This window comes from Pan paniscus, chromosome 19, assembly GCF_029289425.2.
Source record: "Pan paniscus chromosome 19, NHGRI_mPanPan1-v2.0_pri, whole genome shotgun sequence".
Classification (NCBI taxonomy): domain Eukaryota; kingdom Metazoa; phylum Chordata; class Mammalia; order Primates; family Hominidae; genus Pan; species Pan paniscus.
In genome coordinates this window covers 8,833,500-8,904,099 of record NC_073268.2, presented here as the reverse complement: position 1 = coordinate 8,904,099, position 70,600 = coordinate 8,833,500, and the positions used below count along the sequence as shown (strand labels likewise).

The 70,600-nt window shown below is 53.5% G+C and overlaps 2 protein-coding genes across 3 annotated transcripts; both read right to left on the bottom strand.

Moving 5' to 3' along the window:
• Positions 1 to 29,942: 29,942 nt before the first annotated feature.
• Positions 29,943 to 56,275, bottom strand: TRARG1 (trafficking regulator of GLUT4 (SLC2A4) 1). 2 transcript variants are annotated; one of them, XM_003816835.5, is made up of 3 exons: positions 52,251 to 56,267; positions 36,151 to 36,283; positions 29,943 to 32,649 (listed from the first exon to the last, which is right to left on the bottom strand). In XM_003816835.5, the coding sequence occupies exons 1-3, from the start codon at positions 52,635 to 52,637 to the stop codon at positions 32,636 to 32,638; spliced, it is 534 nt and encodes a 177-aa protein (XP_003816883.1). In that variant the 5' UTR covers positions 52,638 to 56,267; the 3' UTR covers positions 29,943 to 32,635. The 2 variants fall into 2 exon arrangements, with proteins under 2 accessions (XP_003816883.1, XP_034797110.1); XM_034941219.3 differs by lacking the exon at positions 29,943 to 32,649 and having other exon boundaries at positions 32,723 to 36,283; positions 52,251 to 56,275.
• A 631-nt stretch (positions 56,276 to 56,906) lies between these two features.
• Positions 56,907 to 67,996, bottom strand: BHLHA9 (basic helix-loop-helix family member a9). The gene has a single exon (XM_034941218.3). The coding sequence runs from the start codon at positions 61,990 to 61,992 to the stop codon at positions 61,285 to 61,287; it is 708 nt and encodes a 235-aa protein (XP_034797109.1). The 5' UTR covers positions 61,993 to 67,996; the 3' UTR covers positions 56,907 to 61,284.
• Positions 67,997 to 70,600: the final 2,604 nt, after the last annotated feature.

Sequence of the window (70,600 nt, the reverse complement as noted above, 5' to 3'; positions counted from 1 at the left end):
TAGACTGCCAGTCCCCGGAGAGCTGGGGGGCGTGTGCTGTTCATCTCTGTATCATGTGCATGAACTTTATGCAGAAACTGTCATGTCACTCCTGAATTAAGCTCAACCCATCTCGGAGCCCCTATCCTACTGGGCTACCAAAAGTGAAATCAATCTTAGTCATACTGAGTCTCCTTCCCTTTGCCTCTTGCGTTATGCAGAGTTCCCAAGAGTCTTTCACCATCCAGGCATTTGAGGAAAACACTCAAATCCACACTGGACCCCCCTGAGATGCTGCCAACTGAGCCACGTAGTCCCTTGAAGCTGCCAGTGTCTGAGAGAGGCCTCTGCTAAGGATGCCCTGGGCCTGGGGTTTTTGGTGGGCCGCATCCCACCAGTCAAGGGGCTGGCACTCCCAGGGGAACTGTGAGGGAGGGGACATAGGCGGGAGCAGTCACAGGCTGGCACCAGTGGCCCGTCCTCCCCACCACTCCCTAGTCTCTGGGGAAGCTCTATGGAGTTCCCTCTGCCTCCCAGCGTCCTGCCCTCCCACCCCATGCCGGAGTTGCTTCTCCTCTCTCGGTGGGGATGGGAAGGCAAAGGAAGGAGAGGCTGACCCCCTCATAACTCACCCCAGGGGCAGTGGCCTCAGCATCTGGCACACTGTCTGCATTAAGTGGTTGCTGAGTGACTGGGGAAAGGAATACAAGCAAATGCCGTCAGGTTTTAACACCAATTTGCTTGTGTGCATGAGCTCAGGGCCCAAAGCCCATCTTCAGAGGTGGTCCTGAGTCACCTCCTGCTGACCCCATAGAGCCGGAGCGGGCACCTCTGCAGCTCCGTGGACTAACCCTCTTCCTTAGAACTGTGGGGTACTGGGTCAGAGTCCTTCCAGCTGTCTCTGCGGGGTACTGGGTCAGAGTCCTTCCAGTGGTCTCTGTGGGGTACTGGGTCAGAGTCCTTCTAGCAATCTCTGTGGAGTACCGAGTCAGAGTCCTTCTAGCGGTCTCTGTGGGCTACTGGCTCAGAGTCCTTCCAGCGGGCCCTCTGAGGTACCGGGTCAGAGTCCTTCCAGCAGTCTCTGTGGTGTACTGGATCAGGGTCCTTCCAGTGGGCCCTCTGGAGTACTGGGTCAGAGTCCTTCCCATGGTCTCTGTGGGGTACTGGGTCAGAGTCCTTCCAGCAGTCTCTGTGGGGTACCGGGCCAGAGTCCTTCCAGTGGTCTCTGTGGGGTACTGGGCCAGAGTCCTTCCAGTGGTCTCTGTGGGGTACTGGGTCAGAGTCCTTCCAGTGGTCTCTGTGGGGTACTGGGTCAGAGTCCTTCTAGCAATCTCTGTGGAGTACCGAGTCAGAGTCCTTCTAGCGGTCTCTGTGGGCTACTGGCTCAGAGTCCTTCCAGCGGGCCCTCTGAGGTACCGGGTCAGAGTCCTTCCAGCAGTCTCTGTGGTGTACTGGATCAGGGTCCTTCCAGTGGGCCCTCTGGAGTACTGGGTCAGAGTCCTTCCCATGGTCTCTGTGGGGTACTGGGTCAGAGTCCTTCCAGCGGTCTCTGTGGGGTACCGGGCCAGAGTCCTTCCAGTGGTCTCTGTGGGGTACTGGGTCAGAGTCCTTCCAGCGGTCTCTGTGGGGTACTGGGTCAGAGTCCTTCCAGTGTTTCTCTGTGGGGTACTGGGTCAGAGTCCTTCCAGCGGTCTCTGTGGGGTACTGGATCAGAGTCCTTCCAGCGGTCTCTGTGGGGTACTGGCTCAGAGTCCTTCTGGCTGTCTCTGTGGGGTACAGGGTCAGAGTCCTTCCGGCTGTCTCTGTGGGTTACTGGCTCAGAGTCCTTCCGGCTGTCTCTGTGGGGTACTGGCGCAGAGTCCTTCTGGCTATCTCTGTGGGGTACAGGGTCAGAGTCCTTCCGGCTGTCTCTGTGGGTTACTGGCTCAGAGTCCTTCCGGCTGTCTCTGTGGGGTACTGGCTCAGAGTCCTTCTGGCTATCTCTGTGGGGTACAGGGTCAGAGTCCTTCCAGCAGTCTCTGTGGGGTACTGGCTCAGAGTCCTTCCGGCTGTCTCTGTGGGGTACTGGCTCAGAGTCCTTCTGGCTGTCTCTGTGGGGTACTGGATCAGAGTCCTTCCAGCTATCTCTGTGGGGTACTGGCTCAGAGTCCTTCTGGCTATCTCTGTGGGGTACAGGGTCAGAGTCCTTCCAGCTGTCTCTGTGGGGTACTGGCTCAGAGTCCTTCTGGCTATCTCTGTGGGGTACAGGCTCAGAGTCCTTCTGGCTATCTCTGTGGGTTACTGGCTCAGAGTCCTTCTGGCTGTCTCTGTGGGGTACTGGCTCAGAGTCCTTCCGGCTGTCTCTGTGGGGTACTGGCTCAGAGTCCTTCTGGCTGTCTCTGTGGGGTACAGGGTCAGAGTCCTTCCGGCTGTCTCTGTGGGTTACTGGCTCAGAGTCCTTCCGGCTGTCTCTGTGGGGTACTGGCGCAGAGTCCTTCTGGCTATCTCTGTGGGGTACAGGGTCAGAGTCCTTCCGGCTGTCTCTGTGGGTTACTGGCTCAGAGTCCTTCCGGCTGTCTCTGTGGGGTACTGGCTCAGAGTCCTTCTGGCTATCTCTGTGGGGTACAGGGTCAGAGTCCTTCCAGCAGTCTCTGTGGGGTACTGGCTCAGAGTCCTTCCGGCTGTCTCTGTGGGGTACTGGCTCAGAGTCCTTCTGGCTGTCTCTGTGGGGTACTGGATCAGAGTCCTTCCAGCTATCTCTGTGGGGTACTGGCTCAGAGTCCTTCTGGCTATCTCTGTGGGGTACAGGGTCAGAGTCCTTCCAGCTGTCTCTGTGGGGTACTGGCTCAGAGTCCTTCTGGCTATCTCTGTGGGGTATAGGCTCAGAGTCCTTCTGGCTATCTCTGTGGGTTACTGGCTCAGAGTCCTTCTGGCTGTCTCTGTGGGGTACTGGCTCAGAGTCCTTCCGGCTGTCTCTGTGGGGTACAGGGTCAGAGTCCTTCCAGCTGTCTCTGTGGGGTACTGGTGCAGAGTCCTTCCGGCTATCTCTGTGGGTTACTGGCTCAGAGTCCTTCTGGCTGTCTCTGTGGGGTACTGGCTCAGAGTCCTTCCGGCTGTCTCTGTGGGGTACAGGGTCAGAGTCCTTCCAGCTGTCTCTGTGGGGTACTGGCGCAGAGTCCTTCCGGCTATCTCTGTGGGGTACTGGCTCAGAGTCCTTCTGGCTATCTCTGTGGGGTACAGGGTCAGAGTCCTTCCGGCTGTCTCTGTGGGTTACTGGCTCAGAGTCCTTCCGGCTGTCTCTGTGGGGTACTGGCTCAGAGTCCTTCTGGCTATCTCTGTGGGGTACAGGGTCAGAGTCCTTCCAGCAGTCTCTGTGGGGTACTGGCTCAGAGTCCTTCCGGCTGTCTCTGTGGGGTACTGGCTCAGAGTCCTTCTGGCTGTCTCTGTGGGGTACTGGATCAGAGTCCTTCCAGCTATCTCTGTGGGGTACTGGCTCAGAGTCCTTCTGGCTATCTCTGTGGGGTACAGGGTCAGAGTCCTTCCAGCTGTCTCTGTGGGGTACTGGCTCAGAGTCCTTCTGGCTATCTCTGTGGGGTACAGGCTCAGAGTCCTTCTGGCTATCTCTGTGGGGTACAGGGTCAGAGTCCTTCCGGCTGTCTCTGTGGGGTACTGGCTCAGAGTCCTTCTGGCTATCTCTGTGGGGTACAGGCTCAGAGTCCTTCTGGCTATCTCTGTGGGGTACAGGGTCAGAGTCCTTCCGGCTGTCTCTGTGGGGTACTGGCTCAGAGTCCTTCTGGCTATCTCTGTGGGGTATAGGCTCAGAGTCCTTCCAGTGGTCTCTGTGGGGTACTGGCTCAGAGTCCTTCCGGCTGTCTCTGTGGGGTACTGGCTCAGAGTCCTTCTGGCTATCTCTGTGGGGTACAGGCTCAGAGTCCTTCCAGCAGTCTCTGTGGGGTACTGGCTCAGAGTCCTTCCGGCTGTCTCTGTGGGGTACTGGCTCAGAGTCCTTCCAGCTGTCTCTGTGGGGTACTGGGTCAGAGACCCGCGCCAGGCCACTTCCTCCTTGTTTTAAAACCTATGGGAGGGACTGCATAACGGGTATGGTGATTTCTTTTGGAATCATGAGGTGTTTTCAAACCACGTAGAAGTGGTAGTTACACAAATGGGAATGTACTCAATGCCACTGAATTGTGCCATTTATTTATTTACTTTTTGAGACGGATTCTTACTCGGTCATCCAGGCTGGAGGGCAATGGTGTGATCTCGGCTCACTGCAACCTCCGCCTCCCAGGTTCAAGGGATTCTCCTGCCTCAGCCTCCCTAGTAGCTGGGACTACAGGCACCCACCACCACGCCCAGCTAATTTTTGTATTTTTAGTAGAGACGGGGTTTTGCCATGTTGGCCAGGCTGGTCTCGAACTCCTGACCTCAGGTGATCCACCCTCCTCAGCCTCTTGGCCTCCCAAAGTGCTGGGATTACAGGCGTGAGCCACCACACCCAGCCAGAATTGTACACTTTAAAAAGAAAACAAAGACAAAAACTATCTTTCTTAGTTCAAGCTACTATAACAAATTACCATAGACTGGGTAGTTTGAACAACAACCTATATTTCCCACCGTTCTGGAGGCTGGGAATTCTGAGGTGAAGGTGCAGGCAGACCCAGCGTCGGCCGAGGGTCCTGGTTTGCAGATGGACACTCCGTCCCCACCTGGCAGACAGCAGAAACAGAGAGACAGAGCAAGCCTTGTGTCTCTGTTTTTTGAGATGGAGTCTTGCTCTGTCGCCCAGGCTGGAGTGCAGTGGCGCGATCTCGGCTCACTGCAAGCTCCGTCTCCCGGGTTCACGCCATTCTCCTGTCTCAGCCTCCCAAGTAGCTGGGACTATGGGCTCCCACCCCACACCCGGCTAATTTTTTGGTATTTTTAGTAGAGATGGGGTTTCACCGTGTTAGCCAGGATGGTCTCGATCTCCTGACCTCATGATCTGCCCGCCTTGGCCTCCCAAAGTGCTGGGATTACAGGCGTGAGCCACTGCGCCCGGCCCCCTATATCTCTTCTTAAAAGGTCACTAAGCTTGGCCAGGTGCGGTGGCTCACGCCTATAATCCCAGCACTTTGGGAGCCCGAGGTGGGTGGATCACCTGAGTTTGGGAGTTTGAGACCAACCTGACCAACATGGAGAAACCCCATCTCTACTAAAAATACAAAATTAGCCGGGTGTGGTGGCGCGCGCCTGTAATCCCAGCTACTCGGGAGGCTGAGGCAGGAGAATGGCTTGAACCCGGAAGGCAGAAGTTGTGGTGAGCCAAGATCACACCACTGCACTCCAGCCTGGGCAACAAGAGCAAAACTCCATCTCCAGAAAGAAAAAACAAAACCAGCCACTAATGTCATTCATGAAGGCTCTGCCTGCCTGACCGAATCATCTCTCAAAGCCCCACATCCTAATACCATCACATTGGAGGTTCAGATGTCCACATATGAATTTTTTTTTTTTTTTGAGACGGAGTCTTGCTCTTTTGCCCAGGCTGGAGTGCAATGGTACGATCTCCGCTCACTGCAAGCTCCGTCTCCCGGGTTCACGCCATTCTCTTGCCTCAGCCTCCCGAGTAGCTGGGACTACAGGCGCCCACCATGACGCCCGGCTAATTTTTTGTATTTTTAGTAGAGAACGGGGTTTCACCGTGTTAGCCAGGATGGTCTTGATCTCCTGACCTCGTGATCTGCCCGCCTTGGCCTCCCAGAGTGCTGGGATTACAGGCGTGAGCCACCGCGCCCAGCCGTCCACATATGAATTTTAGAGGGACACAAATATTCAGTCCATAACACTACCCAAATGGTCCTTCCTGTTTTCTTTTTTGTTTTTGAGATGGAGTCTCACTCTTTTGCCCAGGCTGGAGTACAGTAGCACAATCTCGGCTCATTGCAACCTCTGCCTCCCAGGTTCAAGTGATTCTTTTGCCTCAGCCTCCCGAGTAGCTGGGACTACAGGCGGGCGCCACCATGCCAGGCTAATTTTTATATTTTTAGGAGAGATGGGTTTTGCCATGTTGGCCAGGCTGGTCTCGAACTCCTGACCTCAAGTGATCCTCCTGCCTCGGCCTCCCAAAGTGCTGGGATTTCAAGTGTGAGCCACTGTGCCCGGCCCAGACTGCATTTTTAAATTATTTGAATTATGTTTTTAACAAGAGAAACAGGTTGCTTTGAAAACATCAGTATTGAAAGCATGTTTCTTAATGGATGGATGGAGACTGTTCTGTTTAGCCAAGAGCACTTCAGAAGCTCCACTCTGGTAGGAGATTGGAGCACTGAAACATTAATGGAGCCGTGAGCCCTGTGCATCGGATCATATCCGATCATTTATGGTGGTGCACAGTTGGCGACTATGGCGTCTGGGCCGTGGCTCCTCTGGAACCCCATCAAGCACGACTTGATATTTATATTTAACTGAACATGGTTCCAGCTTTTAAACTTCCTGCTGAAGGTGACCTATGCAAAGAGAACCCAAGAGTGGCTCTCCCAGCTCGCCTCGGATAAGGGTCTTGCTAATTTCCCTTCTCACAGCCGCTTTCCGCTTCCAGCACAGCTTCCCACCCGGGACACTGTCTAGGCGTGTAGGTGCTATGCTGTAGATGCTAGGTAGGTAAGTGCCTCATCCAAGTTGATACCCTTTTAAGAAAGCAATGGAGAATTCACAGTAAATGCTTGATCTTGTAACACCTCTTTGTGACTCTATTCTGGTCCTGCTGTTTGATCCAGCCCATTTATTAGTTCATAAAAATTTCACATAAACTAAATTTCATCTCCTAGGCTGAGTTCTATCAGATTAATATTTAACTCCAAGGAAACGTGGACATTTGCCTTAAAGAAGTTGTTTATTCCAGGAAAGAATCTATATTGTTATTATTTGAATGTCTTTGATTATGGTATGAAATTTTATTTTAGCCCAAAGCTCCCAGCAATCTTCTGTTGAAAATGGCAAATTTTCATGGATCAATCCACTGGTTCAGCATCTAAGCATTTTTATTACATTTTTTTCTGACAAAATCGATATGTGTTTATTATAGAAAATATGGATCAAGGCCGGGCGCGGTAGCGCACGCCTTTAATCCCCAGCACTTTGGGAGGCCGAGGTGGGTGGATCGCTTGAGGTCAGGAGTTTGAGACCAGCCTGGCCAACATGGTGAAACCGCGTCTCTATTAAAAATACAAAAATTAGCCGGTCTTGGTGGCAGGCACCTGTGATCCCAGCTACTTGGGAGGCTGAGGCAGAAGAATTGCTCAAATGCGGGAGGCAGAGGTTGCAGTGAGCCGAGATCGTGCCATTGCACTCCAGCCAACAAGAACGAGACTCTGTCTCAAAAAAAAAAAAAAAAAAAAAAAGGATCAGATAGAAAAATAAAAATACAAGGAAAATAAAAATTATCTGTTTCCCCAACATTCTATGATAATAGCTGTTAACACTGCATATTTTTGTTTTAAATGTCTAAAAACTTACAAGCATTTTTTTTACAAAATTGGGATCATATGGTACATCCATTTTTCATGTAACAGCATGCATAGCTTCTCGTGTCATTAAACTTTCATATGAAGCATACTTTGTAATGGCTGCATTGAATTTTATTATGCAGATGCCCAACCCCTGATTAACTTTTCAAATATAACCAACATCCTATTTTTAAATTTAAAGTGGTTTCCAATTTTTATTCCATTAAAATAACCAAGCAACGCTTGATTTTCCTTTTGAAAAATCTTGAAAGCAGGATACATTCTCCAACTGCCAGACTGCCGTTATATCTACAGCCCTGTGGTTTCTGAGTGTGTGACTGTGTGTGAGAGAGAGAGTGTGTGTGTGTGTGTGTTTTATGAACTGGGCTCCGTCGAGTGCTCCAATTGGCTGAGAGGAATGTCTGGGCTATTTCTTGACCTTGTGGATATAAAAAGAAGAGAGGCCAAGCGAGATGACCCTGGAGTGGAGGGTAGCACTGATCTCTTTAGAGAGCGCCAGGAATAGTTTTCATGGAGGTAGCGTGGAGGAGGTGGATGACCCCGGAAACAGGGCGGAGGAGGCAGATGACCCCGGAAGCAGGGCGGAGGAGGCGATGACCCCGGAAGCAGGGCGGAGGAGGCAGATGACCCCGGAAACAGGGCGGAGGAGGCGGATGACCCCGGAAGCAGGGCGGAGGAGGCGATGACCCCGGAAGCAGGGCGGAGGAGGCAAATGACCATGGAAGCAGGGCGGAGGAGGCAGATGACCTCCTTTGCAAGGTTCCTTTTAGACTCAAAGTCTCATGGTTTCCACAGTGCTACCTATTCTTTGGAACACTCCACCTCCTGTTTGTCCATTCATTACTGCAGGCATGCTCAATCCTTTTTACATGTTAGCATCACCTGCAGAAGCGGGGTTTTAAAAACAGCAGTAGCAATGCCAGAATCTACTTCCCCAGTGCTGTTGATCCAATTTTGATCCAACTAGACTAAGGTGGAGCCCAGACACTGTGTGTGTGTGTGTGTGTGTGTGTGTGTGTGTGTGTGTATGTGTGTGTGTGTGTGTTTAAGCTCTTCCAATCTGCAGCCAGGGTTGAGAACTTCTGCTTTATGGCTTTTTTTTTTTTTTTTGGACGGAGTTTCGCTCTTGTCGCCCAGGCTGGAGTGCAGTGGTGCGATCTCGGCTCACTGCAACCTCCGCCTCCTGGGTTCAAGCGATTCTCCTGCCTCAGCCTCCCGAGTAGCTGGGATTACAGGCGCTCGCCACCACACCTGGCTAATTTTGTATTTTTAGTAGAGACGAGTTTCGCCATGTTGGTCAGGCTGGTTCCGAACTCCTGACCTCAGGTGATCTGCCCGCCTCGGCCTCGCAATGTACTGGGATTACAGGCGTGAGCCACCTTGCCCGGCCATGGCTTCTTAACTTCCTTGGGGTTTGGGTCACTGGCCTTGGTGCTGAATATCTTCAAGCCACCGGCACTGCTCTCAAAGAATCTATACATCCCATCTGGTTCCGCCAAAGTCAGAAGCAGGTGTTTCAAAAATGCTGATGCGGCCGGGTGCGGTGGCTCACACCTGTGATCCCCGCACTTTGGCAGCCTGAGGCGGGTGGATTAACTGAAGTCAGGAGTTTGAGCCTGACCAACATGGTGTCTACTAAAAATAAAATAAAAATAAAAAATAATAAAAAATGGCCGGGCGCGGTGGCTCACGCCTGTAATCCCAGCACTTTGGGAGGCCGAGGCAGGCGGAACACAAGGTCAGGAGATCGAGACCATCCTGGCTAACACGGTGAAATCCTGTCTCTACAAAAAATACAAAAAATTAGCCGGGTGTGGTTTCGGGCGCCTGTAGTCCCAGCTGCTGGGGAGGCTGAGGCAGGAGAATGGCGTGAACCCGGGAGACAGAGCTTGCAGTGAGCTGAGATCGCGCCACTGCACTCCAGCCTGGGCGACAGAGCGAGACTCCGTCTCAAAACAATAAACAAACAACAACAACATCAACAACAACAACAACAAAAACCCAAAAATTAGCTGGGTGTGGTGGCGGGCGCCTGTAGTCCCAGCTACTCCGGAGGCTGATGTAGGAGAATCACTTGAACCCGGGAGGCAGAGCTTGCAGTGAGCGGAGATCGCGCCATTGCACTTCAGCCTGGGCGAAAGAGCAAGACTCCATCTCAAAGAAAAAAAAAAAAAGCTGATTCATGGAGGAACAGGGTATCCCGACTCTTTCTAAGTGGCTTGGCTGAAAGATCAGTATTTTATTACTGCTGCTGCTGCTGCATGTACCTCCCCAGACAGCCAATTAGCCACAGAAACAGTTGCTGCCTAAAGGAGCCCGTTCAGAGCTGAGCTTTTAACATCCAGAAGCACATCACGTAGCTAAACAATAGAATATTCACATCAGGCAAAAACATCTAGCTTTGGGTGACAATATTTGCTTCCTGGAGAAAGGGGCCCTCGGACGGCTACTATAGTTACACTGGGATTACAGGCATGTCACCACGCCTGGCAATTTTTTTGGTATTTTTAGTAGAGACGGGGTTTTGCTGTGTTGGTCAGGCTGGTCTTGGACCTGGAGTTTGGTAGCTCCTGTATGGGTAGAGAGGAGGGAACAGCACGCCTGACATTGTGGGAGGCAGCTGGCTATGGAGGAGGGAGCATCAGACCCAGAGTCAGAAATGTGGGCTTGAATGTCATTTCTGCTTTAGCCCAGCAGTGTGACTTTGCAATTAATCCAGCTGGTGGTCAATTCCTCCTCTGTAAAGTGGCGATAAGGATGGTCACCATGATTTTGCTCTAATTATATTGTCAGGGTTATGTGAGGAAATGCTCGTAAGTATATCAGCAAAGTCAGGGTGCAGCTGACCTGACATAAGAGAGATCCTTGGGTTTGTCCTAATAGCCAGAAACTGGGCCTCTTTTGTTCCCCGTCGCTGATGTGGGAGAGGAGAGAACATTCCAGAGGTCTTTCACATCTTTAACTATGATAAAGGAAGCTAAGTGGGGGACATGTAAGCTATGTTCTGTGTGGACACACAGGTGGAAACCTGGAACCCAGCCATCATTTTAACCAGCCTCCCAGCGGTTCTGATGCACGCCAGATGTGGAGAACCACTATTCTGTTCTCTGTTGGCCATTCTTGCTCTCTCTCTCTCTCTCTCTTTTTTGAGATGGAGTCTCGCTCTGTCACCCAGGCTGGAGTGCAGTGGCACAATCTCAGCTCCCTGCAACCTCCGCCTCTTGGGTTCAAGCGATTCTCTTGCCTCAGCCTCCTGAGCAGCTGGGATTACAGGCACCCACCACCAAGCCCAGCTAATTTTTTGTATTTTAGTAGAGACAGGGTTTCACCATGTTGGCCAGGCTGGTCTCAAATTCCTGACCTCAGGTGATCTGCCTGCCTCGGCCTCCCAAAGTGCTGGGATTACAGGCGTGAGCCACCACACCCGGCCTTTATCATTCTACTTTCTTAATGGTGGTTTTGATAAATAGAAGTTATGAATTTTAATGTAACCCAATGTATCCATGTTTTTCCTTTGTGGGTAGTGTTTTGTATCCTGTTAAGGAATCTTTGCCTGCGCCCAGTGCCATGAAGATAGTCTCCGGTGTTTTTTTTCCAGAAGCTGTATTATTTTGCTTTTCAATTTAGAACTATAAATATTCTGCAACTAATTATGATGTATAATTTGAGGCAGGGGTCAAGATTCATTTTTCCATATGGATATGCAATTGATCCAGCGCCATATGACAAGGTCATCCTTTCTTTTCTTTTTTTTTTTTTTTTGAGACAAAGTCTCGCTCTTGTCCCCCAGGCTGGAGTGCAATGATGTAATCTTGGCTCACTGCAACCTCCGCCTCCCAGGTTCAAGCGATTCTCCTGCCTCAGCCTCCCTAGTGGCTGGGACTACAGACGTGTGCCACCACGCCCAGCTAATTTTTGTATTTTTAGTAGAGACAGGGTTTCACTATGTTGGCCAGGCTGATCTCAAACTCCTGACCTCAGCCGATCCGCCCGCCTCGGCCTCCCAAAGTGCTGGGATTACAGGCGTGAGCCACTGCGCCCAGCCTCATCCTTTCTTTACTGTACTGACGCACCAACTTTGTCATGAACGAAGCAGTTGTCCCGAGTCTCCTTCTGGATTTCTCATTCTTTTCCATTGGTCTATTTTTCTTTTCTTTTTTTTTTGAGACGGAGTCTCGCTCTGTCGCCCAGGCTGGAGTACAGTGGTGCGATCTCGGCTCACTGCAAGCTCCGTCTCCCAGGTTCACACCATTCTCCTGCCTCAGCCTCCCAAGTAGCTGGGACTACAGGCGCCCGCCATCACGCCCGGCTAATTTTTTGTACATTTAGTAGAGACAGGGTTTCACTATGTTAGCCAGGATGGTCTCGATCTCCTGACCTCGTGATCCACCTGCCTCAGCCTCCCAAAGTGCTGGGATTACAGGCGTGAGCCACCGCACCCAGCCCTCCATTGGTCTATTTTTCTGTCCTGGAGAAAACACCACTCTGTTTTAATTACTATAACTTTACAATAAGTCCTGATATCTGGTAATAGGTCCTGCGGATTTGTTCTTTATCCTCAAGGTTATCTTGGCTATTCTTGATCCTTTGCATTTTTTTTTTCCTTTTCCGAGACAGAGTCTCGCTCTGTCACCCAGGCTGGAGTGCAGTGGTGTGATCTCGGCTCACTGCAACCTCCACCTCCTGGGTTCAAGCAATTCTCCTGCCTCAGCCTCCTGAGTAGCTGGGATTAGGGGCATGCACCACCATGCCTGGCAAATTTTTGTGTTTTTAATAGAGTCGGGGATTCACCATCTTGGCCAGGCTGGTCTGGAACTCCTGACCTCAGGTGATCCTCCCACCTCTGCCTCCCAAAGTGCTGGGCTTAAAGGAGTGAGCCACTGAGCCTGGCTGGTCCTTTGCATTTTTATATAAATTGTGGAATCACTTTGTCAGCTTCCAAGAAAAACTTGCTGGATTTTGATTGGCGTTACACTAAATATATAGATCAACTGGAGGAGAATGAACATCTTTACAATATTGAATCTTGAGTTCATGTCTTGATATTTCTCTCCATTTATTTTGGTCTTGCCAATATTTCAGTGCCTTTTACTGGCAGGTCCTGATGCCTGTCTGATCAATGTCCGTATGTTCCTTCCATTTTTATCCTCCCTGTTATTGGGGACAATCAGGAGGATATAAAGCTGTAGGCTTATAACTCATACCCGTCAGAATGGCTACCATCAAAAAACAAAACAGAGGCTGGGTGCGGTGGCTCACACCTGTAATCCCAGCACTTTGGGAGGCCGAGGTGGGTGGATCACGAGGTCAGGAAATTGAGACCTCCCTGGCTAACATGGTGAAACCCTGTCTCTACTAAAACTACAAAAAATTAGCTGGGCATGGTGGCGGGCACCTGTAGTCCTAGCTACTTGGGAGGCTGAGGCAGGAGAATGGTGTGGACCTGGGAGGCGGAGTTGCAGTGAGCCGAGATAGCGCCACTGCACTCCAGCCTGGGCGACAGAGCGAGATTCCATCTCAAAAAACAAACAAACAAACAAAAAAACCAGAGGCCAGGCATGGTGGCTCACACCTGTAATCCTGGCACTTTGGGAGGCCAATGTGGGCAGATCATTTGAGCCCAGGAGCTTGAGCCTGAGAAACAGAAGGCTCTACATCTCTACAAATAATAAAAAATTAGTCAGGCGTGGTGGCATGTGCCTGTGGTCCCAGCGACTCAGAGGGCTGAGGTGGGAGGATTGCTTGAGCCCAGGAGGTCGAGGCTGCAGTGATCCGTGATCATGCCACTGCCCTCCAGCCCAAGAAACAGAGCAAGATCGTGTCTCCAAAAAAAAAAAAAAAAAAAAAAAAGAAAGTATTGGCTGGGCGTGGTGGCTCACGCCTATAATCCCAGCACTTTGGGAGGCCAAAGCAGGCGGATCACTAGAGGTCAGGAGTTCGAGACCAGCCTGGCCAACATGGTGAAACCCCGTCTCTACTAAAGGTACAAAAATCAGCCAGGCGTCGTGGCGGACGGCTGTAATGCCAACTACTCGGGAGGCTGAGGCAGGAAAATCACTTGAATCTGGGGAGGAGGAGGTTGCAGTGAGCTGAGATTGCACCACTGCACTCCAGCCTGGGCGACAGAGTGGGACTCCATCTCAATAAATAAATAAATAAATAAATAAGTGCTGGTGAGGATGCTGAGGCACTAGAACCCCTGTGCACCGTCGGTTGGAATGCAAAATAGTGCAGTCACCATGGAAAACAGTAAGGCAAGTCCTCAAAAAGTTAAAAATAGAATTACCATGTGATCCAGCAGTTCCGCTTCTGGGTATATGCCCAGAAGAATTGAAAGCGGGATCTCAAAAAGATCTTTGCAAGCCCATGTTCACAGCAGTACTATATTTACAATAGCCAAAAGGTGGGCCGGGCGAGGCGGCTCATGCCTGTAATCCCAGCACTTTGGGAGGCCGAGGCGGACCAATCAGCTGAGGTCGGGAGTTCGAGACCAGCCTGACCAACCTGGTGAAACCCCGTCTATACTAAACATACAAGAAATTAGCTGGGCGTGGTGGCTCATGCCTGTAATCCCAGCTACTTGGGAGGCTGAGGCAGGAGAATCACTTGACTCTGGGAGGTGGAGGTTGCAGCGAGCCTAGATCGACCCGTGGCACTCCAGCCTGGGCAAGAAAAGCGAAACTCCATTTCAATAAATAAATACATAAATAAAATAGGTTGTCATGGGTCAAATAAAATGTATGTGAAATTAAGTGGCACATAGTAGATGTTCAATAAATGTGAGCTGAGGCCAGGCGCGGTGGCTGATGCCTGTAATCCCAGCACTTTGGGAGGCTGAGGGAGGTGGATCACCTGAGGTCAGGAGTTCGAGACCAGCCTGACCAATATGGTGAAACCCCGTCTCTACTAAAAATACAAAAATTAGCTGGGTGTGGTGGTGGGCACCTCTAATCCCAGCTACTTGGGAGGCTGAGACAGGAGAATCGCTTGAACCCGGGAGGCAGAGGTTGCAGTGAGCAGAGATCGCGCCACTGCACTGCAGCCTGGGCAACAGAGTGAGAATCTGTCTCAAAAAAAAAAAAAAAAAAAAAAGAGAAAGAGGTGAATGTGAGCAAAATGGAGCTTCTGAGAGTAGAACAGCGTAGCTCGTGGTTTTCCCCCAGAAAATTAGCACTGAGTATAAGATTGACATTTTTGGTGAAAATAAAAATAAAGTACTTACTGTGGATTTAATTCGTCTGTGCCTAGCCTGTCTGAACTTTATTTTTTATTCTTTTAATGTTTTTATGTAGTTTTTGAGACAGGGTCTTGCTCTGTCACCCAGGCTGGAGTGCAGTGGCGCAATCATGGCTCACTGCAGCCTCCAACTCCTGGACTCAAATGAATCTCCCTCCTCAGCCTCCTAAGTAGCTGGGACTACAGTATGCACCACTATGCTTGGCTAATATTTTTTTGCATTTTTTGTAGAGAAGGGATCTCCCTGGGTTCCCCAGGCTGGTCTCAAACTCTGAGGCTCAAGTGATCCTCCTGCCTCGGCCTCCCAAAGTTCTGGGATTACAGGTGTGAGCCACTGTGCCTGGCCCAGTTTATCTGAAGTGATGGAGAGATTGGTGAACTATTACTACGTTTTTCTTTTTTCTTTCTTTCTTTTTCTTTTTTTTTTTTAATGGAGTTTCACTCTTTTTGCCCAGGCTGGAGTGCAGTGGGGCGATCTCGGCTCATTGCAACCTCCGCCTCCCGGGTTCCAGCGATTTTCCTGCCTCAGCCTCCTGAGTAACTGGAATTACAGGTGCCCACCACCATGCCTGGCCGATTTTATATTTTTAGTAGAGACAGGGTTTCACCATGTTGGCCAGGGTGGTCTCGAACTCCTGACCTCATGATCCACCCTCCTCGGCCTCCCAAAGTGTTGGGATTACAGGCGTGAGCCACCAAGCCCGGTTTCCTGTGTGTTTTCATTGGGTCTTTAAACTCCTGACTTTCAACTCCCAGGAGACCTGTGACTCACCTAATTAATCAGCTAGCCAAAGCTTTTTGTTGGATTCAATCTTGTGAAATCCATTTTCTTATCAGCACAAACTAGGGCTTTTGATAAAACAATATCCAAATGAAAAGGACTTTTAGGCCTCCCAAGATGTGCTTCACAGCCTCTTTTTAATTGAAAGCCCTTTACAAATGTAACCCATATTTCTGATTTGATCTTTTTCTAAAAGATGAAGCTTTTGTTATTATATCTGGTTCCCATTCTAATTCCACTCGGACCAGCTGCAAGCTCCAGAGCAGGTTCTCACTTCTGCACAAACCAACCCCAGGGGCCAGGCGCAGTGGCTCACGCCTGTAATCCCAGCACTTTGGGAGGCCGAGGCGGGTGGATCACTTGAGGCCAGGAGTTCGAGACCAGCCTGGCCAACATGGTGAAACCCCATCTCTACTAAAAATATAAACATTAGCCGGGCCCAGTGGTGAGTGCCTGTAATTCCAGCTACTTGGGAGGCTAAGGCAGGAGAATCACTTGAACCCGGGAGGTGGAGGTTGCAGTAAGCCAGGATCGCGCCACTGCGCTCCAGCCTGGGTGACAGAGCCAGACTCCGTCTCAAAAAGAAAAAAAAAAAAAAAAGCCACTTAGAGAAATTGTTGTTTTCTTCTTCAGGCTTTTTGCATTTTCCAAGTTTGCTGCAATGACGTTGTATTAATTTTGCAATTGGAATGAAATTAAAAAAGGAAAAAACCCACTCCACACCCCTGGGCAAAGTCACCCAGGAGGGAGAAGGTTCACAGCCAGGCAGTGGGAATGTGGAGGCTGTGGGCTGGTGAGAGGTTTTCCCTGCCATTTCCCCCGCTTTCTGTCCTGTTGCTATTATGTTGCTCTTATAATTAAACCCGCTGTGCAGGGAGCCGCTGATCTTGGTCGCCTGGGGTGTGTGTTTACCTCCTGCCTGTTTAAGCAGCCCATGAGTGGCTCCCACGGGCCATGATGAAAACATGAGTTCCTCCAGCTCGGTTCCCCTGGGAGGGTAGCCGGGCCCTGCCTGGAACCTCGTGTTCCCCTCTCCAGGGAGCGTCTGTAGACCCTGGAATGTCTGTACGGGCTAACACAACCAGAGGGAGCCAAGCGTGGGACCTCTGTACCCTGAGACCTCAGTGCCCTGGGACTTCCCAAAGACCCAACAGGTGGATGAGTTCTTGGAAGACTGTGGGGTCTGGTTTTAGGGGTGAGAGCAAATCACACTGGCCCGTTCTTAGATCCGGGTTCAATCCCATTACCTGGATTTTCCAGCATCCGTGGTGCCTGTTCAGTGGATATCCTGTACAGCCATGGGCCCCCTGAGTGGTTTCGGAGGTCGGAAAGGGCCTCTGACCTCAGCAGGGAACCAGGAGGTCGAGGCATCCATTTTCCCCACTGGCCAGGCTGGAGCTGGCAGCCCTGCCTCCAACTGGGGCAATGGGAGGGCAGGCTGATAGCAAAGGAGATGCTGGAGGCAAGAGCCCGACCAAAGCATCCAGCTCCAGGGCGAGGGCCAAGAGCAAGAACCAAATCCAAAGCAAAGGTCAGGAAGACGGGAGCCTGGGGAGGGCCGCGGGGGAGAGGCTTTTCTGGAGAGCTCTGTCCTGGAGGGAGAGGAAGCTTTTTTTTTTGAGATGGAGTCTCACTCTGTCACCAGGCTGGAGTGCAATGGCGTGATCTCGGCTCACTGCAACCTCCACCTCCCAGGTTCAAGCGATCCCCCTGTCTCAGCCTCCCGAATAGCTGGGACTACAGGCGTGTGCCACCATGCCCAGCTAATATTTATATTTTTAGTAGAGACGGGGTTTCACCATGTTGGCCACGATGGTCTTGATTTCTTGACCTCATGATCCGCCCGCCTCGGCCTCTCAAAGTGCTGGGATTACAGGCGTGAGCCACCGCGCCCAGCCGGGGAGAGGGAGCTTCTTGGGGCTTCCAGCCCCTCCAGCAGCTCAGGCCGCCTGGCATTTTGGTGTCATTTCAGTCAGGTGAGGCTGATGCATCTTAAGGAGGCAGGTTTGTGGGAGACAGAAGGGATCTGCTACTTAAAAGCCCCTCGAAGTCCGGCTACCATGCAAAGGCCACTTACTAGAGCCCTTTTACTATAAAGCGACTATAGCTGTATGTCACAAATTCCTTTTTAAAAGCCCGGAAGAAAAATGTTCAGCTCTTCACATTGATTGCTTCAGCTAATGGATTACAGGGATTCATCTGTCCTCCCTCAGACATTCCTATTTTTTCAATTAAATTATAAATGATAAAGGTAATACATCTATAAATGCTTGGTGTAAGGTTCCAACGAAACAAGGTATATGGGATAAAAACTGGAGACTGCCTTTCTCACCTCCAGTCCCATAGCGACTCCCCCAGCCATGGGTGATGCGACGGCTGGTATGAGTTTGGTGCAGAGAACTTAGATGGGTTTTCTGTTTTGTTTTAAATAAGTTTAAAGAGTGAATCTCTTCACGCCTGTAGTCCCAGCACTTTGGGAGGCTGAGGCTTGTGGATCACGACATCAGGAGATCAGACCATACTGGCTAACACAGTGAAACCCCGTCTCTACTAAAAATACAAAAAATTAGCCGGGCATAGTGGCGGGCGCCTGTAGTCCCAGCTATTTGGGAGGCTGAGGCAGGAGAATGGCATGAACCCGGGAGGCGGAGCTTGCAGTGAGCCGAGATCGTGCCACTACACTCCAGCCTGGGTGACACAGCGAGACTCCATCTCAAAAAAAAAAAAAAAAAAAAAAAAAAAAGTGAATCTCACATGGGCTGGGGAGCACAGAAAGTTCTTGCGGAGGATGGTTGCCCGAGAGAGTCAGGACAAGCATAATGTTTTGTTTTAAATAAGTTTAAAGAGTGAATCTCGGCCGGGCACGGTAGCTCATGCCTGTAATCCCAGCACTTTGGGAGGCCGAGATGGGCAGACCATGAGGTCAGGAGTTCGAGACCAGCCTGGCCAACATGGTGAAACCCCGTCTCTACTAAAAATACAAAAATTAGCCGGGCGTGGTGGAAGATGCCTGTTATCCCAGCTACTCAGGAGGCTGAGGCAGGAGAATTGCTTGAACCCGGGAGGCGGAGGTTGCAATGAGCCAAGATTGCACCACTGCACCCCAGCGTGGGCAACAGAGCTAGACTCCATCTTGGAGGAAGGAAAAAAAAAACCAACAAAGTGAATCTGACATGGGCCGGGGAGCACAGAAAGTTCTTGCGGATGATGGTTGCCCTAGAGAGTCAGGGCAAGCGTTGCAACATCAGACAGGGGCCTCTGGGACCTGGTCCTTGCACCACAGTCTTGCTCCTGCATTCCTGGAGGTGTCCCAAGAAGACCAGGCTCTCCTCTCACCCAGAAACACCTTCCCCTGACAGTCAACTGTGTACAAGGGCACCCTCTTGCCACTTCCTTGAGGAACATAAAATTCAAACCAAATTGAGAAATTTGTGGAAGAAAAGCCTCTATCCAGTGAAAAACAAGTGGGGAAACTTTGAAAACACCAGCACATACGAAGGCAGGAACGAGGGCTCATCTGCTTCTGGCGACCCAGCCTCCAATCTGCCCTTTGCACCAGGGAACATTCCCACTGCGGAGGTGAGAGCATTCCCATTGGGGAGGTGAGAACATTCCCACTGGGGAGGTGAACATTCCCACTGGGGAGGGAGCATTCCCACTGGGGAGGTGAGAGCATTCCCACTGGGGAGGGGAACATTCCCACTGGGGAGGGAGCATTCCCACTGGGGAGGTGAGAGCATTCCCACTGGGGAGGTGAGAACATTCCCACTGCGGAGGTGAGAGCATTCCCACTGGGGAGGTGAGAACATTCCCACTGGGGAGGTGAGAGCATTCCCATTGGGGAGGGAGCATTCCCACTGGGGAGGGAGCATTCCCACTGGGGAGGTGAGAGCATTCCCACTGGGGAGGGGAACATTCCCACTGGGGAGGTGAGAACATTCCCACTGGGGAGGTGAGAGCATTCCCACTGGGGAGGGGAACATTCCCACTGGGGAGGTGAGAGCATTCCCACTGGGGAGGTGAGAGCATTCCCACTGGGGAGGTGAGAGCATTCCCACTGGGGAGGTGAGAACATTCCCACTGGGGAGGTGAGAGCATTCCCATTGGGGAGGGAGCATTCCCACTGGGGAGGGAGCATTCCCACTGGGGAGGTGAGAGCATTCCCACTGGGGAGGGGAACATTCCCACTGGGGAGGTGAGAACATTCCCACTGGGGAGGTGAGAGCATTCCCACTGGGGAGGGGAACATTCCCACTGGGGAGGTGAGAGCATTCCCACTGGGGAGGTGAGAGCATTCCCACTGGGGAGGTGAGAGCATTCCCACTGGGGAGGGAGCATTCCCACTGGGGAGAACATTCCCACTGGGGAGGGGAGAGCATTCCCACTGGGGAGGGGGGAGCATTCCCACTGGGGAGAACATTCCCACTGGGGAGGGGAGAGCATTCCCACTGGGGAGGGGGGAGCATTCCCACTGGGGAGGTGAGAACATTCCCACTGGGGAGGTGAGAGCATTCCCACTGGGGAGGTGAGAGCATTCCCACTGGGGAGGTGAGAGCATTCCCACTGGGGAGGGGGGAGCATTCCCACTGGGGAGAACATTCCCACTGGGGAGGGGAGAGCATTCCCACTGGGGAGGGGGGAGCATTCCCACTGGGGAGGGGAACATTCCCACTGGGGAGGTGAGAGCATTCCCACTGGGGAGGGGGGAGCATTCCCACTGGGGAGGGGAACATTCCCACTGGGGAGGTGAGAGCATTCCCACTGGGGAGGGGAACATTCCCACTGGGGAGGTGAGAGCATTCCCACTGGGGAGGTGAGAGCATTCCCACTGGGGAGGGAGCATTCCCACTAGGGAGGTGAACATTCCCACTGGGGAGGTGAGAGCATTCCCACTGGGGAGGGAGCATTCCCACTGGGGAGGTGACAGCATTCCCACTGGGGAGGGGAACATTCCCACTGGGGAGGGGAACATTCCCACTGGGGAGGTGAGAAGATTCCCACTGGGGAGGTGAGAACATTCCCACTGGGGAGGTGAACATTCCCACTGGGGAGGTGAGAACATTCCCACTGGGGAGGGGAACAGTCCCACTGGGGAGGGGAACATTCCCACTGGGGAGGTGAGAGCATTCCCACTGGGGAGGTGAGAGCATTCCCACTGGGGAGGGGAACATTCCCACTGGGGAGAGCATTCCCACTGGGGAGGTGAGAACATTCCCACTGGGGAGGTGAGAGCATTCCCACTGGGGAGATGAGAGCATTCCCACTGGGGAGATGAGAGCATTCCCACTGGGGAGGTGAGAACATTCCCACTGGGGAGGGGAGAGCATTCCCACTGGGGAGGGGAGAGCATTCCCACTGGGGAGATGAGAGCATTCCCACTGGGGAGGTGAGAGCATTCCACTGGGGAGATGAGAGCATTCCCACTGGGGAGGTGAGAGCATTCCCACTGGGGAGGGAGCATTCCCACTGGGGAGGTGAGAGCATTCCCACTGGCGAGGTGAGAGCATTCCCACTGGGGAGGTGAGAGCATTCCCACTGGGGAGGGAGCATTCCCACTGGGGAGGTGAGAGCATTCCCACTGGGGAGGTGAGAACATTCCCACTGGGGAGGGGAGAGCATTCCCACTGGGGAGGTGAGAGCATTCCCACTGGGGAGGGGAGAGCATTCCCACTGAGGAGGTGAGAGCATTCCCACTGGGGAGATGAGAGCATTCCCACTGGGGAGGTGAGAGCATTCCACTGGGGAGATGAGAGCATTCCCACTGGGGAGGTGAGAGCATTCCCACTGGGGAGGTGAGAGCATTCCCACTGGCGAGGTGAGAGCATTCCCACTGGGGAGGTGAGAGCATTCCCACTGGGGAGGGAGCATTCCCAATGGGGAGGTGAGAGCATTCCCACTGGGGAGGGAGCATTCCCAATGGGGAGGTGAGAGCATTCCCACTGAGGAGGTGAGAGCATTCCCACTGGGGAAGGTGAGAGCATTCCTACTGGGGCAGAGAGCAGACTGGAGGCTGGGACTTCCCAAAGCCCCCAACAGATGGATGAGTTCTGGGAAGACTGTGGGGGTCTGGTTTTACAGGTGAGAGCAAATCACACTTGCTTATTATTAGATCCAGGTTCAATCCCATTACCCAGATTTTCCAGCATCCGTGGTGCCTCTTCACCGGATATCTCGCTACAGCCACTGGTCCTCCAAATGGCTTACCAGGAAGGAAAGGGGCTCTGTCTGAGGCTTCTGGCTGAGACCTGTGTTCACCTGGCACTTTCCAAAGGCAGTTTAGCCCCCCATTCCCAGGGGGTCCCCCAGCCATCTGGTCTGGTCAGCCCCAGTGTCCCAGGCTCCCAGCCACCTGGCCCTGGGGCTTCCACATCTAGTCCCATCCCAGGAGCACCCTCCCTCTTCCAGGCCTGTGTGGTTGCCATGGCGACTCAGTCAGCTGACCCAGTGGGGAGGCAAAGCCCAGGCTGCCTTCTTCTCCCTGGCTCAGGAAAGGGTGGACCCAGTGGGGCCTCCACAGCAAGGGCTGCTTTTGAAACACCTTCGGAATTCACTCCCCTAGTGCCTAAACCCTGTGTTTAAATTATAGGTAGGGAGTGGGCGCAGTGGCTCATGCCTGTAATCCCAGCACTTTGGGAGGCGGAGGCAGGCAGACCACCTGAGGTCAGGAGTTCAAGACCAGCCTGGATAACATGGTGAAACCCCGTCTCTACTGAAAATACAAAAATTAGCCTGGCGTGGTGGTGCATGCCTGTAGTCCCACCTACTTGGGAGGCTGAGGCAGGAGAATCGCTCGAACCCGGGAGGCAGAGGCTATGGTGAGCCAAGATCTCACCATTGCACTCCAGCCTGGGCAAGGGCGAAACTCTATCTCAAAACAACAACATCAAAAATTATAGGCAGGAAAAAAATGGGAGAGAGAGAAACTGGACACCTTAATGCCTGGCAATGGGAGAAATGATAAGTAAATAAATAAGTTATCATTTATATGCATTATACAGCCGTCTTAAAAGGATGTTTACAGATAATTTTTTGTATACAGAGTTTTTAATAACGGAAATGCTTGGGTTTGCAAATCTAAAACTTAGCTTTACAAGAAAATGTTTCTCAAAGAAGGGGCTTGGCAACCCATCGAATTTAGGAAATACTGCATAATCCACCCTTTCTTGGAGGTACATGGTGCATGTGGGTGTATGAAGGTCTCTGAGAAATCTTACTGTCATGCGCCATTTAGCTCGATGTAATTCACGGTTTTCCTGACTGATGACAGCATTGAGCTCGATGTAATTCACCGTTTTCCTGATCTGTCTGATGACAGCGTTTAGCTCGATGTCATTCCGTTTTCCTGATCTGTCTGATGACACAGCCCTTCTCTAGAGAACCCCTTTTGGCGTCTCCAGGGCTGAGACATGTCACTCTGCCTCCTTGTCCCCTGTAGAGGTGGCCACTGTGCGTCCAGCTGACGGCTGCCACCCACACCTTCCTGGAGGCTGCAGGAGATCCTTTTCCTGCCTGCCGTGCCCGCCCCTGATGTCCGCTCTATCGTGAGAGTTTTCAGTAACAGCTTGGAGGACTGGACTGAATTGGAGTCCATGCTTGTTTCTAAGTTAGATACTAATTATTTGACTTTTCTCCCCTTCTTTTTCTTTTTTTTCTTTTCTTTTTTTGGGACAGGGTCTTGCTCCGTTGCCCAGGCTGGAGTGCAGTGGCGCAATCATGGCTCACTGCAACCTCCTCCTCCCAGGCCCAAGCGATCCTCCCTCCTCAGCCCCCAAAAGCACTGGGATTACAGGCATGAGCCACCATTCCTGGCCTCCTCCTCCTCCTTCTTCTTCTTTTTTTTTTTTTTTTAGACGGAGTCTCGCTCTGTCGCCCAGGCTGGAGTGCAGTGGCACGATCTCAGCTCACTGCAAGCCCCGCCTCCCGGGTTCACGCCATTCTCCTGCCTCAGCCTCCTGAGTAGCTGTGACTACAGGCGCCCACCACTACGCCCCACTAATGTTTTGTATTTTTAGTAGAGATGGGGTTTCACCGTGGTAGCCAGGATGGTCTCGAACTCCTGGCCTCTGGATCTGCCCACCTCGGCCTCCCAAAGTGCTGGGATTACAGGCGTGAGCCACCGGGCCCAGCCTCCTTCTTTTAATGGTGTTTATCATAGGAAATGAGAAATCAATCAACCCCACCACTGTCATTCATCTACCTGCTGGAAGGGATTAATCACCGAATGGTCACAAGTCGGTGCCTCCCTGACCCTACGCATGATGAGCCCAGCGCTTGCCCTCCTGACCCTGCCCCACGCCTGCCATCGGCCTGGCTCCGACTGGACACCTTCACCCCTTCCACACCTGGACCACTCCGGCAGAACTCCGTGGAGATGTCACTTCCTCAGGCAGAGCTTCCCTGATTCCCTCCATCACATACTTTCACGACAATTCCTAATCAGTATCACATATTGTAAGAATGTATCCATTTTTTATTCTCTCCAGGCACTAAACTAAAAGTTCCCAAAACACAGCACAGTGTCTGCTACATAGTAGGCATTCAACAACTGTTCATTCAGTAAACAAACTATAACTTGACACTTTTTTTTTTTTTTTTGAGACGGAGTCTTGCTCTGTCGCCCAGGCTGGAGTGCAGTGGCGTGATCTCGGCTCTCCGCAAGCTCCGCCTCCCAGGTTCACACCATTCTCCTGCCTCAGCCTCCTGGATACCTTATTCTTAATTTGCTGATACCTTGATAGTGCACGTCTAGTTGAAACACTGGCTGCTCCGCAGTATCCATTCTTTTCCTAACAGAACCGCGGTTTGCCTTGGGGCATCCGTGTGCTCCGCTGAAAGGAATGGATTTCCCAGCCTCCTCTGCAGCTAGTGGTGGTTGTATGGCACAGTCGTGGTCCAAGAATATAAAGCAAAGTCACTGGACAGGAACTCCTGGAAAGCTCTTTAAAGGGGCCCTGTTGATCCAAGTGCAGTGGTGTTTACAATGAATTGGTCACAACCGTCACATTTTTCTTTCTTTCTTTTCCTTTTTTTTTTTATTGAGACAGAGCCCTGCTCTGTTGCCCAGGCTGGAGTGCAGTGGTGCAATCTCTGATCTCTGCTCACTGCAACCTCTGCCTCCCAGGTTCAAGTGATTCTCCTGCCTCAGCCTCCTGAGTAGCTGGGATTACAGGCACACGCCACCACGCCTGGCTCATTTTTGTATTTTTAGTAGAGACAGGTTTTGCCATGTTGGCCAGACTGGTCTCCATCTCTTCACCTTCTGATCTGCCCACCTTGGCCTCCCAAAGTGCTGGGATGACAGGCGTGAGCCACCGTGCCCAGTAATTCTGGATAATTGTTTTGATTATCTTCCTACCTCCACCCTACCCCTCCCTGGCGGCCCCACCCAGAGATACCCCAGATAGGGCATCACCCACCCTGGCCCGCACCCTCTCCCCTGAAGTTCTGACCACCTCCACCCTAAGCAGGCCCGTCAGTTACCCACCAATCTCCCCTTCCCAAGACCTTGGCAGCAGTGAAAGAAGCCATTTACTATAAACAATATCAGCGACAGCATCAGCTCGTGTTTATGGAACTCATGCTGCAGTCAGGACCAGGCCGGCTTCTTCTCACCATAAACACGATCCACCTGATACACTGTTTCCATTCGACCCATGAGGAGGTGGAGGCGCAAAGAAGTTCAAGGGCCGGACACCCTGGCTCAGGCCTGTAATCCCAGCACTTAGGGAGGCTGAGGCGGGCGGATCACTTGAGGTTAGGAGTTTGAGACCAGCCTGGCCAACATGGTGAAACCCCATCTCTAGTAAAAATACAAAAAAAAAATTAGCCGGGTGTGGTGCGGACGCCTGTAGTCCCAGCTACTCGGGAGGCTGAAGCAGGGGAATCACTTGAACCTGGGAGGCAGAGGTTGCAGTGAGCTGAGATCATAGCGCTGCACTCCAGCCTGGCGATAGAGTGAGACTCTGTCTCAAAAAGAAAAAAAAAAAGATGTTTAAGGATTCAGCATTTGAACTCCGGCTGCCTGACTCTGAGTCCCAGATGGCCAGGAGCACAGTGAGGATGGCCAGCCTGGTCCAGGGGCTGCAGGCAGCTCCATCCTGATGACATGGGTCGTTGCAATTCCAAAGCTGTGAGGCCTTTCCTGGGCCTGCCTTGTGGGCAGGAGGAGAAGCTTGAGATTCCGTACAGCCTCCCCCACAGAAGCACATTAAGCAAAGAGGAGCCAACCCTGAGGGGCGAGGCGGGGAGGAGCTGGGCTGCACCTCGGCTCGCAATCTTCTGTGCTTCCTCGCTCTGATTAATTATTCATACCCACGACCAGGCAGCAGATCAATAATGCAGGAGCAGAAGCCCTGGCTGCCCCGCTTCCAGCTGACCGGCTGTGCCGCCACCTCCAGGAAAGGACCCCAACAAGGCGTAGCGGGCAGGTCTGCCCAGGACGGCCTCGCAGACTGTGCCCTGCTCAGGCAGTGCCCGGGACCTCTGAAATCCCACTACCCTCAGCACACCAGGCTGGGCGTCCAGCCGCAAACATCCCAGGAAGGGGAGGCGTTTGCAGTTTTCGTGTTTTTGTCTGTATAGGAGGGCCCACTTTGCAGTCAGCACAAAGGCAGCATATGAACCTGGGCCAACTCCGGGAGCAGGAATTCCTGCCCCAGGACAGGGGTGCAAGAGGCCTCACAGCTTCCCAGGGTCCCTGCCCCCTCCTGCTTCCTCCAGGCCTAGAGTCTGGGGATGGAGACCAGGGAGAACCCAGGGTGTTAATTTTGGTTGTGAGTAGAAGTTTCCATCCAAGCAGCTCTGAGACACCCACTTGGCTCTCCTTCAACCCTGGGAAGGTTCTAGAAGGTCCAACATCCCCCAGAATTGCACTTTTGAGCCACGCCCACCCTGCCCTTCCAACTTCCTCCCCCCCACACAAAGGTGGTCTTCTCCACCTGGGCCACAGCCTCACTGTGACCACGCTGGGTGTGGGTGCCAGCCTCTTCTGCTGTGAGACCCCCTCCACACTTATCTGGGGTTTCTCTTATCCTTCTCTTGGTTTCTCAGTATTGCCTAGACGTTCTCAGTTTGTTACAATAAATTCTAGGATGAAGAAAGAAAGGAAGAGAGGGAGGGACACAGAGGGATGGAGGATTATTCTTTTAGAGGTGAGATAAAGGCCCCACTGGCAGGTTTCAAGCCTGTAAGTGCCTCTCAGCTCCGTGGCTCTGCCTTTCTGGGACTGCAGGAAAGCCGGCCTGCCCCAAGGAACACTGAGAGTGGAAGCTGCCTCAGGTGTCTGATCAGAGCTGGTCCAACTTTCTTTTTTTCTTTCTTTCTCTTTCTTTCTTTCTTTCATTTTTGAGACAGAGTCTCGCTCTGTCACCAAGCTAGAGTGCAATGGCGCGATCTCGGCTCACTGCAACCTCTGCCTCCCGGGTTCAAGTGATTCTCCTGCCTCAGCCTCCTGAGTAGCTGGGATTACAGGCGCCCGCCACCACGCCCGGCTAATTTTTGTATTTTTAGTAGAGATGGGGTTTCACCATATTGGCCAGGCTGGTTTCGAACTCCTGATCTCGTGATCTGCCCGCCTCAGCCTCCCAAAGTGCTGGGATTACAGGCTAGCGACTCTTCTGGCCTGGTCCAACTTTAAATTGCATACAAAGCACCTGAGGATCTTGTTAAAGGGCTGATTCCGATTGATAAGGCTAGGGTGTGGCCTGAGCTTTCTGACAGCTCCAGGTGATGCCCATGCTGATGGTCCGGGGACCACACTTTGAGTAGCAAAAGCCTCTAGAGTCCAGACAGGTGGGGCCCAGGCTTGAGTGTCCATTGGGATCACCTGGAAGGCTTTTAAAACTCTGGTGTGCAAGCCACGCCCAGACCAATTAAGCCAGATTCACTAGCAGTGGCACCCAGGTAGTAGAATTTTTTTTTTTTTTTGAGACAGAGTCTCACTCTGTCACTCAGGCTGGAGTATCATGGTGCAATCTCAGCTCACTGCAACCTCCACCTCCTGAATTCAAGTGATTATCCTGCCTCAGCCTCCCAAGTAGCTGGGATTACAGGTACCCTCCACCATGCCCGGCTAATTTTTGTATTTTTAGGAGAAGACGGGGTTTTGCCATGTTGGCCAGGCTAATCTCGAACCCCTGACCATCAGCTCGCCTCGGCCTCCCAAAGTGCTGGGATTGCAGGTGTGAGCCACTGTGCCTGGCCGGTAGTAGGGTTTGTTAAACATCTCAGGTGATTCCAGTGTGGCCAGGCCTGAAAAGCCTGCTCCGGACTGAGTCCCTCCTTTACACAGGGAGACTGAGGTTCAGAGGGAGGCTGGGGGCTGCCGGAGGTCACACAGCCAATGCCTGAAAGGCCTGGGACGGGGCCAGGTGCTCCTGGTTCCTGGACACAGGGGGCCGTCTCCTGTTTTGCATCAAGGAACGGGAAGGAGGCGAGGTAGGCCTGGGGCTGGAGGAGATCAGAATGTCACGGTCAGCCTGGGGTGCCCAGAGCCTCCCAGACTGTGGGATGGGAGGAGCTGCCTGCTGAGCCCCAGGACGCGGCCTTCTGTGTGTCCAGCTCTCTGTTGGGCGTCCCACAGCCCATGGGCCTGCAGAGATCATGGACCTGTTTACAGACAGGGCGCCAGAGCCCCGGGTCCCAGAAGCACAGCGTCTGTCATCGAAGCCTCCGCACGGTGAGACCCCCCCCCCTTTCCTCTTTTACTGATTGCAAAACACGTGTCCTCCTCCCAACCTGCTTTTAAACTTCTGAAATTGGTGTCCGACAAATGATCCCAAAGAAACTTCCAGGCCCCGATGCCTGCTGTAACGGGGCGTGGACTTTCAGGCCCCCGATGCCTGCTGTAAAGGGGCGTGGCTGTCGCTGACAGAGGGTGTGTAGAAGGGTCCGGCTCACCTGAGTGTGGCTGTTGCTGACGTTACACTGGTGGCATTTCACCTTAATAATCACCTCCAGGTGGCCGGGCGCCGTAGCTCATGCCTGTAATCCCAGCACTTTGGGAGGCCGAGGCCGGTGGACCACCTGAGATCAGGAGTTCGAGACCAGCCTGGCCAATATGGTGAAACCCCGTCTCTAAAATTACAAAAATTAGCCGGGTGTGGTGGCGGGCACCTATAATCCCAGCTACTAGGGAGGCTGAGGCAGGAGAATCGCTTGAACCTGGGAAGGCAGAGGTTGCAGTGAGCTGAGATCACGCCACTGCACTCCAGCCTGGGCAACGAGAGCGAAACTCCGTCTCAAAAAACAACACAAAACAAAAGTGTGTAAGGACACATGTACATCACATTTTTCAGTTCAGTCAATGTTTGTTTTGAAGCTTGTCAGCTTCAACATATTGGTCAGGCTGGTCTCAAACTCGTGGCCTCAGGTGATCCGCCCGCCTCAGCCTCCCAAAGTGCTGGGAGCAGTTACAGGGTGTGGAAACAGTCAGCTCCCTTGGCAGAGCCCGCAGGCTTTTATGGTCTGGAGAGGCCCCTGTCACCGACACACGCTTCTCAAGGACTGTCCTGCTCTACTGGCTCCTGACTGTATGACCTTGGCTAAGCCCCTGGATCTCCCGAGTTTTATTTCTTCCCAGGAAAATGGGAGTATCCCTCGTGGAAGTGTTGTGAGGATTAAATGAGGTAATTCCAGCGGAGCAGGGAGCCCCGCGCCTGGCACACAGGAAGCGGCGCTGTGGCCTCCAGTCTGGATGGAAGGAGCTTCCGCTCACAGGGATCCTGCAACCTGGGAGGCTCCTGGTTGCTGGGGCCCCTCCCTCCCTCCTTCTACAGACTTGTCCTCAGCACCTGCTACGTGCCAGGCTCTGTACTGAACCCTGGGGACGCAGACACTTAGGACAGGCTTCCTGGACCATGTGACTCTGACCTAAAGAAAACGCTCTAGGAAGGCAGAGAGTTGGTTGTTGGGGGTGGCAGTGAGTGTCCCAGTAGTGAGGCCAGCAGGGTGGGGAACCTGGCGGTCTAGGGACTGTCCCAGGAGGTCTGGGAGCCAGGAGCAGGAACATGGCTCCGCTCTCTGCAGCTCCAACTTCTCTGGCTCAAGTGATCTTTCCACCTCAGCCTCCTGAGTAGCTGGGACCTCAGGCGTGCAGCACCACGCCTGGCTGATTTTTAAATGTTTTGTAGAGACAGAGTCTCCTCATGTTGCAGGCTGGTCTCGAACTCTTGCCTGCCCTCTTCTCTCCAGGCCTGAGATCTATGCAGAAAGGACTGAAGGGAGATGAGACTGGCATTACCACTTATTTTACAGTTGGACAAACTGAGTCCCGGAGTGGACAAGTGACTTGCCCAGAGGAACGCCTCGAGTTGGCCACGGAGCCCCGGTGTGCCAGGTTCCTGGTGCGCAGCCTCAGCCTGACCCTGGGGCCACAGGCGGAGTGGACTGCTCACCCCTGGATTGTTTGGAACCCCCTTGACCCCAGCAGCACAAACACACAGGCCAGAGGCGAGCATGTACATTCAGGTTTATTTATTTCCATGCTAAGACACACAGCGGCGTCACTGGTGTAGATGGTGAAGGCAGTGTGGGGTGGGTCTTGCTACTCCCTGTGGGACACAGGGAGAGGCTGGGTTAGTGCGTTAAGCCGGGCCACTGTGTTCATGCAGGTGGCGGCTAGAACCAAGATGGGGCCGGGACAGCAGGGCCACTGACCCCTCTGGCCTCCAGGCGGCGTGGGGTACGGGCTGTGGGGACCCTCCGTCCAGGTCCCCTGGTGTCCAGAATGGCTTTCTCCTCCAGGGCCCAAGCCCTTGTCCTGCTCTGTGCTCTGCGGGCCTCCGCCTCCTACACACACCTCGGGGGCCTCTGAGCTCTGTCCCTGGCGCCCTAGTAAACTCTCAAGTTATCCTCGCCTGCCTGGAAGAGCGCCCTGGCTGTGCTGTGCCCATTCCAGGGGCATCTGCAGTGGCTTCCCCTAAGCAGTGGCTGTGGCTGTCCTGGGTTCTGAGTGTGAACAAGCATGCGTGTGTGTGTGTGCGTGTGGAGTGCACGGCAGAACCTATTTGTGTGGGTGTGAGAAGCTCTGGGCATGTGTGGCACTCCGAGGGCACCTAGAGTCCCTTCGGGTGTCATGTTCCTCCCGTGACAATCCCTCAACCGTCGGTTCGTTTCTGTCCTCTCCCTGGGTTGCTGAGGCTGAGGACCCCGGGGGCCTGCTGGGAAAACGCCCACTCATCATCCCTCCTTCCAGAGCCAGAGCCTGTGCGTGGCCAGTTCCATCGACCTCGCCTCTCCCCTGTGTGACATGACTTCACGAGGGACAGAAATACTCCATGCTCACACCCTCCCCCAGAAAACAGGGGCATCTGTTTTGGCCTCAAAGATCCCATAAAGCAAACCCAACCAGTCCCTTCTGTATGAGCAGGAGAGGCTGGAGTTTATTCCCCAGGTGGGGACTGACGTAGGAACAACAGCCCCAAAGGACCAGCCCGGCCCCCCTGAGCCCTGCACCCCTGCCCTCCAGCAGTCACACGGGCTGTGGAAGGCTCAGAGCTCCAGCTGTGCATAGACCCAGGGCCCCTCCCTGTAGACAGAACCTCTGTACTGACCTGCTCTTCCCTTCCCCGGGCCTCTGAGGAGGGTGGGGAGGCAGGAGGGTCCTGATGGGACAAAGGATGTGACTTCAACAGCTTTGGGCCAGTCTGGGTGTGGCTGGGAGCCCTTCCCATGAAGGCATCGACTCTGGCTGTGAGGTGGGGCTGCCCAGGGCAGGAAAGCCTGGAGGTCTCCAGGGCCTGGGAGCTGCGGTCAGGAGGGTGGGCGGGGGCAGGAGAGGTGCCTGTGGCTGGAGCCTGGGCCAGGGAGAAGTGTAGGGAAAATCACGGGCCTGGAACGAAGGAAGAGGCCGAGGGCCCCACTTGGCTGCTTTCGGGGGTCCCATTAGGTCCTAAGACGAGAGGCCGTGGCGTCCAGGCCCCAGGCTCTGTACGTGCAAGTGTATTCCCAAACCTGGTCCCCCGACTCTCCTGCAGACGGGGTCCTTCAGCTGAGCCCTTCCCTCGGTCTCAGGACGGTCAAACAACAGACCCCCATAAAAACTCTCTGACCCACGCCCTTGCAGGTGGCGCAAACGCCCCTGACAGCCTGGGACCCCTTGGGAAGTCCCCCCAGGGGTGGTCCCAAAGCCTCCTCCAGGGAAGGCCTCTGCTGTTTGTGGGTGGCCAGGGGCCCAGGGCCAAGCACAGAGCATAGGGCTGAGCTGGAAGCCTGAAACCACCTAAGCAGCACCACACGGAGCCCCGAGCTTGCACCCCAGGCCATCGCGGGGGCCACGGCAGGACGAGAGCTCAGACCTCGGCCCTCCCCGCTGGCTGACCTTGGCCAGGTCTGGTCCCAGGCTACAGCAGAAGTAGGAGGAAGAGGCAGACTGGCTTGTCCTGGGAGACATCCTGGGACCAGAGTCCTCGAGAGATGCTTCCGAAGCTGACAGGTTTCGGAAGAGGCGTGCGGGTCCTGCCATCCTGGTACCTGTCTTCACAGACACGCCTCTCGGCGCCACCACCTTGCAGCGGAGGATGTTAAGTGAGGCAGTTGCCTCCTTCCCGGGAGCTGCACCCCCAACAGGTGCCTGCGGGGTGGGGGGCGGGGGGAGGTCCCAGGCCTGTGCTGAGCACAGCTCCGCCTCTGCGCTCGGGGCCCTGGCTGGGATCACCGCGGGCGTGTGGCACGAAGCATGCAAACAGTCCATTCTTTCCCCGCTTGAGGAAAACACAAAAGATGAGGCCCCACGTCTTTGCTCTGAGTCCACAGACAGGAAGGAGCTGTGCTGCGTCTCTCCCCGCCAGCGTGTGTCTCGTTTGTGGGGCTAGGTTTTTTCCTCATCCTGGCAGTTTTCGCTGCTTGGTGGAACCCAGGAAATTGTGGGAATGAGAAACAAGCCAGACTGCTGGGGTTGAGATCCCAGGACGCGTCCGGGAGAGTAAACCACGTTACCCATTGGGTTCGCTGTGCTTTCCTTCCTCGCTCCAGGCTTTCTTGTCAGATGGGGGCTGACAGTGGGTGACTGGGGGATTTCCCTTTGAGTTTGTGCTTTTGGAACTTGGGGACGGGGGATGCTTGACAGTCAGCACCCTGGCCTCCCGCGGTGTGCAGGTCAGAGCTCTCCTGATGGCCAGGGCCGGCCTCTGCTAGCCCAGCTCCCTGCTTCAGTTTATTTCTTCTGAACTGTAAAGAAAAAGAACAGATATGGCCGAACAGGGCTCAGAACACTGGCTCTTCAAGTCCCTGATTGGAGGATTTGGGTTTCTGGTTCCCAGTGGGAAGTGGTAATAGGGATAAGGGGAGAAGCCTAAGGATTGGGAACCTCTTTGGTTTGGAGCTCTTGGAGTAACTGAACTCCTGCCAGTAAGAGGACTGTGGCCTCAGTGACTGGCTCAGAGGTGGCACTGGGTCAGAGGTGGGCATGCAACCCTAGCTGAGCCAATCTGAATCAGTCCTGAGACTTTCGCTGTCTAACTGTTGAGACTTCTTTCCCTGCTTAGTTACTGGACTGATTAAAATGCGCACCACTCTGGTCGGCTGCGGCAGCTCACGCCTGTCATCCCAGCACTTTGGGAGGCCGAGGCGGGCAGATCACTTGAGGTCAGGAGTTTGAGACCTGCCTGGCCAACATGGTGAAATCCTGTCTCTACTAAAAATACAAAAAATTAGGCATGATGGCTGGGCGCAGTGGCTCACGCCTGTAATCCCAGCACTTTGGGAGGCTGAGGCAAGCGGATTACCTGAGGTCAGGAGTTCGAGATCAGCCTGGGCAACACGATGAAACCCAGTCTCTACTAAAAATACAAAATTAGCCAGGTGTGGTGACACATGCCTGTAATCCCAGCTACTCGGGAGGCTGAGGCAGGAGAATCGCTTGAACCTGAGAGGCGGAGGACGCGGTGAGCCGAGATCACGCCATTGTACTCCAGCCTGGGCAACAAGAGTAAATCTCTGTCTCACCAAAAAAAAAAAAAAAAAAAAAAAAAAATTAGGCATGATGGCGCATGCCTGTAATCCCAGCTACTCGGGAGGCTGAGGCAGGAGCATTGCTTGAACTAGGACGTAGCGGTTGCAGTGAGCTGAGATCGTGCCACTGTACTCCAGCCTGGGCAACAAGAGCAAGACTCTGTCTCGAAAAAAAAAAAAAATGTGCCACCCTAAGGTCAGTCTTAGAGCTACTGGTGACCATCTTGCCACCTAAGGAGCGATCCTGCCAAGGAATGAAGCTGACACAGCGGAAAGCAGGATGAGACAGTCAAACCGATTCCTGTCAACATCTTTTGAGTGTGTGGATACAGCCAAGCCTAAAAACGGAGCAATCTATGCTTAAATTTCTTAGGGAAAGCTGGCAAACTCCTTTTGGCAATTTGCGTTCGGTAGTTGTCACTTGCCATTGAAAGAGTCTGACTAGGCCGGGCGCGGTGGCTCACGCCTGTCATCCCAGCACTTTGGGAGGCAGAGGCGGGCAGATCACCTGAGGTCAGGAGTTCGAGGCCAGCCTGACCAACGTGGTGAAACCCTATCGCTACTACAAATAACAAAAATTAACCGGGCGTGGTGGCACGTGCCTGTATTCCCAGCTACTCAGGAGGCTGAGGCAGGAGATTCGCTTGAACCTGGGAGACAGAGGTTGCAGTGAGCCGAGATTGTGCCATTGCACTCTAGCCTGGGCGACAGAGCAAGACTCTGTCTGGAAAAAAAAAAAAAAAAAGAAAAAAAGTCCTGGCTAAAATAACAAGCAGCAGCAGGATGGAGACCAAGGCATCATTTGGTGAGACGGAGGCTAATGTCCTGGGCTGATGGGCTCCTGCCTTGCACGAACCTGCATGTCAATCAGACTCACTCATGGAGGAAACTATCACACACGCTCCAATTCACACAGTGAGAAAGTGCGGGACCTGGATTCTGAAGCCGGGCACGCTGATTCCAAACCCGAACGCTTCCCTCTCCTAAGTGGCCAAGGTTGCTGGCGGCCCCACAGCTGAACCCCAGGCTTTCGGTCCCAAGCTCAAGTTGGGCACCCCACACTCTAGACCAGTGCCTCCCAACGTTGACGGTTGGGCTGGGAGTCTTATTAAAGTCCAGATTCCAATCCGGTTCGGGGATGGAGCCTGGAGTTCTGCGTTTCTGACACATTCCTCGATAATCCCGTTGCAGGTCCAGGGAGCACAGTTTGAGCAGCGAGGTCTTTAGGGGAAAAGCTTAGGGTTCATTGAAATGGGCAGAGATCCTTGGGGACTTCCTGATGTACGTGTATGAAAGGAAGAAAATGGGCAGTTCAGACCCGGATGACCCCCCAAAGTCTCCTCACCAAGCTGCATGGGTTTCTTGAACAGCAGAGAGTCACCTTTGAAAATGGTTCCCCTGGGCCAGGCGCAGTGGCTCATGCCTGTCATCCCAGCACTTTAGGAGGCCGAGGCGGGTGGATCACCTGAGGTCGGGAGTTTGAGACCAGCCTGGCCAACGTGATGTAACCCCGTCTCTACTAAAAATACAAAATTAGCCGGGCGTGGTGGCGGGCGCCTGTAATCCCAGCACTTTGGGAGGCTGAGGCGGGGGGATCACCTGAGGTCAGGAGTTTGAGACCAGCCTGACTGATATGATGAAACCCCATCTCTACTAAAAATACAAAATCAGCTGGGCGCGGTGGTGGGCACCTGTAAGCCCAGCTACTCGAGAGGCTGAGACAGGAGAATCACTTGAACCTGGGAGGTGGAGGTTGCAGTGAGCTGAGATCGTGCCACTGCAGTCCAGCCTGGGCAACAGAATGAGACTCATCTCAAAAAAAAGAAAAAAGAAAGAGAAAATGGCTCCCCTGGGCCGGGCGTGGCGGCTCACACCTGTGATCCCAGCATTTTAGGCAGCCAAGGTGGGTGGATAACCTGAGGTCAGGAGTTCGAGACCAACCTGGCCAACATGATGAAACCGTCTCTACCAAAAATACAAAAATTAGCCGGGCGTGGTGGCTGGTGCCTGTAATCCCAGCTAATCAGGAGGCTGAGGCAGGAGAATCACTTGAACCCGGGAGGCGGAGGTTGTAGTGAGCCGAGATCGCACCACTGCACTCCAGCCTGGGCAACAAGAGTGAAACTCTGTCTCAAAAATAAAGTTAATACAAAATAATAAAAAATGTTTCCCCTGGTTGGATGACTTCACCGGGCCACCTATGGGTGCCCACAGAAGGGTCACCTACTTTTTGAATTCTACCATATGCACTGCTTGCTTCTGGAGTTCCCCGGCTGACTGTGCAGGGATTTTAGTGTTTACAAAGCACAGTCACGTCCGTTATCTCGGGTGATGCTCACAAAAGCCTCTGCTGAAGGCTCTTTCCTGCCACTTGATACCAGGAAACACTGAGGCTCAGCTAGTCAGGAACCGGCCCCGGTCCCAGGCCCATCAGAGCTGAGGCTGGAGCTCCTGGCCTCTGACTCCGAGGCTGTGCACTTTCCACACCCTTTCCATCAGTTCACTCTCCGGCATAAGACAAGTCTGCCAGCCCATCCCCACTCATCCGGTCCCTCCTGGGAACTGGGGCACTTTATGGAGTGGGAGGATAAGGCCGGGGCCCCCACCGGCCCTTCTTCTTCCCCCAACCCACCACCTCTGCCCGAGGCTGGGTACACCCTTGCGCAGTCCTCACACCAGCCAAGCTGGCTTCCTCCTCTCCTAGGAGCTGGGTCTCACCTGTGAAGTTGACGGTCACGGCCACCATGATAATGACGATGCCCATGATGATGAAGGTGATGCTGAGCAGCCGAGCCAGGCGACCCAGCCTCCGGGCGCCGTCCACGTTGCCCTGTTGCATGCTGCTTCGAGACTGCGGAGAGAGCACAGAGAGACCCCGGGAACCGGGAAGGCTGTGGGTCAGCTTCATGGGCCTCAGCAGGCAGCCCTGGGGTGGCCCTGAGCCTGGGCCTCCAGACACATCCCGTCCCCATGGCAGCCCACACTCTAGGGGAGAGGAAGAGGGCTGCCCCCGGAGAAGTGGCCAGGGCCTCTTGTGCAGACCCCTAACCACGCCTGTCCCTCACCAGCTGGGGACAGCTGGGAGCAGAACCCAGCAAAGCCTGGCACTTCTTCTCAGGGCGGTGGAGGAGGTGGCGGTGGCAGGTTAGAGACCGAGGGCCTGAGAAGGTGGACCAGGTCCAGGCCAACTGGCAAGAACAGACAGGCCAGGCGCCCCCGGACCCCAGCACAAGCCTCAATTCTGCAGCAGCTTTGGGATCCCAAGACAGCCCCTGGGCTCTTCCTACAGCCTGACACGCTGGCCTCCTCTCCTCTGTAAGCACCCCCCACCCCCGCCTCCATAAAAAGAGACATTGTCAGCCGGGCGCAGCGGCTCATGCCTGTAATCCCAGCACTTGAGGAGACTGAGGTGGGCAGACCATGAGGCCAGGAGTTTGCGACCAGCCTGACCAACATGGTGAAACCCCATCTCTACTAAAAATACAAAAATTAGCTGGGCGTGGTGGTGCACCCCTATAATCCCAGCTACTCAGGAGGCTGACGCAGGAGAATCGCTTGAACCCAGGAGGTGGAGGTTGCAGTGAGCCAAGATTGCGCCACTGCACCCTAGCCTGGGAGACAGCAAGACTCCGTCTCAAAAAAAAAAAAAAAAGAGTTTGAGACCAGTTTGGCCAATACAGTGAAACCCCATCTCTAATAAAATACAAAAATTAGCCGGGCATGGTGGTGTGCACCTGTAGTCCCAGCTACTCAGGAGGCTGACGCAGGAGAATTGCTTGAACCCCGGAGGTGGAGGTTGCAGTGAGCCAAGATTGCGCCATTGCACTCCAGCCTGGTGACACAGTGAGACTGCCTCAAAAAAAAAAAAAAAAAAAAAGACACTGTCTTCACAGCTTCCATTTCCCACCCAAGAACCACATCCTCGTTCAATCGAGCCCACTTCCAGGATCACACAAAAGCATGAATGGCCTCGTAGTTGCCTGGGGAGACCAGGACTGGGTGGAGTCATGTGGCTTCACGGGGGCCTTGTTTTATGTATCACTCCTCGGTGAGCTCTGTTCTTCCTGAACCTAGTTCAACGGTTAAAACGGATGAGGGTGGGGACAGAGAGGGTCCTAGGAGGGTCCTGGGATGACTTGGTAGGAGGTGGAGCCCAAGCATCTCTAAGGGTCCTGTGTCCCTCCCTCCCTAGAACAGGCACACGCAGGAGTCCTGTGATGGTGTGGCTGATTTCAGGGCCTCAGAGAAGTCCTTGGTTACTTTATTTTCTGATTATTTGAGGCTCCTGAGTTCAACATGGAAATGCAGTTAAGTGTGATGAAGATGATGACAAAGAAGAAGACGATGATGATGATTTTACTTCATGCCAGGCAGCTTGCTAAGGACTGTACCTAGATTACCTCCTTTAGCCTCAGAATCACCCTAGGAGGTTGGCAATGCAGCCCCACCTCCCTGAGGAAGAAACTGAGTGTCAGAGCCGTGCCCCTCCCTCTCTGTGTTCTCTCTCTGCAGGTGCCCTCTTGGGGTCCTGTTCTCTTCACTGCTCAAAATTCTGACCAACCTGCACCCAGCCCTGCACTTCCATTCCAAGCTCCGTCTGGGACAGCGTGACATCATCAAACTCAACCTGTGACATCATCAAACTCAACTCATGACATCATCAAACCCAGCCCGCGACATCATCAAACCCAACCCATGACATCATCAAACCCAACCTGCGACATCATCAAACACAACCCGCGACATCATCAAACTCAACTCGCGACATCATCAAACCCAACCTGCGACATCATCAAACACAACCCGCGACATCATCAAACACAACCCACGACATCATCAAACTCAACCCACGACATCATCAAACCCAACCCACGACATCATCAAACCCAACCCACGACATCATCAAACTCAACTCGTGACATCAAACCCAACCCACGCCTCGTACTTCTCCTCCTCCTCCTTGCCGTAGCCTGAGCTCCGCTCCTCCCTCTCCGTGACGGCTCCTCTGCCCTCCGTTACAAAGCAGGAGCATCACCACTATCTTTTTTTTTTTTTTTTTTTTTTTGAGACAGAGTCTTGCTCTGTCGCCCAGGCTGGAGTGCAGTGGCGAGATCTCGGTTCACTGCAAGCTCCACCTCCCGGGTTCAAGCCATTCTCCTGCCCCAGCCTCCCAAGTAGCTGGGATTACAGGTGACTGCCACCACGCCCGGCTAATTTTTGTATTTTTAGTAGAGACAGTTTCACCATGTTGGCCAGGCTGGTCTCGATCTCCTGACCTCATGATCTGCCCACATTGGCCTCCCAAAGTGCTGGGAGTACAGGTGCGAGTCACTGTGCCCGGCCTCTTTCCTCTCAAAGATCTCCCCAGCACCAGTCTCTGTTCTTCTTCACCCTCTCCCCACGCCCCCGATTCACACTGTCTGTATTTGTAACAGGCCCTGTGTGAGACCCCAGGACGCAGCAGCGTGGAGGAGCATCCCGGCTCCTGTGCCCACAGAACTTCTGGCCCGCTGGCCTCCTTTGTGATCACACGAAGAAAGGTAAAAATGCAACTGTGGTGGGTGGCATGACAAAGGAGAGGCACTTGATACCAGGAGAACTCGTGAAAGGGGAGAATCAGGGAAGACTTCCTGGAGGAAGGACATTTGAGTTGAGATGTGAAGGATGAGCAAGAATTAGATTGTTTGTTTCCAAAGGAAGGAGTATCCCAGGCAGAGATAACAGCCATGTGCGAAGGTACTGCATGGCAAATGTGTAGATGTTCAAAAAACAGTCGCTGACTGAGGAGGTAGGAGGGACTGGACGGAGGTCAGCGTTGCTGGGGCTGATGGAGGGAGGATGGGGAGGCACAGAGGTGGGCAGGGCCAGGCCAGGCAGGGCTCGAGCAGCACCAGAAGGAGGGTGGTCCTTATACCATGAGCAGCGGGGCCCAGTGTAGGACGTGAGTCCCGAATGATAGGACTGGATACGGATTTCCAAAACACCCTTCTGGCTGCAGTGTGGGGAACAGAGGGGAGGCAGGGAGGTGAGTCGGGAGCTGTTGCCAAGGTTCAGTGAGATGATGGTGGCTGAGGCCATCCCAGCTGCTCAGCGTCTTCCACAGAACGAAGTCCAAATGCAGGCCAGCTTTACATTTCCTGTTTTTTTGTTTCTTTGTTGTTTTGTTTTGTTTTTGTTTTGTTTTGTTTTTGAGATGGAGTTTTGCTCTTGTTTCCCAGGCTGTAGTGCAATAGAGAGATCTCGGCTCACTGCAATCTCCGCCTCCTGGGTTCAAGCATTTCTCCTGCCTCAGCCTCCCAAGTAGCTGGGATTACAGGCATCCACCATGCCTGGGTAATTTTGTATTTTTAGTAGAGATGGGGTTTCATCATGTTGGTCAGGCTGGTCTTGAACTCCCGACCTCAGGTGATCCCAGCCACCGCGCCTGGCCTACATTTCCTGTTTTATCCTCCACTATTTTCTTCCACAGCCACTGGGCCCAGCCAGTCTGAGTTGCTTGAGGTTCGAGTATCAACCTCCACAGGGCTTTATTCTGGCTGTTTCTCCAAAGCACCATATCTCCAAATCCCTCCATCCTTCAAGGGGTGGCTCCAAGGCCACCTCCTCTGTGAAGCCCACCAAGATTCCTCCAGCTCTGCCAGGAGAATAAACAGCCCTGGCACTCTTTGAACGTGTATCGCCTGCTGGGCACGATGCTCAATTCTGCCACCTGTTAGAACAATTCATCCTCTGTATTAGGCTGTTCTCACACCGCTAATAAAGACATGCCCTAGACTCGGTAATTCATAGAGGAAAGAGGTTTAACTGACTCACAGTTCAGCATGGCTGGAGAGGCTCAGGAAACTTACAATCATGGCGGAAGGGGCGGTAAACACGTCCTTCTTCACATGGCGGCAGGAAGGAAAAGTGACGAACAAAAGGGAGAAGCCCCTTATAAAACCATCAGATTGGTAGGCACGGTGGCTCACGCCTGTAATCCCAGCAGTTTGGGAGGCCGAGGCAGGTGGATCACCTGAAGTCGGGAGTTTAAGACCAGCCTGGCCAACATGGCGAAACCCTGTCTCCACTAAAAATACAAAAATTAGCTGGGCACGGTGGCGGGTGCCTGTAATCCCCGCTACTCAGGAGGCTGAAGCAGGAGAATTACTTGAACCCGGGAGGCGGAAGTTGCAGTGAGCCGAGATCGCACCATTGCATGGCTGAGGTGAGTGGATTACCTGAGGTCAGGAGTTCGAGACCAGCCTGACCAACATGGTGAAACCCCGTCTCTACTAAATACAAAAAATGAGCGGGGCGTGGTGGCACCTGCCTGTAATTCCAGCTACTTGGGAGGTTGAGGCAGGAGAATCGCTGGAACCTGGGAGGTGGAGGTTGCAGTGAACCAAGACTGTGCCACTGCACTCCAGCCTGGGCCACAACAACGAAACTCTGGCTCAGAAAAAAAAAAAAAAAAATCCATCAGATCTCGCAAGAACTCACTCATTATCGTGAGAGCAGCAGCATGGGGGTAACCACCCCCATGATTCAATGACCTCCACCGGGTCCCTCCCAGGACACGAGGGGATTATGGGACCTACAATTCAAGGTGAGATTTGGGTGGGGACACAGCCAAGCCATATCACCTTCCTAACACTCCAATGAGGCAGGGATTGCGATTAGTCCATTTTACAGACGAAGAGATGGGGGCAGAGCACAGACCATGATGTGGGCGTGGTACAAGAAGCAATTGGGGAGGGGGAAAACGCCAGATCAACAAGGGCCCTCGGCCAGGAGCAGTGGCTCACGCCTGTAATCTCAGCACTTTGGGAGGCCAAGGTGGGCAGATTGCTTGAGGTCAGGAGTTCAAGACCAGCCTGGGAAACATGGCAAAATCCCACCTCTACAAAAAATACAAAAATTAGCCAGGCGTGGTGGCGTGTGTCTGTAGCTTCAGCTACTCGGGAGGCTGAAGCAGGAGGATCACTTGAGCCTGGGAGGCGGAGGCTGCAGTGAGCTGAGATCACGCCATTGCACTCCAGCCTGGGCGATAGAGCGAAACTCCATCTCAAAACAAAACAACAAAAAGGGCCCTGACTGTCACATAAGGGAGTCAGGATTTTGTCCTGCAGGAACAGGGAGCCAGTGAAGGATATTAATTGGGACAGGATCAGATTTGCATTTTAGGAATGTTCTCTGACTACTGTGTAGAGTACGGGCTGGAGATTGAGAGCAGACAGTTTCAAAGACTGGAAGGAAGTAGAGAATTGGAAAAGAGTTCAGATTTGAGAAGTTCTGAAGATAGAATCCATGGGTTTTAGCGAAAGGTGAGATGGAGTATGGGGGAGGAACGGGACTTGAACAGTTCCCAGGTTCCCGGCTTGGGTGCTGGGAGGAACATGATTCAGACGATTCTGGGGTTCCCGTCTTGGGTGCTGGGAGGAACGTGACTCGAATGATTCCCGGGTTCCCGGCTTGGGTGCTGGATGAGTGGAGGTGTCCTTCCTCCAGCTGGGACTCAGGAAGAGGGCCGTGCAGTGTTCGGACTTGTATTTGGGCAGAGGTGCGGGGTGCCATGAGTGTGTAGCTGGACTTGGATAAACCGGCCCCAGCGTGCAGGAGTCGTCACACGGGGATGCGATTGAGGCCATCCAGGGGCAGATGGAAAGAGGAAGGTCCACAGACAGGACTGTGGGGAACACTGACTCATAAATAAAGGGGTGCTGGGGAGAAGAAGGCTGTAAGGGAGGCTGAGGAGGAGCGGGAGAGAGCGGGAGGGGCAGCATCTGGGAAGCACAAGATGGGAAAGAAGGAGGGAGTGGCTGACAGTGCCGTGTCTGGCATAGGTCAAGCAAGATAAGGATGAAATATGGAAGCATCGGCAATGCTGGTCATGCTTACCCCTGGCAGGAGGTTTCAGAGGAGCCGGTGGGAGATGGGGAGCCCCTGGGGGATGAGGAACCCGTGGGGGATGGGGAGCCCGTGGGGGATGGGGAACCCAGTGTGGGATGGGGAGCTGGTGGGGGATGGGGAACCTGTGGGGGATGAGGAGCCCATGGGGGATGGGGAACCCTGTGGGGGATGGGGAACCCGGTGGGGGATGGGGAGCTGGTGGGGAATGGGGAACCCGTGGGTGATGGGGAACCTGTGGGGGATGGGGAACCCGGTGGGGGATGGGGAGTCCGTGGGGGATGAAGCTCAGACAGCACATGGAGGCAGCTCTTAGGAGCTCAGCTGTGGAAGCGAATAGGTGATGGCAGAGCAAATACAACCGGGTGGACAAAAGGGGTTTCTTCCAGACGGGAGAGGAAGAGAGCTGCAAAGAGGGAAGGGGGATGAGACTGAGGAGTGATGGGTGCCATGATGTCCCCAGGCAACAGAGAGAGGCTGAGGTCAGGACTAGAGTTCAGGGATGGCCTGTGGACAGAGTGGGGAGGGCACTCTTGTTCTTAGAAATTGGATGAGAGGGCCAGGTGCAGTGGCTCACGCCTGTAATCCCAGCACTGTGGGAGGCTGAAACGGGGAGGTCACCTGAGGGCAAGAGTTCAAGACCAGCCTGACCAACATGGCGAAACCTCATCTCTACTAAAAATACAAATATCAGCCGGGCTTGATGGCATATGCGTGTAGTCCCGGCTGCTCGGGAGGCTGAGGCAGGAGAATCACTTGAGCCTGGGAGGTGGAGGTTGCAGTGAGCTAAGATCGCACTATTGCACTCCAGCCTGGGTGACAGAGCGAGACTCTGTCTTAAAAACAACAGGCCAGATGCAGTGGCTCACGCCTGTACTCCCAGCACTTTGGGAAGCCAAGGCAGGTGGATCACGAGGTCAGGAGATTGAGACCATCCTGGCTAACACAATGAAACCCCATCTCTACTATAAAAATACAAAAAATTAGCCAGGCGTGGTAGTGGGCGCCTGTAGTCCCAGCTACTTAGGAGGCTGAGGCAGGAGAATGGCATGAACCTGGGAAGCGGAGCTTGCAGTGAGCAAAGATCGTGCCACTGCACTCCAGACTGGGTGACAGAGCGAGACTCTGTCTCAAAAAAAGAAAACAAAAAAACCCCCCAAAACAACAATAACAACAAAAAGAATTTGGAACTGTACCTAACATTTAGTAGGTACTCAATGAATATTAGTAATATTAGCCCTCAACACTGGGCTCCCTCAACTCCCTCCTCCCTGGCTACTGATTTTTCCCGTTAGAAATTCATTTCCACAACTACACTCCACCCCTTTGCCATGCCCTGACCTGATTCCTCCTTTGAAACTCAACTCCCAACTTCCCTCTCACCCTCTCATGCCCTTTGTCTTCTCTCAGCCCATGGCCCCTTTTCTCTTCCAAGTCTATCACCATCTTCCTGGCCTCGCTCCCTCCCAGCACAGCCCAACCCTTCGGTGTGTCATCTCAGCCACCTCACCAGCATCCTCCTCACCACCTGGCCCTGCTCTCACGGCAACTCTGCCATCCTCAGACTTGGGTTGACCTGATACGCATGTCTGGGAAACTACACCTACAGCTGGAGCAAATCACACCCGGCTGGCCAATAACAACACTCCACAGGCCGACAACAACACCCCACAGGCCAAAAACAACACCCCACAGGCCGATAACAACACCCCACAGGCCGACAACACCCCACAGGCTGACAACACCCCACGGGCTGATAACACCTGACAGGCCAATAACAACACCACACAGGCTGATAACACCCCACAGGCCGAAAACAACACCCTGCAGGCTGAAAACACCTGCAGGCCGAAAACAACACCCACAGGCCAACAACACCCCACAGGCTGATAACACCCCTCAGGCCAATAACAACACCCCACAGGCTGACAACAACACCCCACAGGCCAAAAACAACACCCCACAGGCCAAAAACAACACCCCACAGGCCGATAACAACACCCAATAGGCCGACAACACCTCACAGGCCGACAACACCCCACGGGCTGATAACACCTGACAGGCCAATAACAACACCGCACAGGCCGATAACACCCCACAGGCCGAAAACAACACCACGCAGGCCGAAAACAACACCCTGCAGGCTGAAAACACCCGCAGGCCGAAAACAACACCCACAGGCCAACAACACCCCACAGGCTGATAACACCCCTCAGGCCAATAACAACACCCCACAGGCCGATAACACCCCACAGGCCGAAAACAACACCCTGCAGGCTGAAAACACCCTGCAGGCCAAAAACAACACCCACCAGCTGACCACACCCCACAGGCCGACAACAACACCCCACAGGCCAATAACACCCCACAGGCCGATAACAACCCACAGGCTGACAACACCCCACAGGCCAATAACACCCCACAGGCCGACAACACCCCACAGGCCGACAACAATGCCCCACAGGCCAATAACACCCCGCAGGCCGACAACACCCCACAGGCCAATAACACCCCACAGGCTGACAACACCCCACAGGCCGACAACACCCCACAGGCCGATAACACCTCACAGGCCGACAACATCCCACAGGCCGACAACACCCCACAGGCTGACAACACCCCACAGGCCTATAACATCCCACAGGCCGATAACACCCCACAGGCCAATAACACCTCACAGGCTGATAAAAACACCCCACAGGTCGACAACAACACCGCACAGGCCGACAACACCCCACATCTGTGGTCTCCAGCCTCAGCAGAGGCCTTGGGCCATTGGCCTGTCTGTGCCTGGTCACCTCCCCTCCCTGCTGCCACCAGGCCCCTAGTTCTTAGCAAACGACCTTGGACCCACATCCCTGGAGGCCTGGAGGCCATGCAGCATGAGCCAGCCCCTTCCCTCTGAGCAGTTCCATCGGCCTCTGCCCTCACGGCCTCTCCTTCAGGCTGCCAGGGACAGGGTGTCTTTCTTCCTGGGCTCTGGATCGCATCTCTCCACTGCTTCCAGGACCTCAGCTCATCAATCATGCCTCCCATTTTGCCGAGGCCCCTCCATCCCCCGGTCACCAGGGATCTATCTGTGGCCAAGGCAGTGGATGCTTCCATGCTCATTGAACCTGAGTGGCCTCGGAGCTGGCCGCTCCCTCCTTCAGACTCTCTCCTCCCTGGGTGTCTCTGCCCCTTTCCAAGATTTCCTTCCACCTCCTGGAATCTCCTTTTCAAAATACTTTTCTGTCCACTCCCCTCGGCCCTCCCCCTAGATGTTAGAGACCCCCACATCTCTCTGATGTGGCTCCAGTTTCCCCCTCCCCTCCTCGACCCTCCCCTTCCCATTTTCGAGATGGAGTCTTGCTCTGTAGCCCAGGCTGGAGTGCAGTAGCACAATCTCGGCTCACTGTAACCTCCGCCTCTGCCTCCCGAGTCCTGGTTCAAGCGATTCTCCTGCCTCAGCCTCCAGAGTAGCTGGGATTACAGGCGTGCGCCACCGCGCCTGGCTAATTTTTGTATTTTTAGTAGAGATGAGGTTTCACCATGTTGGCCAGGCTGGTCTTGAACTCCTGACCTCGTGATCCACCCGCCTTGGCCTCTCAAAGTGCTGGGATTGCAGGTGTGAGCCACTGGCGCCCAGCCCTCTTTAATTTTTTGAGATGGAGTCTTGCTCTATTGCCCAGGCTGGAGTGCAGTGGCACAATCTTGGCTCATTGCAATCTCTGCCGCCCAGGTTTAAGTAATCCTCCTGCTTCAGCCTCCTGAGTAGCTGGGATTATAGGTGTGTGCCACCACGCCTGGCTAATTTTTTGTATTTTTAGTAGAAACGGGGTTTCACCATGTTGGCCAGGCTGGTCTCAAACTCCTGACCTCAAGTGATCCACTTGTTGTCTCCCAGAGCGCTGGGATTACAGCACGAGCCACTGCACCCGGCCAGAACTTAAATTCCTAAGCAAGTCCCTGCCGCCTCCCTCTCCCGTCACACCCCCTGCAGCCTTCTGCCGTGTCAGCCAGACCGTCTACTTATGCCATCCATCTGCTTCCCAAATGCCAACACGGTGCCTGGTTCATAAAAGAGGTGCATTCAGCCGGGCGCGGTGGCTCACGCCTGTAATCCCAGCACTTTGGGAGGCCGAGGCGGGCGGATCACGAGGTCAGGAGATCGAGACTATCCTGGCTAACACAGTGAAACCTCGTATCTACTAAAAATACAAAAAATTAGCAGGGTGTGGTGGCGGGCGCCTGTAGTCCCAGCTACTCAGGAGGCTGAGGCAGGAGAATGGCGTGAACCCGGGAGGTGGAGCTTGCAGTGAGTTGAGATTGCGCCACTGCACTCCAGCCTGGGCGACAGAGCAAGACTCCATCTCAAAAATAAATAAATAAATAAAAGAGGCACATTCATTCACAGGGGCCTGACCGTCCTCTACTACTTAGTTCCCTCAACACAAGCAACTTGCTGTTCAAGTTGACTGAATGAATGAATGGTCGGTATAACCCACTCTTAGAGGGTTTCAGAGCCACCTCTGGCCCTGTCCCTGTCCCTGGCCCTGGTCCTGGCCTCTTCGCCTCTTGTCTGCATTCCTACGAGGGCCCCCTCTGCTGCCAGCCTCATCTCCTCCAACCCCTCCTCTCACCCTGCCCCAGACTGATCCAGCAAAATGGAGATCCAAGCACACTCCTCTCAGCTGCAAAGCCTACAGCGTGCTGTACGGCACTGCGGCAGGGATGACGCTTGAAGACGACATGCAAAGTGAACGAGGCCAGGAACACAAGGCCTCATACTGTATGATTCCATTTATCATTTCATGTCCAGAATAGGCAGATCTGGAGAAACAGAAAGGAGATGAGTGGTTGCTCAGGGCTGGGAGGGGCAGGGATGGAGAGTGACAGCTGAAGGGGACAGGGTTTCTTTCTTTCTTTTCTTTCTTTCTTTTTTTTTTTTTTTTTGAGACAGAATCTTGCTCTGTCGCCCAGGCTGGAGTGCAGTGGCGCCATCTCAGCTCACTGTAAGCTCTGCCTCCCGGATTCACACCATTCTCCTGCCTCAGCCTCCTGAGTAGCCGGGACTATAGGCGCCTGCCACCACGCCTGGCTAATTTTTTGCATTTTTATTAGAGATGGGGTTTCACCGTGTTAGCCAGGATGGTGTCAATCTCCTGACCTCGTGATCTGCCCGCCTCGGCCTCCTAAAGTGCTGGGATTACAGGCATGAGCCACCGCTCCCGGCCCTTTATTTTATTTTATTTTTTTTGAGATGGAGTCTCACTCTGTTACTCAGGCTGGAGTATAGTGGCTGGATCTCGGCTCACTGCAACCTCTGCCTCCAGGGTTCAAGTGATTCTCCTACCTCAGCCTCCTGAGTAGTTGGGATTGCAGGCACATGACACCACACCTGGCTAATTTTTTTGTATTTTTAGTAGAGATGGGGTTGCACCATGTTGGCCAGGCTGGTCTTGAACTCCTGATCTCAGGAGATCCACCCGCCTCGGCCTCCCAAAGTGCTGGGATTACAGGCATGAGCCACTGTGCCCGGCCAGGGTATAGGGTTTCTTTTGGAGATGAGGCAAATGTTCCAAATTGACTGCGGTTGTTGCTCCTGTCTGTGAATACACTTTAGATGGGTGCATCGTATGGTATGTGAGTTATATCTCAACAAAGCCATTTCTAAAACACCAGGATGGCTTCCCGCCTCTCCCGGGAGGCTCCCCGCTGCCCCTTACGTACCCATTATCCTGTAAGAGCCCCACACCCTCCTGGTGTTGTTCTGAAGCACTGGGTGTGGCCCGTCTCATTTCACCCCCTCACGGCTCTCTCGTGCAGGCATTGAGGTTATACCCATTTTGCAGATGGGAATGCCAGGGAGAAGAGCCGTTTGAATGACTTTCCCAGCTCATTACCTTAAGTTTATGTCTACCACGGGCACTTCTGGAAATATGTCATAAGAATCTGTTTAAGAGTTCCTTCCTGCCGGACTGGAGGTTCTGGGGAATTGGCAACGGTGTCTGGTTAGCAATGTATTCCCTGTGCCTAGCCCGGTATTCATCACACCTGACTCAAAAACGTAAAACGGGCCGAGTGTGGTGGGCACTTGCCTGTAATCCCAGCACTTTGGGCGGCCGAGGTGGGAGGATCACCTGAGATCAGGAGTTTGAGACCAGCCTGACCAACATGGAGAAACCCCGTCTCTGCTAAAAATACAAAAATTAGCCGGGCATGGTGGCCAGCCCCTGTAATGCCAGCTACTTGGGAGGCTGAGGCAGGAGAATTGCATGAACCTGGGAGACAGAGTTTGCAGTGAGCCGAGATCGCACCATTGCACTCCAGCCTGGGCGACAGAGTGAGGCTCCGTTTCAAATAAAACAAAACAAAACCTTTAAAGAATGTAGAAACAGGCCAGGTTCAGTGGCTCACACCTGTAATCCCAGCCCTTTCGGAGGCCGAGGTGGGTGGATCACGAGGTCAGGAGTTCAAGACCAGCCTGGGCAACATGGTAAAACCCCGTCTCTACTAAAAATACAAAAATTAGCCAGGTGTGGTGGCGGGCTCCTGTAATCCCAGCTACTCAGGAGGCTGAGGCAAGAGAACTGCTTGAACCTGGGAGGCAGAGGGTGCAGTGAGCCGAGATCGCACCGTTGCACTCCAGCCTGGGTGACAGAGCAAGACTCTGTCTTAAAAATATATATATGTACATATATGTGTGTATATATGTACGTATATATGTATATATGTGTATATATGTACATAAGTGTATATATGTACATATATACATATGTACGTGTGTATATATGTACATATATACATATGTACGTGTGTATATATGTACATAGGTGTATATATGTACATAGGTGTATATATGTACATATGTGTATATGTACATATATGTGTGTATATATACACATATATGTGTGTATGTACATATATACACATATATGTGTGTATGTACATATATACACATATATGTGTGTATATGTACATATACACACATATATGTGTGTATGTACATATATACACATATATGTGTGTATATGTACATATATGCGTGTATATGTGTATATGTACACATATATGTGTATATATGTACACATATGTATATGTGTGTATATGTACACATATATGTACATATGTGTGTATATGTACATATATGTACATATATACACATATGTGTATATATGTGTGTATATACATATATACACATATGTGTGTATATACATATATACACATATGTGTGTATATACATATATACACATATGTGTGTATATACATATATACACATATGTGTGTATATACATATATACACATATGTGTGTATATACATATATACACATATGTGTGTATATACATATATACACATATGTGTGTATATACATATATACACATATGTGTGTATATATACATATATACACATATGTGTGTATATATACACATATGTGTGTATATATACATATATACACATATGTGTGTATATATACATATATACACACATGTGTGTATATACATATATACACACATGTGTGTATATACATATATACACACATGTGTGTATATATACATATACACACATGTGTATATATATACATATACACACATGTGTATATATATACATATATACACATATGTGTATATATACATATATGCACATATGTGTATATATATACATATATACACATATGTGTATATATACATATATGCACATATGTGTATATATATACATATATACACATATGTGTATATATGTATATATACGCACATATGTGTATATATATACATATATACACATATACACATATACGTATATATGTGTACATATGTACACATATACACGTATACGTATATATGTGTACATATGTACACATATATGTGTATATATGTACATATAGGTATATGTGTGTATATATGTACATATAGGTATATATGTGTATATATGTACATATAGGTATGTGTGTATATATGTACATATAGGTATGTGTGTATATATGTACATATATGTATGTGTATATATGTACATATATGTACATATGTGTACATATATGTACATATGTGTATATGTGTACACATATGTGTATATGTGCACACATATGTGTATATGTGCACACATATGTGTATATGTGCACACATATGTGTATATGTGCACATATATGTGTATATGTGTACATATATGTATATATGTGTATATGTGTACATATATGTATATGTGTATATGTACATATATGTATATGTGTATATGTACATATATGTATATGTGTATATGTACATATATGTATATGTGTATATGTACATATATGTGTATATATGTACATATATGTATGTGTATATATGTACATATATATGTATATGTATATATAGAAACGCACTGGGGCGGGTTCTGCGGTCTCATTGCCTTGGGCTTAGGCTCCGTTTGTCAGAGGCAGGTCCTGCCCAGCCTGCACCCTGCCACCCCACCAGGAGATGGATTCCAGCAGCTGTTTCTTTGACAGAGGCAGGTCCTGCCCAGCCTGCACCCTGCTACCCCCCCAGGAGATGGATTCCAGCAGCTGTTTTCTCCTGAGCCCTTGGGTAGCTTCCCTCCCCAAATCCAGTTTCCCCTCCTGGGGCCTTTCCCTGTAACCAAGAGGCAGGCCCTGCCCACAGCCACTGGCTGCACCCCTGGGTCCTGGCTTTACCTGCAAGCCGTCCCCAGGTACAGCAGGCATCACAGAGAGCTGCCTGGAAGGCCCCTGCCCGGCCCTGCTTCCACAGCCCATGCCAAGTCCCTCGGACTCAGGAAGGCTGCCAGTGCCCCCTGATGTCCTGAAAGGTAGTACTGGCTTTGGTGGGATGGGGAAGGCTTCCCTGCTGGGAGACTGGGCCTCCCTGAGGTAGACAGAGTGGTTTGAAGAAATAGGAGCTTTCTCAGAGGACAGCTCCTGGGGGTTCGGTGACGGTGACTCTGCAGGGAGTCACTCTCGGGAACCCCCCTCTCCACACCTAGTCATCTGGCCCTGACCAGCCTGGGCCAGCAGTTTTCTACCCCCTGCCCCTGACCTCACTCTGAAATCATTGCTGAGCCCTGCTTCTCCCTCTCCCCACCCTTTCATAACTCTCGCTTCTTCCTGGATTTCAAAAGTCACTTGCCAATGTCTGCTGACATTTTCTATGGAATCCTTTATAAGTAGCTCTACCCAAACGGCTTGGGTTGGAGACAATCTAAGACAATTCATTCAAAATCCCATAGAAGTACAGACCCGGCCACATGCCCCTTCCTGGGCATGGCCTGCCATGCCCTCTGACTCTCACATTTTTCACTTGTGACCCAGACCTCCCCTGCCCTGAAGACGAGGCTGAAGTCAGCGTAGCTGCGGAGCTGCAGAGGGCTCCGGAGGGAACTCCACGCCTCGGGAGGAGCAGTCTGCCAGCTCTCCCCGCTTTGTGCGCCCCTCGGGGGAGCCTGGCCCCGGAGCCCTCAGGGTACGGCAGGGAAGCCGCTGCGACTCTTGGAAACCGGAGCCGGCAGAGGCTGGGAGCATGTCCAGGTGGCCTGGGAGTCCACATGGGCGCTGGGACCCCCGTCCGGTGCAACCTCTGCTGAGACAGCCCCACTTGGCGATGACCCTTTGGGACCGCCCGTCCCTCCTAAATCAGCAAGACCCCCAGCCTGGCTATCTTTCTGCCCCGCGGGATGTATCGCCAGGCAGCTCCCTGAGGGCCCCTCCCCAGCAGACATAGGTGCAAAGTCAAGCTCTGATGCCCAGAAGCAGAGATGAGAGAACACAGCAGGAGCTCTTCCAGCCCCGGGGCCCCTCTCTAAGAGGAAGGAGGAGGCCAGCGAGGAAAGGAGTCTTCCCCAAGCCCCCCACTCCCAGCTCTCTCTTCTCCGCACCCTGGGCAGCGTTTGGTGCCTGCCTGGGGGAAACACCTGCCGACCCCTGGGCCCAGCCCCTGCCCCTGGAACAAAGACCAGCACTTACCATGATGGAAATGATGAGGGGGATGAGGTTGAGGGGCCAGACGGGGCAGAAGCAGGCGACGACGGCCAGGATGAGGTAATCTCTGGGGGCTTCTTGGTCTTGGGCATAGGAGGTGGTGGCGATGGAAGACACCCTCCTTGAGCTGGCCCGGGAGGGGGACCGAGGCAGTGGGGCCTCCAGGTGCCCCTCGGAGATGGCCTTGAAGGGCAGGCCGTGGCCGTTCTGCTCCAGATCCAGAGGCCCCGAGAGGGCCTTGGACAGATTCAGGGTCTTGTCATCCTTGTTCTCTGCCTTGGTGAGGAGTATCTCCATCTCCGGCAGGTCCAGGGGTGCGGCGGAGCCTGGATCCTGTGCTGAAGGAAACTCGGACTGCACCGGGTGGGCCATGGGGGCCTGGGCCTTTCGAGGCTGCAGCTCCAGGCCGGGACAAGGGGCTCTGGAGGGACCTCAGCGCGCCATTCCCCAGCCCAGACTGAGGGCCTCCAGGTCGGGGGCAGGGGCGTCCCTCGGGAGACGGAGGGCCGGCTGGGTGCTGGAAGGGTTGGGCTGGGCTTCTCAAGCCAGCTGAGTTCAGAGGCTGGGGCCTGCCTGCTGCCCCCGCGGAGCTCCCAGAAAGACGCTGGAGCCTGCAGCTTTGTTCAAGTTTGAGGCCAACTTTGCTGGTGCTGCTGAGAGCACAGATGGGCAGGGAAGCAACGGAAAGCTCAGAGAGCAGAGAGAAGAATGCGCCTCTTCCCAGGGAGGCTGTGTGTGTGTGTGTGTGTGCGCGCACACGGCCTCCCTCCCTCTCCCCCTCCTTGGTGATGCTTTTCCTTTTCAATTCCCCTCTCCCCAGAGAACCACCCTGGCAGGATTTTGCCTCTGCCCCAGCCCAGCTCTGCCCAGCCCAGCCCAGCCCAGCCCAGAGGGACTTGGGCCAGCCTCCAGCTTCTGTTGCAGCTCCAGGGGCTGCTCCTCTGGGCAGGGTCTCTGGATGGGGAGAAAGACACCTCGGGCCCCACAGGGATGTGTCTTCAGCTGTCCTGGGAACTGAGCCCTCCGCTGCTTCTTCCAAAGCAAGCGTGTACTTCTTTCTTTCTGTTGGGAAATGCTGGACCTTAGGCCCCCCTATTACATCCCACCCAGACCCTGACCCCCAACCGCTGGGAGCATCCAGGCCAAAGCCTGGCTCCCGACTCCAGAAGGGAAGGGGAGGTGTGAGCACCAGGGTAGCCCCTGGATCCTGCCTGGACCCTGCCTGGACCAGCAGGGCCCCATGAGTAGGTTTCTACGTAGCTCACCACCAGGTGGGGAAGAGGATAAGGGGGAGTGTTGGGTCCACCTCATGCCCATCAGAACGATTCTGGGGTGCTAAAGAGCTGGTGGCAGAGAGCCCCTAGGTCAGCTGCTCCGGGCAGATGCCAGCTCGGAAGGGCCTCAGGCTGTTTGTCCTATCGGATTCTCCTCCTTTGTTCTCTCTTAGGTTTTCTCCCTCTGTCTCTGCCTTCTTCTCTATCCTCGGCATCTCTTTCTATATCCCTGACGCCCCTCCTTACATTGTTTTACAAGTGTGAACTGGAGCCGCCACGGATGTGTGTGTGTGGTTTGAAAGTGGTTGTATGAAATAGTTTAAAATTCTACGATCAGGCAGGATGCCATGGCTCATGCCCATAAACCCAGCACTTTGGGAGGCCGAGGCAGAAGGACTGCTTTAGCCCAGGAGTTTGACACCAGCCTGGGCAACATGGCAAAATCCCATCTCTACAAAAAATACAAAAATTATATGGGCGTAGTGGCACATGCCTGTAATCCCAGCTACTCGAGAGGCTGAGGGAGGAGAATCGCTTGAGCCTGGGAGGTCCAGGCTGCAGTGAACCGAGATCCTGCCGCTCAGCTCAGTGGGAGATATGGGGCTGAAAGGACACCTGGAAACGAATAAGATTTGAAAACTCAGCCGGGCACGGTGACTCACACCTGTAATCCCAGCACTTTGGGAGGCTGAGGCAGGTGGATCACTTGAGGTCAGGAGTTCGAGACCAGCCTGGCCATCATGGCAAAACCCTGTCTCTACTAAAAATACAAAAATTAGCGTGGTGGTGGGTGCCTGTAACCACAGCTACTTTGGAGACTGAGGCAGGAGAATCACTTGAACCTGGGAAGAAGCGAACGTTGCAGTGAGCCAAGGTTGCACCACTGCACTCCAGCCTGGGTGACAGAATGAGACTCCAACTGAAAACAAACAAACAAACAAACAAACAAAAAACAATGTTTGTGGCTTTGGGAGAACTTTGCAGGTTTCATAAATTTGACTATATTAAATTAAGAATTTTGCTCAGGCTGGGCATGGTGGCTCATGCCTGTAATCCCAGCACTTTGGGAGGCCAAGGCGGGCAGATCACGAGGTCAGGAGATTAAGACCATCCTAGCCAATGTGGTGAAACCCCGTCTCTACTAGAAATACAAAAATTAGCTGGGTGTGGTGGCACGTGCCTGTAATCCCAGCTACTCAGGAGGCTGAGGCAGGAGAATTGCTTGAACCCGGGAGGCAGAGGTTGCAGTGAGTGGAGATCACGCCACTACACTCCAGCCTGGGTGACAGAGTGAGACTCCTCTCAAAAAAAAAAAAAAAAAAAAAAGAGAGAGAATTGTGCTCAATAAAGGAAACCCATCGTTATCCATCGTTATTTGCAAAATGAAGACCTTGGGGAGCCGCCTCGTCCTCCTCTCAGTCCTCAGGGAGGCCAGGTGTGGGGCCTGGGAGCGAGCTGGGCTCCCCTGCTTATGAGCGTCCAGAAATACGATAATCCTGTATAACAGGAAAGCTCCTTCACAGGGTGGCTAGGTGGGTGCCTGAGACCCCTTAGGCTCCAAGCTGGTATCCAGTTGGGCAGAATGCCATGGTACAGCCTAGGAGCTGACCCCTGGGTGGAGGGACGACAGCTACCCAGCCCAATTCGGTAGCCCCTAGCCACATGTGGCTTCCAAGCCCTTGAAATGTGACTCATCCAAGTTGAGATGTTGGCCATGTTGGCCAGGCTAGTCTTGAACTCCTGACCTCAGGTGATCTGCCCACCTCGGCCTCCCAAAGTGCAGGGATAACAGGCGTGAGCCACCGCACCCGGCTATATGTTAAATTTTTGATGGAATAAAAGGAGGAAAGAAAAAACTAAGAAGTCCCCGGAGTAGTCCCTGGCACGAGGTTGCCTGGGCAGGCTGGGGTCGGGGGGAATTAGGGACCCACGTTTGCTCCGCCCGTGTGGGGTGCTGGAGTCTCAGCGCCACCTAGTGGCAGGTAGTGATGAGGGCAATGACCAGAGTGGAGGGAGCCCGAGGGAGGCAGCCGCGGATTTGGGCTCCCAGCGGTGACCCCAACCTTTGAGCACCCTACATGCGAGGGATGCTGAGAGAGGACAGGGATGTGAACAGTGCAGGGGAGTGGACCTGCCCATGAGGGGTCCTTTGGGGGTGAGGTGGGGCGGGGAAGAAACCTCAGAAGCATAAGCAAGTTCAAGCCGAAGCCGAGGGGAAGGAGAAACATCCTGCTCATATCTATGCCCCACAGCCCTTTCATCCTTGGCGTCTCACTGGGTGTCAGGAAACCCTACAGGGCTGACAGGGAAGGTGCAATTAAGCCAATTCCTCTTCTCACTGAAGCCTTCCTGGGCCCCGTTCAGGAGTTCTGCTCCGGGAGTGAGAGTAGCCTCCTGACATCTGTGTACACACACACACTCTCACACACACACTCACACACTCATACACTCACCCCCCACACACTCTCACACACACTCACACTCTCACCCCCCCACACATTCACACACCCTCACACACTCATTCACACACACCCCCGCACATCCACACACCCTCACACACACACTTGCACACTCATTCACACTCACTCTCCCCCCACACACATTCACACACCCTCACATACAGTCACCCCCACATTCACACACCCACACTCACACTCGCACACTCATTCACACACACACTGACCCCCACACATTCACACACCCTCACACAGTCACCCTCCCACACACACATTCACACTCATACACTCACCCCCCACACACTCACACTCTCACCCCCACACACATTCACACCCTCACACAGTCACCCCCCACATTCACACACCCTCACACTTGCACACTCATTCACACACACTCACCCCCACATTCACACATTCACACACCCACACTCACACTCGCACACTCATTCACACACACACCCCACACATTCACACACCCTCACAGTCACCCTCACACACATTCACACACCCACACACACCCCCGCACACATTCACACACCCTCACTCAGTCACCCCCACACACACTCACACACTCACACACATACACTCACCCCCCCACACACTCACACTCACCCCCACACATTCACACACCCTCACACACACTCGCATACTCATTCACACACACCCCCACACATTCACACACTCTCACACACTCACCCCACACACATTCACACACCCTCACACAGTCACCCCCACACACATTCACTCACTCACACACGCACACTCATTCACACACACCCCCACACACATTCACACACCCTCACAGTCACCCCCACACACACACTCACACACACATACACTCACCCCCACACACTCTCACACTCACACCCCCCACACATTCACACACCCTCACACACACACTCTTACCCCCACACACATTCACACACCCTCACTCACAACACACTCACACATTCTCACCCCAACACACATTCACACACTCTCACTCACACTCGCACCCTCATTCACACACACACACGCACGTACTTCTGTAAAGTGCGATAAACATTGACGTAATCATGCGCCCATCAGCAAGCACCCCGGAATTTCACATCCAGGGAGGCGGGTCCACTTGAAGGAACCCACTGGGTATGCGTCTCCTTTCTGTCCCTGCTCAAAACACATCCCTACTCCTCTTGGGAGTTTTCCTAAGGAGACTAATCTTTCACTTTTTTTTTTTTTTGGACACCAAATCTCACTCTGTTGCCCAGGCTGGAGTGCAGTGGTGCTATCTCGGCTCACTGTAACCTCCGCCTTCCGGATTTCAGGTGATTCTCCTGCCTCAGCCTCCTCCCAAGTAGCTGGGATTACAGGCTCCTGCCACCATGCCTGGCTAATTTTTGTTTGTTTAGTGGAGACGGGGTTTCGCCATGTTGGCTGGGCCTAATTTTTCACCTTTTAAAATAACAATGATGAAGACTCTAATGAAAATTAGGCTGGGCGCAGTGGCTCATGCCTGTAATCCCAGCACTTTGGGAGGCTGAGGCGGGCGGATCACGAGGTCGGGAGACCATCCTGGCTAACACAGTGAAACCCCGTCTCTACTAAAAATATGAAAAAAAATGATCCGGGCGTGGTGGCCGGCGCCTGTAGTCCCAGCTACTCGGGAGGCTGAGGCAGGAGAATGGCGTGAACCCGGGAGGCAGAGCTTGCAGTGAGCCAAGATCACGCCACTGCACTCCAGCTTGGGCGACAGAGCGAGACTCCATCTCAAAAAAAAAAAAAAAAAGAAAGAAAATTAAGGCCAGGCCCCTCTTACCTGTAATGCCAGCACTTTGGGAGGCTAAGGCAGGAGGATCACTTGAGCCCCAGGTATTTGAGACCAGCCTGGGCAACATGGCAAAACCCCATCTTTACAAAAAATACAAAAATCAGCCGGCATGGTGGCACACGCCTGTATTCTCAGCTACTAGGAAGGCTGAGGTGGGAGGATCACCTGAGCCCAGGAGGTCAAGGCTACAGTGAGCCATGGCTTGGCGGCTCTGTCTTACACGTGCGTCTTTCCTTCCTGGCATTTTCCTTTCTCTATGCATTTCATGCCTATCATTGTGCCTTTTAAACAATATTTGGGCAAACCCATGTGATCTCAGTGGAAACCACCATTTTTTAATAATCATAAAATCTTTTCTTCACCACATATAAGTCATCTTGGAGAACGGATACGATCTTGGGAAGCAGACAGAAAAATCAAGCAAGGGTTCCAGAAAACCTCAACAGCACGTAACGGAGGCTACACAGGCCCAGGATCCCCTGCGGCATCCGAGAGATGAGGAAGCACCTGTTAGGTTGATATGTGTATAGATACCCACACAAATATCCACGCAGCCACACATCTATGTGAGCACACACAAAATATGTACATATCACAAACTCAGAATCCTAGGCAAACATACAGCACCCAAACACACAGCCCTGGAAAAACCATGCTAGCAGCCAATGTGTCCCGGACTTTACAGTTGATAAAACAGCTTCCCATGCATTCTCTCCTTGTAACAACCTTGTGAACGGAATATGTCTGAACAGCCTCCATTCAGTCAGCGTTTATGTGGGCCAAGCACTGTGCTAGTGCTTTAAATGCATTGTCCCATTTAGTCTCCAAAACAGCCTATGAAGTAAGTACTTATTCTAGCCCATTATACAGATGGGAACACCGAGGCTCAAAGCCGCCAGGTGATTGGCCCAAGATCACTCAGCTGGTCAGTGAGGAGCTGGAAGTCCAGAACTGTGACATCCCTCCCACTGAACTCATGGGGCTGCCGCGTCAGGATTCTGCCTGCAGGGGTGTCCTTGCTATTTCCAGGCTGAGAGTGTGACAGGATGGGGGAGAAGAACCTTTCTTTTTCTTTCTTTCTTTCTTTTTTTTTTTTTTTTTGAGAGAATCTCGCTCTTTTGGCCAGGCTGGAGTGCAGTGGCGCGATCTCGGCTCACTGCAACCTCTGCCTCCCGGGATCAAGCAATTCTTATGCCTCATCCTCCCGAGTAGCTGGGATTACAGGTGCATGCGCTACCACACCCAGCTAATTTTTGTATTTTTAGTAGAGATGGGGTTTCACCATGTTAGCCAGGCTGGTCTTGAACTCCTGACCTCAGGTGATCCACCTGCCTCTGGGCCTCCCACAGTGCTGAGATGACAGGCGCGAGCCACCACACCCGGCCCCCTTATTTCTTTCAGTTCTGGAATTTAGCAAAGTAGGACTTGCTGGTCCTTATATTGTGTTTCCAGAGGATAAATATCTGAGGCTGAAACATGGCTACAGCCTTGTCCAAGCTGGTTTCTCATAGGATCCTAATAGTACACAAACAGTGACAGCTTGTGAACACCTTCTGTTTGCCAGAAACGGTCCATTACGAACCACTTACAATCCTCACAGCCATCCTGGAATCATTATTCATGTCAGAGGGGAAGAACTAGAGGCTGAGAGAGGCGGCTGAGCAGGGGCTGGACCAGGGCAGGCCTGGCTCTTTCCTTTTCACTGGCAGCCCGTGGCACTGTGGGGCTCGGCGGGCAGGGCTGGGGCCAGCATCTCATGCGTTGCTGCTCCTGGCTAGACCCCATGTCCACTCTGAATACAGTCAAAGCCTTCCCGTGGTCTGTGTCACAGCCTCCCTGTGCAATTGGGAACCCTAAGGGCTGTGGCTGGGGACAGGATGCTCAGCGTGCCAGCCAGGGCTGGGGTTTGCAGACAGCAGAGGCACTTTTAACTGTAGAGGTGAGCCTCACCCCACGTGCTCTGGGAAACTCTCCCTGGGTTTATGCCTAATGGCGTTTCTCTAGCTTCCGTGGGATCCGCACTCTGAGCTAGCTGTGGGGAACCCTTCCCTCTCCTGTTGGCAAGAGCCCAGCGCTCCCCCAGCACCTCTGGGCTCTGGCCCAGCAGGCAGCCCCTGCAACATTAGACCCTTAGCCTGAGCCGGGCCAGACACCAGCTCATCTCAGACGCAGGGCAGCTCTCTGGACAAAACTCTCGGGGCAGCTGGCTGTGTCTCTCACTAGCTCAGCAGGCTTGGCCTGAGGCCCCTCTGCCCTCACTCAACCCCCTCCCCAGAATCCTTCCTGGGTTCCAAGTCGGCCCCTCATTATGGGGGCCCTGGCCCACGGTTCCCTGGGAGCTCTTCCAAGCCTGTCGCTCGGGGTACATGCACGCAGGACTTACCGGCCCCCAATCCTAGCCCTGCCCTTGGCCTCCTTCCCTGAGACCTGGCCAGAGTCCCCCTTCACTGTGGCTGCTTCCAGGCAGCTCTGCAGGGAGGTCCAGAGACGGGGCTGACCACATCCTTAGACTCCCAGGCCCCGTGGCCCCTCTCCTGATCATATCCTCTTCCACCCCAGGGGACTCAGGGAGGAGGGGTCTCTGGATGTCTCTTTCCTCCCCTTGGGCTCCTACAGTGCTCAGCCACACCTGGGGTCTTGCCATGAATGAGTTCCCCCAGGCGCCTACCTGTGGGCCTTAGGCCCCGCCCAGCATTCCAAGGAGAGCCCCCAGCCCTCAGGCGTTCCTGCCACCCTGGGCCACGGGGCCCACTGGAGTCGTGGTATCGGAGAGAAATGAGTTTTTCCTTTTATTTGGCTGCTGCCCCTGCCTGCCTCTCCCGGATCCTGCCTCTCCCGGATCAGGCTTGGGCAGCAGCGCAGGCAGGGAAGGGGACTCCGCACTCATGTGCCCACGAGACCACAGCAGGCCCCACCCGCATTCCCACGCTCCCACACCTCCTGCCTCAAAGCCCTCACTCTCCTAAAAGCATCGAGAACACACAGGGCTCGGAGGCGCAGGAGTGCGAAGGCGGCATTCCAAGACGAGTTCGAGTCCAAGATGAGTTCAGGATCCGGAGCCTTTCTGGCAACTGCCTCCCCAGGCTGGGATGTGAGGGCGCAACCCCGGGTCCCGGAACTCCTTCTCTCTGCCCCAGGCTGGGATGTGGGGGCGCAACCCCGGGCCCCGGAGCTCCTTCTCTCTGCCCCAGGCTGGGATGTGGGGGCGCAGCCCCAGGACCCGGAGCTCCTTCTCTCTGCCCCAGGCTGGGATGTGGGGGCGCAACCCCGGGCCCCGGAGCTCCTTCTCTCTGCCCCAGGCTGGGATGTGGGGGCGCAACCCCGGGCCCCGGAGCTCCTTCTCTCTGGCGAGCTCCTTCTCTTCCACGCCAGGTCTCAGCCGGTCCAGTTCTGCTCTGTCCAAGACGCCTTTGCAGTCCCGGGTTTTATAGTCCAGCTGCCAGCCCGGCCTCCCTGCAGCCCAGCCGGTGCCTCGAGGCCGGTCAGGAGCGCGGATGGCCCATCCCGGGGGCGGATCGCAGGTAGCCCCGCGGCCAGGGAGGCGGCCCGGCAGAGGAAGCCCCCGGACAGCGGCGCCAGCTTCCCCCGGAGGCCTGTGCTAGGCCCGGCCCCTCGGCCACCGCACTGGGCCGTGCCAGGGGCGCGTGCGGGGGGCACGAGGCGCAGCGGGGCGCGGACGGCACCGAGGGGCGGGCGGCGTCTGGGCGCGCGAGGCTGGGCCCTGCAGGCGGCGGGGGGCTGGCGCCTGTGTCCCCGGTGTCCCCGCGCGCGGCCGGGCCGTGGCACTCCAGGTGTCCGCAGGGCCCGCGGGGCGCGGGGCTGGCGCGCAGGACCAGGGAGAGCGCGGCGATGCGGTGGATGGCCCTGCGCAGCGTGGCGATCTTGGAGAGCCTCTTGCCGCCCAGGTCGTGCCGCAGCGCCCGGCGCAGCGCGTTGAAGGCCTCGTTGTAGTCCAGGATGCGCTTGCGCTCCCGCACGTTGGCGGCCATGCGCCGCGCCTTGGACCGCACCGGCCGCGCGCGCCTCCTGCCCGCCGGCTCCTCCGCCTCGCCCCGGCTGCAGGAAGCGCCGTTCGCCCCCAGCACCCCCGAATCCCCCCCGGGCTCGGGGCAGGGGCCCCCCAAGTCCTCCGCAGAGCCCTCGGCCCCCTTCCGCGCCGTGAGGCCTAGTCCTGGCGCGCCCCGCAGCATGGCCTTCCCGGGCACTAGCCCTCTGCCGTCTGCCCTCTGCCCTCTGCCCACTGCCCCGGCCCGGCTCGCGACGCGGACGGTCCCCGGCTCCTGGGGCTGGACACTCCCGAGACAGGCCCCTTCCAGCTGGGCTTTATGGCACCACGCGGCGCCCCGCCCTCCCGTCCATCCATCTCCCTCCTCCTGCTTTATTATCGGCCTCCAGGTAGGTCGGCGGGGGAGGAACCGAGGAGAAGAAGGAAAGCAAGGAGGGAAGCTTGCAGGTTCTTGTAAGCGGGGATCAGACGGGCAGCCCGGCCACGCTGCCCCGGGGACCTTGCCCTGCCTAGCTCTGGGGCCGCTGTGGGGTGTCTGGGTTCCACATTCTTCCTCCCCATTCCCAGATAAGGTGCTAAGTTTGGCTTCTAGCAGGAGAGCTGATAGGAATAAATAGAGGCAGAGGGCCGGGCACTGGGGCTCACGCCTGTCATCCCAGCAGTTTGGGAGGCCGAGGCGGGCGGATCACTTGAGTTCAGGAGTTCGAGACCAGCCTGGCCAACAGAGTATATAAAACCCCGTCTACTAAAAACACAAAAATTAGCCGGGCGTGGTGGCAGGCGCCTGTAATCCCAGCTACTCGGGAGGCTGAGGCAGGAGAATGGCTTGAGCCCAGGAGCTGGAGGTTGCAGTGAGCCGAGATCGCACCACTGCACTCTAGCCTGGGAGACAGAACGAGACTCCGTCTCAGAAAAACAACAACAAAAACAACAACAAAACCTTGAAAGTTCTTGTCAAGTCCCGTGGGCAACCACAGAGATGTCATTGAAGAAAAGCATGAGTGTCCCGGCAGCACTCATATGGGAGGGGCAGGGCCCTGCAGGTAAGGCTGACCCAGAGCTTCCGGCTTTTTCAGCTATGGAGGGCGGCTGGCTGCAATTGGGGTTCGGGTTTTGGTTGGGCCTGACTCTCCCTCCACTGCCCTTTGACTCCCCTTCTGCAGGCAGAGCTGGGATGAGTCAGCAGCAGAGGGTGACGGGGAAGATCCCTTTGCAGCCCTGGGTCCACATCAGGGGCATCTTTGGGGTCCAGAGCTCTCGGTCAGCCCTATCTTGTGACACAGCCCTGCCAGGTTATGAGCTCAATGAGCAGCCTCTGTCCTCTTCCCCCAGGGATTTGCATTTGAAAGAGGGTCTCAGAAAAAAGATAATGTTTATTCCCAAAGAAAGACCCCCAGTAGAATTTCCGGCATCCACAGCTGAGTTATTTGGAGCGCCTGAAGGCCAGTCATTCCCAGTCACAATCCAAATGCCTCTAAAATGCCAAGGCCTATGGCACTGGAATGGGTGTGTGGTTCACATCCATCTCGCCAAAAGAGCATTGCCAATAACCCCATTATTTCAAACTGTGAATTTCTCCATAAAAGAAAATAATAAGGCATTAGGAAGCAGAGTGTATGTATTTACTTCTGTGATTGTCTGCCTTGCCCACTAGGATGAAAGCATCCTAAGGACATCTGTATTTCCCAGGTTCTATGTCCCCCAAATCTGCAATATATGTCGAATTATAAAGCAGCTAGAGGCCGGGCGCAGTGGCTCACGCCTGTAATCCCAGTACTTTGGGAGGCCGAGGTGGGTGGATCACTTGAGGTCAGGAGTTCAAGACCAGCCTGGCCAACACGGTGAAACCCCGTCTCTACTAAAATACAACAATTAGCTGGACGTGGTGGCGGGAGCCTGTAGTCCCAGCTACTTGGGAGGCTGAGGCAGGAGAATCGCTTGAACCAGGGAGGCGGAGGTTGCAATGAGCCGAGATGCCGCCACTGCACTCCAGCCTGGCGGACAGAGCGAGACTCCGTCTCAAAAACAACAAAAAATAAACCAGAAAAAAAAAGGTCAGTAAAACCAAAGAAAATGCCCACGCAGCGCGCGTTTCCCGGTGGCGTTTCCCGGCCGCTGCCGCCCTTCCCCGCGCAGGTCAGGAAACGGCCCCACGCGAAGAACCCCGAGGACCCGGGAGAGGCGCCCCGTCCTGGAACCCGGGACTCCCGGGCGCTGCGGGGCGCGGCCGACTTCAAAGCGAGCGGCGGGCCCGGCATTTCCGCGGCACCTGCCCGTGCCCGGGAGCGCGAGTTCTCGGCCCGGGCGGGAGGAGGAGGCGGCGGGCGGGCGGGGCGCCGTGATTTAGGGTCTGGCGGTTCCGCCGGCGGCCGCGTAGGTGCCTATTAGCGCCGGGCGGGGCCTGGGGTTCAAAAGTTCCGGCTCTTCCTCCGGAAGTTCCGGCGCCGCTCCCTGAGGGAGGACGGAACGCCCGCCCGGGAGAGAAAGTCCGGGAGCCGCTCACGGGGGCCTCGACCCCACCCCCCTCCAGAGAGCGGGTCCCGGGAAGCCCTGAGCCTCCTTCTCTCCCAGGCGAGACCCTGGCGTTTCAACCCACACGCCCAGTGTGGAAGACGTAGGGGCGCAGTTGCAGCCTCTGCCCCTTCATGCGCTCATTCAACAAAAACTTTTTTTTTTTTTTTTTTTCAGACGGAGTCTCGCTCTGTCGCCCAGGCTGGACCGCAGTGTCGCAATCTTGGCTCACTGCAAGCTCCACCTCTCGGGTTCAAGCGATTCTCCTGCCTCAGCCTCCCGAGTACGTGGGATTACAGGCACCCACCATCGTGCCCAGCTATTTTTTGTATTTTTACCAGAGACGGGGTTTCACCATGTTGGCCAGGATGGTCTCGAACTCCCGGCCTTAAGTGATCCGCCCGCCTCGGCCACCCAAAGTGCTGGGATTACAGACGTGAGCCACCGCGCCCGGCCCTGAACTGGATTTCAAAGGATGAATAGCAGTTTGCCAAGCAGACAGGAGGTAGAGAGAACAGCAGGTGCCAGGCCCTGAAAGTGTAAGCGGTCACAGGATGGTGCGAAAAATACAGGAAAGTGACTTTGCCAAACCACCAAATGTGAGGCCAGGGAGTGACGGGAGATAAGGCTGGAGATCACCAGGCGTCGTGCCAAAAGCTTGCTTTTCGCCCTGTAGGCAGCTGGGTACTGCAAAAGGTTATTAAGCTGAGGAATGTCAGCCGTATTTGAATTACAGCTAGAGCTCTTTGAGCAGTGTGGAGAATGGATGTTAAGACAAATTCCACTTAGGAAGCAAGGATCCTGGAGGAAGGGGGGGGACACCCCTTAGCTACACAGGCAGTGGTGAGAGAAGGGCACGGAGTCAACACCTGTTTGGAAAATAGAATTGACATGTGGGGGTGCCAATGGGATAAAGCAGATGACAAAAAGGGGTGTCGTCTCCATATCCTCCTTTAAGAGCAGAAGCCTTAGTTCAGAGACACTCTCTACAAAGGTCCAGCCATGGACATGGGGACAAGAAAGCCAGTGGCATATGGTCACCTCAGACCCAGGGCACCCACAACTTCGGTGATTTTTTTTTTTTTTTTTTTTTTTGAGGTGGAGTCTCGTTCTGTCTCCCAGGCTGGAGTGCAGTGGCGAAATCTCGGCTCACTGCAACCTGCACCTCCCGGGTTTAAGCGATTCTCCTGCCTCAGCCTCCTGAGTAGCTGGGACTACAGGCGTGTGCCATGGTGGATGTTTTTGTTATCAGTGTTTGCTATGTGGCATTTGAGCAGCCTTCCTATCTGGGGAGAAGGGAGTCTCCATGGTGGGGCTCTGGGTGGCAGAGATTTCTGGTAACTGGGACAGATGCGAGTCCAGGCACTTGGCTGCCTGACTTGAATCTGGAGTGGTGTCCCAAAGAAACAAACAGGTAACAGTGGAGAAATCACGGTGCCAGTGCGGGCCTGTGGCCCTCCACGTCCTACACTGGCATCTAGAGGAGGTTCCTGGCTTGGCCGTGGGTCTAGCTGCCCAATTTCCTATAATTCTTACGAGTTTCCCAACCTTAATTTCCCAGACTCTTTTCTTTTTTCTTTTTGAGACGGAGTCTCACTCTGTTGTGCAGGCCGCAGTGCAGTGGTGCGATCTCGGCCCACTGCAACCTCCGTGTCCCTGGGCAAGCGATTCTCCTGCCTCAGCCTCCTGAGTAGCTGGGATTACAAGCGCCCGCCACTACACCCGGCTAATTTTTTGTATTTTTATTAGAGACAGGGTTTCACCATGTTGGCCAGGCTGGTCTTGAACTCCTGACCTCAAGCGATTGGCCTGCCTCGGCCTCCCAAAGTGCTTGGATTACAGGCGTGAGTGACCATGCCCCAGACTTTTTTCCCGTTGATTTTGTGACCTACCTCAGAGCCAATACCCGCCTCTTCCTTCTGCTCAAGTTGGATTTGGTTGTTTACAACCAAGAATCCTGACAACACAGTGTAGAGAGTAAGCAGTCATCCTGGTCAACCTCGCTGACTCCCAAGCCAATCCCGACTTCAAGAGGTGCAGCAGGTGACTTAACCTCTCTGACCCTCACTCTGTTTCTTCATCTGTAAAATGAATTGGTAACTGCCTCATAAGAGAGCTGTGAGCATTAAATGACACCATGCACAGAAAGCCCTTAGCACGGTACCTGGCACATTGTGGGCACTTAATAATTAGTTATGATCAGCCAGGCGCGGTGGCTCACGCCTGTAATCCCAGCACTGTGGGAGGCCGAGGCGGGCGGATCATGAGGTCAGGAGATCCAGACCATCCTGGCTAACATGGTGAAACCGCGTCTCTACTAAACATACAAAAAATTAGCCGGGTGTGGTGGCGGGTGCCTGTAGTCCCAGCTACTCGGGAGGCTGAGGCAGGAGAATGGCATGAACCCAGGAGGCGGAGCTTGCAGTGAGCCGAGATCGCGCCACTGCATTCCAGCCTGGGTGACAGAGCAAGACTCCGTCTCAAAAAAAAAAAAAAAAGTTATTATTGGCCGGGTGCGGTGGCTCATGCCTGTAATAGCACTGTGGGAGGCCGAGGCGGGCAGATCACCTGAGGTCAGGAGTTCGAGACCAGCCTGACCAATATGGTGAAATCCCGTCTCTACTAAAAATATAAAAATTAGCCGGGTGTGGTGGCGGGCACCTATAGTGTCAGCTGGTGGGGAGGCTGAGGTAGGAGAATCTCTTGAACTGGGGAGGGGGAGGTCACAGTGAGCCGAGATTACACCACTGCAGTCCAGCCTGGGTGACAGAGCAAGACTCCATCTCAAAAAATAAAAAGTTAATAATTAGTTACTGTTATTATTATCCTTTTTCTGGAAAACATACTCAGTACCCCAGGGTTTCTTTCCAACAAGCTCATGCACACATTTGGTCCTCTCCACTGCTGCCACTCCCAGCCCACAGAGCAGCGTCCCTCCATCCAGCACCTGCCGACAACTTGTTCTTTCTTGCTCTGATCTGGAATATTGCTTGGTCCTTCACCTGCACTCACCCCAGCCCTGCCTGTAACACTGAACAGCAGGGTGTCGTGTAGGCTCTGGAATAAGATTATCATTTATGAGCTGCGTAGCCTGGGCCAAGATGCTTCACTTCTTTTTTTTTTTTTTTTTGAGGCGGAGTCTTGCTCTGTCGCCCAGGCTGGAGTGCGGTGGCATGATCTTGGCTCACTGCAACCACCACCTTTCAGGTTCAAGCGATTCTCCCGCCTCAGCCTCCCAAGTAGCTGGGATTATAGGTGCTTGCCACTATGCCTGGCTAATTTTTGTAGTTTTAGTAGAGATGGGGTTTCACCATGTTGGGCAGGCTGGTCTCAAACTCCTGACCTCAGGTGATCCACCTGCCTCAGCCTCCCAAGGTGCTGGGATTACAGGCGTGGGCCACCGCACCTGGCTGATGCTTCACTTGTTTGAGCCTCCGTTTCCTTGTCTGTAAAATGAGGTATGCAGTGGTACTGCTTCATCAGGTTTGTTGTAGGATTAAATGAAAGACCGTGTTTTTACGCTGTCAGTACAGGGCCTGGCTCCTAGAAGGAACTCTGTGAATATTAACTTTCTCTTCTTCCTACCCTCTGCTCCTTTCCCCAGCCAGCTTGGCCACTGCAGCTGTAAATTATCCCATAAACAAGAGCATTCTCCTCCCTCCCAACCCCAGTACCAAACTGCTCATCACCTCCACCCACTAATGACCTGGCGATTGGCTTCTCGTTAAAGAAATGACAAAGAGGCCTCTCTGTGCTGTTAGCTGGGCTCTAATCAGCCTTAGCTCTGGCCCAGAGTCAGCCTGGAGTAGGAATTCCAGGTCCAGGGCGGTGTGGGGAGGGCGGGTGGTGGTGGGTAGGTGGGTGCTGGCTTGGTGTGGACAGCGAGCTCTGCCTCCCGGGCCCAGGGCCGCTGAAGGCCAGGAACTCTCAGGAAAGGGCTCTGTTATTGGGAGGAAAAACAGGGTTCCTACCTGCTGCCCAGGAGGCTGAGAGCCATGTGTGGGCTCAAGAGATCTTTGCTACCCTCCTGAGGTGGGGCTTTCTCATCTGTTTGAGAAGAATTATAGGCCGGGCATGGTGGCTCACGCCTGTAATCCCAGCACTTCGGGAGGCCGAGGAGGGCAGATCACCTGAAGTCAGGAGTTCAAGACCAGTCAGGCCAACATGGTGAAACCCCGTCTCTACTAAAAATACAAAAATTATCCGGGCGCAGTGGCTCACGCCTGTAATCCCAGCACTTTGAGAGGCTGAGGAGGGCAGATCACCTGAAGTCAGGCGTTCAAGACCAGGCTGGCCAACAAGGTGAAACCTCGTCTCTACTAAAAATACAAAAATTAGCCGGGCCTGGTGGCGTGCACCTGTAATCCCAGCAACTTGGGAGACTGAGGCAGACAGGCATTACCTGCTTGAACCTGGGAGGCAGAGGTTGCAGTGAGCCGAGATCTCACCACTGCACTCCAGCCTGAGTGACAGAGACTCCATCTCAAAAAAAAAAACAAAACAAAAACGAAAAAAGATAATACTTCCCTTGTGGGTTTGGTGTGAGGAAAAAGTGAGAGAAACCAACAGTAGACTTCTGGTTGGGTGCGGTGGCTCCTGTCTGTCATCCCAGCACTTTGGGAGGCCAAGGCAGGAGGATTGCTTCAGGCCAGGAGTTTCAGACCAGCCTGGGCAACATAGCAAGACCCCATCTCTAAAAAAAAAAAATTAGCTTGGCATGGTGGTGCATGCCTGTGATCCCAGCTACAGCCCGAGAAGTCGAGGCTTCAGTGAGCCATGATTGAGCCACTGCATTCCAGCCTGGGTCACAGTGAGACCCTGCCTCAAAAAAAAAAAAAAAAAAAGTATATTTCTAACACTGTGTAGATGTCAATAAATGGCATCCATTACTACATTCCTATTGCTGCTATTATTATTGCTTTAATTATTATTGTCATCCTTGGAACCCAGTTACCAATCTTTCCAGCTCCCTTTGGTGACCTGTTCACCCTGCCTCCAGTGATGTGTAATACCACATATCTGCCAAGCCACCTCCAACCATTTCTGGGTAATGCGTGTCTGCCTGGGCAATCTTGCAGTCTCGTTTTTCATTTTCAGAATTCTGTTGGGTGTTCTTGGCCCTTTACACTTCCACAGGAATTTGATTATCCTTTCGCCTGGTCTATAACTCTTCTTCTGTGATTCTTTCATACCTCTTCTCCGTATTTTCTTTTCTTTTCTTTTTTTTTTTTATGAGATGGAGTCTCGCTCTGTTCCCCAGGCTGGAGTGCAGTGGCGCGATCTCGGTTCACTGCAAGCTCCGCCTTCCGGGTTCACGACATTCTCCTGCCTCAGCCTCCCGAGTAGCTGGGACTACAGGTGCCCGCCACCATGCCCGCCTAATTTTTAAAAATATTTTTAGTAGAGACGGGGTTTCACCATGTTAGCCATGATGATCTCAATCTCCAGACCTTGTGATCTGCCCGCTTCGGCCTCCCAAAGTGCTGGGATTACAGGCTTGAGCCACTGCGCCCGGCCTTTTTCTGTATTTTCCTGCTTGCTTTTTTTTTTCCCCCTGAGACGGAGTCTCGCTCTGTCGCCCAGGCGGGAGTGCGGTGGCAAGATCTCAGCTCACTGCAATTTCTGCCTCCCAGGTTCAAGCAATTATCCTGCCTCAGCCTCCCAAGTAGCTGGGATAACAGGCATGTGCCACCACACCCGGCTAATTTTTGTATTTTTAGTAGACACGGGGTTTTACCATGTTGGCCAGGCTGGTCTCGAACTCCCGACCTTGTGATCCACCCACCTCGGCCTCCCAAAGTGCTGGGATTACAGGCGTGAGCCACCGTGCCTGACCCATATTTTCTTTCTCAAGGTGGCTTCCCTCATAGTGGCAAAGGGGCTGCAGGAGCTCTGGGATTCATGTGCATCCTCCATTATGAACAAGAGGAGAAGGGAACCACCCAGGAAGGTCGCTCCTAAAACCCTGACTCACAGACACTGAACTAACACATGTTTATGGTTGTTTTAAAGCAGTCGGTTTTGAGGTCACCTGTTCTTCACAAGACGTAATGAATGCAGCAGTTCAGGCTTTCCTGCAGTCAACTGAGTTCTCTGGTGACTGTGAGCAGGACTGATGCGTGCCACCTGCAGGCCCACCCATATGAACTTCCCACCCGAACCTCTGCAGCCTCCATGCCCGGTCCTCTTGGCCTCAGGTCCCCTAGGCCAGCCATGGGGGCCACAAGCTGAAGACGGCAGAGGTACAAGAGGAAGAAGTCTGGGGCCCTCAATCATGGTTG

Coding starts and splice junctions, on each gene's coding strand:
- BHLHA9 (XM_034941218.3), bottom strand. CDS start 61,992: ATGCTGCGGGGCGCGCCAGGACTAGGCCTCACGGCGCGGAAGGGGGCC.
- TRARG1 (XM_034941219.3), bottom strand. CDS start 52,637: ATGGCCCACCCGGTGCAGTCCGAGTTTCCTTCAGCACAGGATCCAGGC. Junction 36,284..52,250: donor CCCTCATCATTTCCATCATG/GTAAGTGCTGGT, acceptor CTCTCTCCGCAG/TCTCGAAGCAGCATGCAACA.